General features: G+C 37.0%; 1 protein-coding gene across 2 annotated transcripts; it reads left to right on the top strand.

The window, feature by feature from the left end:
- Positions 1-18,747: 18,747 nt before the first annotated feature.
- On the top strand, positions 18,748-45,781 carry brinp3a.2 (bone morphogenetic protein/retinoic acid inducible neural-specific 3a, tandem duplicate 2). Of its 2 annotated transcripts, XM_029254962.1 has the most exons (8): positions 18,748-18,766; positions 26,744-26,945; positions 32,588-32,778; positions 33,805-33,995; positions 39,488-39,593; positions 42,667-42,903; positions 43,602-43,824; positions 44,512-45,781. In XM_029254962.1, the coding sequence occupies exons 2-8, from the start codon at positions 26,752-26,754 to the stop codon at positions 45,626-45,628; spliced, it is 2,259 nt and encodes a 752-aa protein (XP_029110795.1). In that variant the 5' UTR covers positions 18,748-18,766; positions 26,744-26,751; the 3' UTR covers positions 45,629-45,781. The 2 variants fall into 2 exon arrangements, with proteins under 2 accessions (XP_029110795.1, XP_018609534.1); XM_018754018.1 differs by lacking the exon at positions 18,748-18,766 and having other exon boundaries at positions 26,737-26,945.
- The last annotated feature ends 26,308 nt before the right edge of the window (positions 45,782-72,089 follow it).

Raw genomic sequence — 72,089 nt, 5'->3', positions numbered from 1 at the left:
TTTATACCTGTGTTTAAACTGAATGCAAACATGAGATCAGGGAATACATTTTAGTAGCTCTGACTTTTAGGTTTTTTTCCTGCTGTCTCTGGAAAAATTATACTTTCATAGTGTTCCGTTTCATGAAATGCGGGATACAGTGGTGCAGCGGGCTTGGCTGGGTCTCACTCTCTGGCAGGTCATGGGTTTGAGTCCTGCTTGGGGTGCCTTGTGACGGACTGGTGTCCCGTCCGGGGTGTGTCCCCTCCCCCTCCAGCCTTGCACCTTGTGTTGCCGGGTTAGGCTCCGGCTCACCGTGACCCCGCTCAGGACAAGCGGTTGTTGACGATGGATGGATGGAACATACGATATAATGCCAAATGGAGAAGAGCAAAAAATTAACCATAATGATGACAGGTAGCTAGTGGTAGCATAGTGGTAAGTGCTGCTGCTTTTGAATATATGTATATATATATTAGTATATTTAATGATGTGATATATATATCTCACATCATTAAAAATGCTGAACTCAGCTGATAACATGGTTCAGCTGTACCCAAGACAACAGAGTAGGCTAACAAAAGACACAGGCACTGTGCTTGGGGAGATGAGGCAAAAGCAAAGAAGGTGTGTGCTGGAATCTAATAAGTCAGGACTAAAACTGATTGGTCTCCTTCGTTGCCAGCTAATTGAGGCAGGCTGACATTTCTGCAAAGAGGTGGCTTTCCTGGTGAGAAAGGCCTTGAGCAAGGATTCAAATTACCACCGAGGATGAAAGCATAAAGCGGAATTGGAATTCTGAATGAGGACTGAAGCCAGGCTATTTTTATTTATTTATTTTTATTCCTGTGTATCAGGGTATATATAATAGCAATCCATTTGCCTCCTAACTGTGGCCTAATTAGGAAATGACAAATGAATTTTAAAAAGCAAAAGACTGAGGTTCTGAAACACATTACTAAGGAAATGTTGCTCTCTGTAGATACTGAAAAAAGCATGGCATTCTGTGACACCTGTCAAGCTCTTCCTTCATCAGACCTTGTCATGTTGAATCCACAGAATCTCTGATCATCTATACAGATATTATTCTCAGCATCCTGTCCATTTCCAAGTTAGTTTAAATAATTCTTCATTTACACAAAGCTGCTAACAGAGCAAGTCCTGATAGCTCAATAGTAAATTTGAACAATAGTGGACATAGAAGTACCTATAAATAAACAAAATAATAAAGCAACAGCAGCAACAATTACAACGCAAGCATTGGGCCGCTAAGTGGTTTTTGTTACAAATGACACAAATACATAGTTACAGCTACTGATTCGCCAGTTTTGATAGCATCAGTTAATGTAACAGCTGTTCAGATATTTTTTTTAATAGCATCCTTAAAAATATGATTTATGCAACATAATGAAGAAATAAGTAACATTAGTAATAACAGACACAAACTGAAGGGAATAGTAGGCACGCAAGGAGTAGAGGAAAACTCCAAACAGAAGCTGTAAGGAGTAGAGGGGAAAAAACCCTGTAGGGATCCAAGGCAATTAATTATGAGACACATTAATCAGAAGTTCCGCAAATACTGAAAATGATTGTCCAGATAAGAGGCAAACATCTTAAACTTGATGCCAGACAGACTGACGTAGGACTCAAGCTTATACAGGTGTAGGGCATGAATTATATTTATTAATTCAGCAGACACTTTTCTCCACAGTGACGTACATCTTATAGAACAATATAAAAAGCGCATTACAACAATAGAAGAAAAGATTTGGATGCAGGCATGTGATTCTAGAGTACAGTTAATTTGTCATAATCCTCCATATGAACTAGTATACAGCACATGAGAAATGTATAGAATCCATTATCGAATTACTGTCGCAAATGAAATAATAAGGTGTTGCATCATTAGTATAATATAATTTAACTACCTACAGAAGAATATAACAATGCAATTATCAGCTCTAATTAATGCAGTTTCAGTGCTGTGACCAGGATGGAAACCAGATGGATTTTTTTTTTCAAAACTATAGTGTGTGGTTTTATAGTTATAATGCATTTTTTAGGAACGCATGATTAATAAGGTTTGCAGTAGGTCAGCGATAAGCACATTACTATCTAAGCTTGGCTTCCCTAATAGCTATAAATATAAATGGTTTAGTATTTCTGTCTGTAGATGACTGTGTATTAAGGCTTATGATGATATTTCTTACTGATGTTTAGGGCGATGTTTTTTTTTGCTTATTTCCTATAAATAATTATGTTTTCAGATTGCACTGTGGTAGAATATTGCACACAGTTACAGTGCTTGTAAAGACCTCTGAAGCAGCTTCTCCTAGGGTCATGCGAGGTGTCTGCGGGTTGTCATCTGCTGGAAGTCTGAGGTGGTGAGCTGCTCTTTAAATTGGCACCAGCTCCCCTGTGTGTTGGTGTGTGACCTGCAGTGTGATAAATAGTCGATTGGCAGGGCTGGAAATCAGAAGAGCCCACACTAACACCTTTGATGCTTCCTAGCAAGCCTGAGGTTGGGGTCGGTGGGGGAATATATAGATGGACTGAACAAATAGTTCTAATTTAAAAATCCTTTTAATTGTTTGTTTATGTGTTTTTAAACAGTTAAAACCTATATTGGGGTATTTGATTTTTTTATTAAAATAATTCATTACATTTAACTTTCTTTTTTTCACTGAAAATTTTTCTGAGCTAAAAAAAACAAATTAATCAAAACAGCGCCTACTGATAAATGAGCATGATGCACACAACTGTCATGCTCCTGAAGAGAGACAATTGATCCAAAAATGTTGCCAATTAATAATTCAAATCTATCGCTAAAGGTTAATCCTCTTTTTTGGCTCTCTGAGTTCATTCGAAACAATTAAGTGTTTTAAAAGCCTGTACAACTACTGGGAAGTGACATTTTAACCTCAAAAGCTGCCCAGCGGGTGACAACCCAGTCCTCTTTTTAATGGCGAGCTGACAAGAAGTTCATTTAATCTGGATCATGGCGATGTTCAGAAGAGCCATGACCTTGCTGTTATTATCATTTATTAATGAGATAACAGTGTAAGCAAACACTGAAGCTTTGGCTTAGCACTTTTTGACTTGGATCATTTCCCTACAAAAAACAATTCAAAATATCCCCATGGATACTGCATAAATTCATGAATTCCTGAAGGATTGTTACAGTTAAATTAATAACAGCAGTGCCTCTTCATGCTAATAGATGCTTGTTTACAACTAATGGAGCAAAAAACAATCACTACCCTTTCAAGCAGCTACCGTATGCTATTTGCATCTGCCTTACAACATCCCTGTCATCTGAGGATAACGACTGTTTTACAATGAAGGTTAGAGAAGGACACTCTTAAACATGTTTCTCATCTGAAGTATTTTGGTCATGTTACATTTCAATGATATCAATTTACCAGCTTTCAACATGTGAATTGCTGAATAATGTCATGTTGCATTGAAATGTATACAGAACAGAAAGAGTGGCTGGTTGGCAAAGAGAAAGAGACAAGTTTTTATATTTGTTACAGAATACAAAAAATTAAGCAAAATAAGATTAAAGCAAATTTTCGACAGAGGTCGCATTTACACTATTTTAACCAGGCTGGCAGAAGGCACATAGAAATACTGCCTTCATAAAACTCTGAAATAATCCACCTTGGGAGGTAGGCTCATTCTGATAGCATTGTCATGTAATTTAAAACTGGACACTTTGAAACCATTTGCACTCCCACAACCTAATTTTCACTTGTCATTATTGAACAGTAGCTTGTAAATTCTCAAAAGAGACCTCGCAACATAAGGAAGCAGCAATAATTGCATCAGCTTGCTTATTAAAATCTCAAGATGGTCTCTTAGATCAATTAGACCATACGCGTGGATGAATTCTCCTAGACACAATTAAACATTACAGAAAGCAGTTTGACATCAAGTGATGTCATACTAGTGGCTTAATTTCTCTACAGTAAACACAGTGATTTGTCAGATTTTTAGGCCATAGTTAGGAAATCACTCACTTTGAAGTATATGACAGTTGTCTCTTTTTCAACATATTAGCACACAGCAGAAACTGAAAACTGACTCCCAGCATGTCATATAATCTGTAAAACATGGTCCATGACGCTTGATGGAAGAAGCCCTGGGGAGAGAATATCATAGGTCCAAAGCCTAGCCCTTGTTCGTATGCTCATACATACTATTTCATGTACTCCATTTCCATCAGCCAGCAATAAGTATAAAAATATATATATTTTTAAAAATAAGGAATAAGTAGAAAGCTTCATGAATTGGGAATGAAACTTAAAGGGAGAAAAAGTAATGAGATTTCAGATGCTGCAGATATGTTCCACTGATTTATTCTTTGCATTCCACTGTGCATTTTCTCCGTGATGTTCTGCAGTTGCATAACTGCATTTCAAGGTGTGGTGTTTCTGTCACACTGAAAATAAGAGAGATCAGTTAACATAGCTGTAACATCTTCTGAGTCTTAAAATTTGCAACAGTTAAGTGATTGATGATATATCCTTTAATGCATTTTCCCAGTTTTTCATTGTAATTTGTAAATTCTGGCATGTGAGCATATGCAATTATGAGATGGGCTGATAAAAAAATACTTATTAAAAACAGATTTTAAAATAGACTGCTGCATTAGAGAGTCATTTGGCCTTTAATTATCTTGCAGAGTTACTGATAACTGCAAATAAACTGGAATATTTTTCAATGTATTTTGCTAATGTGTCTGTTCAAAACTGCTAAAGGGAAAAATTATAAGAAACTGTGTAAAGATGAGAGAAGGCTCTGTCAGTTTGGCTACTAGCTGTTTTATTTAGGTGAATTTACTGAAACTATACACTGACCACTTGAAAAAGCAGGTCTGTCAATAAGCTATACTGATGAAAAAACCTAAAGGAAAAGAAAAAGACAATTAGCTCAGTAATACTTGAGATTACAGTCTTTAACAATTTAAATTCAGTCTTTTGTTTTCCTTGTTCTGATTCTGAAGTCTCACAGGTCTCACAGATAACTAACTGCAAAATACCTTTGATTTAAATAATCCAGACTGAAAAAGCAGGACCAGTTTTTTTTCAAAATCATAGCTTAGCTCAAAAACGTTAAAAGGTTAAAAATATATTCACTTACATAAAAAACCCTCCTAAGTCAAAAGAAAATGTTTAACTAACCTGTGTCTGCGAAAAAGAAAAATAATGAAGGAGAAAAGACTTGATTAACTACAACTAAATAAATTAAAATGCAATGAATATCATGTCTCTGGTCCCAGTTTGTCTTTTACTGCAAGCAGAGGCATGTATACAAAATATGACAGGTGCAAAGGTTTAATTAGTCAGCCAATTACAAATCTGCTGCACCTGGGAAATAGAGAGGAAAGAACAGCGAACATGTAGCAGTATTCAGGACTTGCATGTAACAGTAACTGAGAGCTTGTTGCTGGATGCTATATGTTTCCATGCAGTTACTAGTTAAAGGTTAACATTTAACTAACCAGCACTTGCTCATGGTATAGAATCAGCGTTTTCGAATTCATATCCGGCCTCAATTAGTTTTGTTAGACTTCTTTAGTGTACGAACAAATGTGTGTTTGATCCCAAAAACGTGCCTTGAAATGAACAGTATTTTGCCCGATGACCTATGTTGCCTCTCGCTGTTGTATAAGTGATGCAAAATGGATAGGTGTTCTCAAAATTTTCTATTGTTCTTAAAATATTTTTAGTAGAAAGGGTTTTCTTGAACATCTTATTCTCTATGTATCTGATATAGTGATATGATCGGGGTTAAGTGTTTTGAGGACCAGCATGCGACCTGGAAATTGTCTTTACAACTTCACTGAGATTTTCTTTAGAAAACGAAAACTAATTCATAATTATTTTTGAATGGTCAGAGAATCTGTAATAGCTGAGGGATTAACAACTTTTTTTAAAGGACATTAGATAATGTAGGGGGGTGCGGTGGCGCAGTGGGTTGGACCGGGTCCTCCTCTCTGGTGGGTCTGGGGTTTGAGTCCCGCTTGGGGTGCCTTGCGGCAGACTGGCGTCCCTTCCTGGGTGTGTCCCCTCCCCCTCCGGCCTTACGCCCTGTGTTGCTGGGTAGGCTCCGGTTCCCCGCGACCCCGTATGGGACAAGCGGTTCAGAAAATGTGTGTGTGTGTGTGTGTGTGTGTGTGTGTGTGTGTGTGTGTGTGTGTGTGTGTATAAAATCTATGAAAGAATAAAAGAGAATGGTAGAAAAATATACTTTATAAACAATGGGCATAAAGGAATGGAATTAAACAGCAAATGAAAAAAAAGAGAGGATTGATAAAAGAAATAGATGGGAAGGACAGATGAAAGGATCAGATGACTGTTAAAGGATCTCAATGAAGCAAATGGGTAGTTATGAACCCAGCTTGCTTGTGTTCTTTGTATTGATCTTATCAGGAAGGTTTGGGACAATGACCTAATCTGTCACGGGCCGTAAGGCTATCATGAAGTAACGTACCTGCTTTGATGGACTTGAATTCACAAGGTTGGAGAGTTAGTCAGTCCTGGTACAGGTTTTGGATACTGAATTTGTTTCCCCAGAGACCAGTAAAAGTTTAAACGAAAAAAAAAAAGGTATTTATTTTTTAAAAGCACACTTCTCAACAAAAGCAGAGAAGTTAAAAAGAAGACAGAGCACACAGTTACAGAATGATAACAGAAAACAAGAAAAGGAAATAAAGTAATTAATAAATTAACAATTAACAGCTAGGCCAAAGAAATGAAAGAAAAATAGAAAAATAAGACTTTAGAGTTGTAGAAAGAAAAGATTTTTTTTAAAGTTTATTACTGATGTAGAGGAAATGAAGGGAAAAGCTAAAAAGCTTTAAAATTAAAAAATAAATAAATAAAAATCTGAGATTGTACCATCATCTCTGCCTTTCGGCCTTGTGAACATGGTCTTGAAGACTGCTGAGAATATAATTAAAACTGTAAGTTACATTATCATATTAACTGTGTATTTTCAGGCACCTCATCCCCAGATAAAGCAAAATGTACAGTATATAAAGTCTGCTTCAATAGCAGTGATTTGCAGTTTCCTAAAAACAATATATTTCATGGATGTTATTTGAAAATTCACCCAAACAACAGCTCACTGTTGTTAACTAATTCTCCAAGTCAGAATGATGTCGTAGTATTTGAAAACTACCTTGTATGATATTTAATAGTATGACAATGCTTGAAATTATGCACAAGTTGAAAATATAGATATTAAATTGCTCGTGTACACCATCATATCCCTCAAAGATATAGAAAGCGAGGACCCTGGTGTTTCAGACCATGTCTTCACAGAACTACATATGTACGAGCCCTTGAAAGGGATTCGACACTTGTTGGACTCCACTGGATGGCAACGATTCATTAAACTTCATTTATAACTTCAAGGTATTCATGGGAAGAGTACAAAGAGATGGAGAAGGAGGGGAAATTCCAATAATTTGAGAAATTTGGGTCAATTAATTAAAAAATGAGAAAAGGCTATTCACACATTGCTGCTGGCACAAAGGGAAGGTCTGGATGAATGTGCTGCTGAAGGAGCTCAGTTTGAACTGCTTGCCTGGCAGGGAAAACTTGCAGAAAATAGTAATAATGAAAATATGGTATTTCATTTTTGTGTCAAAAATAAGCATATCTGTGCATCTCTTTGAAGATTAGATTCACTTCCATAATGGATAATGCACTAAACCAGAGCACGAGAAGAGCCCAATCATGAGTACTCAAGATCAAACAGTGAGGTAAAAAAAAACACCTCTCATACCAAATGTTTTGACTGCACATCATGAAATATAATATTACACCCTCTTAGAGTAAAATAGGAAAAAGCCACTAAACCAAGTAACTATTTGCAAAAGTGTTTTGTGTGACGTAGTGGCTGTGATTCTGGAAACAACTAATTTTATGAACAGAGCAAATTTGACAGCCAGGCCAGGTCTGGTCCTGCTTGAAGCTTGTGAAAAAACACACAGATAAATCAAATTTTCCAATAACTGCTGCAGAACATTAGTATGTAAATTAATTTAGAACTTGTACTGACGTGAAAAACAAGAAGAGTAAAATTATATCTTCAGTTTAATTCAGAGAACAGTATAAACATTTGCAGTTTACCTGCTCTACCAAAATTACATTAGTATGTGTTAAAATTCCGTGGTTATTTGCTGAGTCCAAGCAAACTCTGTATGTATGGAAAACTTTATCACTTTGGTAACTCACAGAACATATTTTACATTCTCCATTGAATGAATAATTTCATTTATTAAGACAGTTAACACAGAGTTTTGTAGCTAATATGTTAACTGGAATGTGCACCATTGAGTAATGTCAATGATTTTATGAAAGTGGTAAGTGCTAACCGAGAGAACACCGAAAAACTGCTGCAGACACAGTGTAAAAAAATATATTTCCAGAACTAATTGCGTCGTTACTAAGATCAAATTGCCTTTAATAGCCTTTTCTTATAATTGTTCTATTTGAGTAAAATGACAGTTTATGATCCAGCTGTTCTTCTTACTGCTTGAAATCTCTGCTTTTCTTCCTCATGATGTAACACATCCTTTGCAGATATTCTTCCAAGCTCTGAGCCTAAAGCCAGGATTTGCAATGCTTTTTCAAACATGTGAATATATCCCAGTCAAAAAACAACCGCATTCTGACATTGCTAAGCCATTGTGATTCACACAACCAGGACCATAATTACACAGCATGCTTTGCCCAAGGTGTGTGTGTGTTTAGTACATTTTTTAAAGACAATGGAAATGTGTCACATTTTATTGGTTTTCTCCATGCTGTGTATGAAGAGTAAACATATAAACAGAAATTTCCTGAAACTTGATAAATGTTGAACCTAATTACTAAATGTTTGTTTGGAAAGCAGGCTTCAATGCTATTTATGGGAGCAAAATCTTACAATTGTAGAACTGCAGTATCAGTAAAGCCTATTCATAGACAATGAATTCCCCAAGTCAGACAAGTAGATGAGTGACGGGATGGACTACAAATTGGTCTCATGATAGTATCTATAGAAAACGAAATGCAAATCATGTAAATATCACATTATAATAACACTGACTGAATAGCAATTTTGTAGATGATAATCAGTATGTGCAAATCAAGTCTGCAAAGCTGATCTTTCTGCCAATTGATTGGACAACAGCTGCTTTCCCTTCAAAAGGTCTTGTCAAGGATAAGACGCAAATATAACCATTTGAACACCCCCAAAATAAAAAACACATTGATAAGGTTTCCTTGGTAGCATCAAACTATGCTATACTTTCTGAATATTATTAATCTTCATACAGAGCTGTTACAAGAAAAAGACACTCATATTGAAAACATGGGTGAATAATTATGCTTTGTCTATAATCAGAGGTGGGGGCGCGGGGGCGCGGTGGCGCGGTGGCGCAGTGGGTTGGGCCACAGTCCTGCTCTCCGGTGGGTCTGGGGTTTGAGTCCCGCTTGGGGTGCCTTGCGGCGGACTGGCGTCCCGTCCTGGGTGTGTCCCCTCCCCCTCTGGCCTTACGCCCTGTGTTGCCGGGTAGGCTCCGGTTCCCCGCGACCCTGTATGGGACAAGCGGTTCTGAAAATGTGTGTGTATAATCAGAATAAAATATTTTGGGATTTGTTGTGAACAATAGTTTGGTTAGACATTAATTTAAAAAAGGTAACTAATGCACTGGGTTGTCTGCAGTTCATTCTGCAGTTCTGCAGAATGCCAATATTTTTCCAGAAGAATTGCTACATCCCTGTACTGGCTTTTGGTGTGGTTTGTTTTTCATTTCTGTGTCTGTGTGTTTTTAGCTTCCTGTACAGGCCCATTGCTTAATCTTTGTACTTTGATTAATTGTGATTTTTAGTTGTTTATTGTTGTACTGTTGTCTTGGGGAAAAGAGGACAGGTAAGCACATCATGTGACCTACATATCCAACAAGTAGGCTTTGCCAGCCTGTCTAGATACACATCTGTACTTTTGGTTATTGTTAGAGTAGGTTAGTTTGAGCATCTATGATGCCAAAGACCATTTTGTTTTGTTTTCTGTAGCTTGGGTAGCTATTAACTTGAGATAGTTTGGTTTGACTTTTGTAAGTTCTTTCCTTTGGCACGGTTTTAGTTCCTTTATCCCCAGAAAGTGTCTTTGTGTTTTTTATAAATATTGTAACTAATGTAAATAGTCACGTTGACATCCAGCCATGTGCACAAACTGGCACAGTATAGGAAACTGCAGTTAGCCCTTGGTTCTTGTATGTGTGATATTGTCAGTTCCTTCCTGCCACTGGTCAGCATTGGATATTACACCCTCCTATACTCCTGGGGTTTTTTTTTTATTTTATTTTATTTATTTATTTATTTTTTTTTACATTGTTTTTTTTTTACATTTTACATGTACCTGGATTAATTACTAATCACCTTTCTTAATCAAAAGGTTTACAGTAGCTAATGTTGAATTATCCTCTGAAAGGAATGCTAAAGACCTTGATAATATTTTCAGAAGGCATTATATGTTGCATTACTACAAAGTATCACTGCTGTATGTCTAGTTTCTTGACCAAGAAAATCGAAGAAAATGAATCTTGGAGATACCAATAAGAGATCAAACAAGAAAAATCTTCATACAGGACACTAAAATAAACATGACTTCAGCAAATCACTTAATTTACTAATAGATATCAGCAGCACATCATTATGACATGGCACTGTGGTATGGCCAAGAGTACTAAAGCCAGTCCTCACGAACGAGCTGCCAGTTCACTGGGAAAGAGGACTGAGGCCAACAACAGACGGAGCAGAATAAAGGTACTGCCTGCACAGAGCAAGAAAACCATCTGATGCAGTTCCTTAATCTGTCCTGTGGAGATAGAATCCCATGACTACCCAATCCCATGACTACTCAAAGACATGGGAGTGGCAGGAGCAAAAGTGTAGAAGGCAACAAAAGACCTTTCCAAGGAAACAGAAAAAGGGCAGTTTCTCGACTTGATTTGGGAAGAAGGAAATAAGACAGGGACCAAATAACATCTGTACATTTGAGGAAAAGCCAGCTGCAGGGGGTTGACAGGAAAACGTCCCTGCCATTGTTCCACCTCCAGGAGGTGTAATGGGACAAGTTTAGAAACACTGAGTAATGGTACTGCCTGATTGATGACCCTGTAACTGCTCAAAAATTACTGGTGGGGGTGTGGCAGGAAGTAAATGCCTACAAATATAGACAGCGAAACAATGAAACAACTAAATACATTTCAAACCAAATTTATGGCTTAAATTCTTTTTCTGGAATCCTCCAAAGTCTCCTTTTGTTATGGCATGATGTCTTTCAACAACCAGTATCCCAAAGGCTTAACTGAACAGCTTATCATTACCTTTATACAAGAGAAGGCTAGCTAAAGTTTGAAAAATGGCTCATCAGTTTGTTCAGCTCATGTGCAGTTATTTGCACACCTTATTACAATTACCTCATTCAATGAGCTAATGTTCCTTGCGGCTCATTAATTTTGGCATTGGCTAGTATTGCATTAAACTTTATTAGGATTCCATAGTACAGCTACCATAGTACCTGTCTGTGATACTTTCTAAACACACACATAGTGTATACAGAACAGTAAATACTCTATATTAACACACATTCTGGTGGATGTTTTTTTTTTTTTTTTAGTGAAGCGTTTCAAGCTTCCTTTACCGATTTTACTTAAAAAACATCAAATGTTAGTTTGAACTAATATTTGCACTTATGACATCTGAAATAGGAAAAATTTTTAATCTTCCTTCAGTCCATTCCTGAGGATTGCAAGGACTTTAACACAAGTAAAAGACACCGAGTTTAAGGCTTCAGAGTATAGGCATTCTCATACATTCTTGCTTTTATCAACCCTGTCTGCCCCTTAGTAACAGCTTGTTGTATCCCAGTAGTCAATCTTCTGGACATGACAATGGAGTTCTAATAGAATAGTGCACCCCGGCACCATGTGGCACCACATCATTCCTGTCAGATCTCAGATGTGTCCCCACCTTGAGGTATTAACGTTGTATTATCAGCTGTAGTAAGGCATCATGTTCAACATGGCATGTTTCCAGTTCGGCTTTCTCATTTCCCAGCATATCTGTGGATATTTATGACAGTGAGAACCTAACGATATATTGCTCAGTTAATTTATAGGCTAAGAAAAAGCCTAAGTGTAGAGCCATTAGCATATATCTGAAATAATATTATACACCAAATGATGATATTTAGCACAATATCATCTATAAAATGCATTTGTCAAGGAGAAAAAAAAAAACAGTAAGACAAGGTGAACGCAAGTGTTTTGAAAGAGACAAGTGAATCACATTATGAATGGTTTATTCTACTTTTCCACATATTATCCTTCCTCAGGTGCATTATCTAAATTGTGCTCATTTCCACTTCTTTCCAATAGATAATTGGTAGATTCAGATTTAAATGCACTACTTCATGTTTCTCTTACAGCTGGCCAGTTACTCATAGGTGTATGGTAAAAGCTTAATGTGCTTCTCAGCAGTCATTGAAATGGCAAGGCATGAAAGCTGTTTCTCATTTTTTTTGCAGCATGTTCAAAAACACAAGCTGAACGCACATACACACATTCTCAACTCAGGATTAATTTCAGGCAAAATAACTTGCTGCTATACACAAAGTATTACAACCCAATGTTACATGTTTTCCAAATCCTTAAATATTACATTGAGCCTACAGTACTGGTGAACTTGGACCATTTGTCTCAGTTATGTATTTACAGTATAGAAAAGTCCATTCTAAAAAGTATCTAAAACTGTGGAGTTGAATAAACATTTTCCACAAAGCTGTTTTTACTGCAGCTTGATACCTGTGACACCAGCATCAGGAAACCTGTGGAAAAAATGTTTGCAAGTGTGCTTTTTAGGTTCTTGTAAAGATACTGCAGTGCAGTATATCAGGAAAAACATGGCCTCATATATACAGTATATTTTCCTTAGTCAGAATTTGTTTTTTTAAGATTATATTTGTTGAGCATATATTTACATGCATAATGTATAACGTGAATGATACATACCAAAACATAACATCAAGAATGTTGTTTATATTTGTATGCAAAAATCCTTTGTCCTTTCTTTTGAAATGACGCTGTGACATGCCTATATGTTGCATGTAGTAATGAAAAGTCAACGACTACAGGGAGGTGATGAAAACAGACCGTCGTTATTGAATGTGAGCAAGAAACAGTAAATCAAAAAGAAAAAGAAATCTTTGGTGTTCTGCCTCAGAGCTTTCCGGTGTCGAAAGAGGCAAAATAATAAATTTACAGAGATAAACCCACTGAGCTCTATGGTTCCTTTCCAGGAAACATTGTTAAGTTTCTTGCTTTTTCAGACTCTACTTGATGTGTGTGGAAGAACATAAAACAAGACCTACTACAGGTTAGGATTGTGTTGCCCCCCAAATTCACTCTGAAAAGGCTGTTTCCCTGTAGGTAATGCAAACAGAAAAGACACAAGTATGCCTAACAATGATGCTATCTATTGATTTGGAATATTAAAAAAAAAATAAAGAACAAGTACATCAGAACTATTTTCAAAGCAAAATTCTTTGTTGCGGTAACCATTCATTTCATTAAAACCCAAAGTGTATAATAATATAATGAAATTACCTTTAATTACTTTGTTACAGTGATGCGCTAATAAAGCATGCATTTGTGAATATGCTGAAAACCAGTGCTCACCTCTTGCACTGATTTAATTTTTGATTAAATTTACATAATTAATTATCATGAGATACCCATGTGAGAGTATGAGTGATAAACCATTTGCAAAAGCAATTTGATCTTGTTATTTTTGGAAGTGCATTTATCATGTAAGAAAATTTCAGAATGTTCCTTATTTAGCCAAACATTTTAACCGTACATTTAAAAGTGAATTCAGGAGTTTAAGGTACCATTTTTTATTGGTACTTGCAATTACAAAATTCTGTACTGCAAAATATGTGTCATTCAGAAGCCAGAAAAAGCAAGGTCTATAATCATCTCACTCCAGTACTTAGTGACAGCTCTAAAGAGGTGTTACTGTTAAAATCAGTCACTGCCTACAACCTGAAAAAGTGTTTTATTTCCAGCAGAGCATCTTTAGAAGCCACACAATTTATGAAGTGGAAAAAATAAAGCATCAATATGAATTTAGAAACCATGAAATGTCAATCCACTCCTGAGTGGAGAAAATGAAGTTGTTAAAAAATAATTGTATATATGTTATATACAACTGTTTTGTGTATATAATGTTAAAATATATATAGCTATGCCATAGCTTTAGAAAGTGTCTCAGTTGAGGAGAATAACAAAGCCTTGCAAAAGGATTGCCACACAGTACAGAAGTCTTTACAGAGTGTAACACATTATTTATGCTGATTTATATTCTGATTATAAGGTATCGCCAGTCTCTTATTAATGGAATTTATTCATTGTCATTTGTTTAACAGATATACAGCTACAGTGCAAACATTTTTAACCCCACTCACTCACTCACTCACATTAACTGCTTGTCTGAGTCTGGGATCTGGTTCTGGAGCCCTTCCTGGCAGCACAGGGAACTAGGCTAGCATACATCTTTGATAACATGCCAGTCCATCATAGGGTAGCCACACACTCACACATGCACACAGTAATGGTAATTCAGACTCACCAAGTCAGCTGAAACATGTCTGGGCATAAAGTAAATCAAAGTAAACTGAAAGTCTCCATTGTGGTTTAATGGCCCTCCCTTTCTCCCTCAGTACTGCTGAAGCACTTCCTGCATTCAATAAGGGACTTAAAGCTCTCTTCTGGACCCACACTCCTCCTGATCTACTGACAGCTACATATACTTGCATCATACCACTGTCATGGGTGGCACAGTGGGAATTGTTGGTGTGTTTCTGCTATTTGGCTGTATGTTTATGTCTGTATGGAATTTGCATTTTCTCACTGTTTTCACGTGGCCTTCTTCCAAGTAAATGAGATGTGTGAGAGTACCCAGTGATGGGCTGGTGTTCTGTCCAGGGCATGTGCTGCTTTGTGCTCTTTGGTTCTGGAATAGGCTTTGGACAATCACGACTGTCCATTAGTGCAAGCAGTTATTGATAATTAGCAAAACAGACCTTCTGCCACAATCAAGTTTGCATTTTTTGTCATACTCACAATTCTACAAAGAGCTACGTGAGTGATATGTGCCATTTTATGATAGTGGTATCAGAAAAACTTGTCTCAGTTACCATGTGTCTGTATCCAAAGCTCTTTGTCTGTTGTCAAATATACTATTGTACCTTGCTTTGGGAAACATGCCTACTAAATGAAAAAATGTAAATGTAAGAGGGACGCTACGCTGCCAATTCCAGGAATCCATTTCAGGGTTCCACCAATAATGGGTGACCATCACACTATGCGTCCTTACTGACACACATATCTCTTTGTCTTATTTTCTTTTATTACAAGGTACTTCATCCCTCTTGTCTCTTGTACCCATTTGCTTTTCCATTGTCGTAATATTTGGGGTGTTTGCATCATTGCTCATGTCCATTGCAAACATGGACAAAACCTTGTACCTTTTTTTATTTACCACAACCTCTACCCATTCTGCACAAATCTGTGACTTTCTTTTGGTTTTGCATGCAGAGCATGTCTTGAATCCTGATGACCTTGAAGCATCCTCATAACCTGGTTGTTTTTCCCCCAAACTAAATTCCTCTGTGCTTCCAACAGCCCCTAAAGGCTTTTTTTCTGTTTCATCTATCCATTACCCTATCGTTCTCTCTCATCCTTAACCTCTTTTTGTACGCTCTTTTGCCTTCCCAAACAAGTTTTGCTGACATCAGCATGACCACGTCTGCTTGACAACCTCCCACCAGACCTCTCATGAGCTCTTGACCTACCCTTCCAACCGTCTATGTATTACCACCTGTTGGCTGCGGAATCTTAGCTTCCCTCTGCAAGTTCACCTCCTATGGATTTCTCAGATGCCTATAGGTTGCCAGCTGCCAAGAGTACGTAAAGCAATATCTGCAACCTGCAGCGTATCTGATTTTATACAGCATTAAAGTACAATGACCTTCACAAATAGTTATTCAATTTAAGAAAGTACAGTCATTAAGCTACAACATAATTGCCATATCTTGTTAATATTTATTTTTTACTATTATTTTTTCATAAAGCTGAAAACAGCCTGCATTTGTATGTTTTGTAATGTTAAGTGTCCAGATTTTATAATCCTGGAAATATTAGTATTCAATAAAATAACACAAGAGGTGTGGTGGCACTGTGGGTTGGACCACAGTCCTGCTCTCCGGTGGGTCTGGGGTTCAAGTCCCACTTGGGGTGCCTTGCGACGGACTGGTATCCTGTCCTGGGTGTGTCCCCTCCCCCTCCGGCCTTACGCCCTGTGTTACTGGGTAGGCTCTGGTTCCCCGCGACCTCATATGGGACAAGCGGTTCTGAAAATGTGTGTGTGAAATAGCACATTTTTTTAGCAAAAATTATTTAACAAGCAAATAATAAAAGAAAATGTATCTTTTAAAAATTCATTTCCAAAAGTAATGTATAATGTTATTGTTTATGGAATGATTTAATCTTATAGTTTTCATATACATAGCTATGCATATAAACTAAGATGGCTTTTTCCCACACACTTTTATACTACACAGAAATACCCTGTATTAAATCAACACAAGTAATAAGTCAAATATCAGGTGAAGTGAAAAAGACATTGTAAGTCTTGATCCAGGGGACATATATTATTTCCCTCTAGAAAAGTTGAAAAGCGAGAAATACAACTCATTGTATATGCAAAAGAAAACTGCCAAGGTGATGGCATTCTGAGAACTGATAACCTCAGAAATGGGCCCTAAAATGAAGAAGTGTTTAGCTGAACAGAGTTAAATTATTTTTGCTAGCACAAGGAATGAAGTGAATCAAATGTCTGCTATATTTGCCAGGAGATATTGAAGAAGGCAAGGATCAAATTACTGGGATTTGGGTAGCATTAAACCCTGTGTGATGGGAAATTTTGAGATCTTGTATATTGCATCATGTAATGTGATGTGTTTGAACTACATGCACACTATTCTGAAACCAAGATTGATGTTATTGAAGATACAGCCTATTGTTTGGTTATTAGTATTTATTCTTTATTACTTTAGAGTTTGGGATTTGAAAAGGGTGCTTTCTGGTGTGTTTTTTTGAATTCAGTGTGTAATATTTACCTTTTATATGCCATATTTGGTTACTATAGGAACTGACAACTCACTGCTGTGGTTGGAGCACTGCACCATGCAGAAAGGCTATCAGTAGATTGAAGGCATAACACATATCTCACTTGAAGCAGCCCCTCCACTATGCCGCCTTTGACACGCACAAACACACAAACACAATGCTGCTCCCTGGCTGAAATGGTACAATAATGTTTTTAAATTCCTTTTCACTTGTATGAATTGTACAAGTCTTTGAAACCCATGTCTGGACTATGGCACTCTCTTTCATTGCCTGAGGCCCATTTGGAGTGTCAATGGATGTTTTAGTACTATATGTTCCTAAATCATTTATCTTTGGCATGCATAACAAAAAAGTAATATCAATATAGAACTTGAAATATTTAGATCTAGTTTAGTTAATAATAATAATTATCATTATTTAATAATAATAATAATAATAATAATAATAATAATAATAATAAGACGTGCAATAAAGCTCAGAGTTTCTGATTTATCATGTAGGACTCAATATAACCCATGCTGTGTTCATGAAGAGCATCTTATTAGGCTTCAAATCTTAATGTTTTTTAAAGAACAGTTTTGCTATACGCTCTAAGAAAAAATGTCCTTTTGCCACTTTGGTGCGCAAAGTACTTTGGGCTCCTCTTGAATCACATCTGCATACTGATTTCCCATTTTCAGGACACCAGTCATTAATATGCTAAATGAGTTGACTTTCAACTGAGTCAAAAGTTAATGGAACCAGAATTCCTGACGGGTCAGGGGAGTGTTTGGAGCACAAACTTTATATGTTGTTCTGCAGCAGATAAAATATATATTTAAATGGAGAAATTGAACCCAGCTACCTAAGTATGCCCAGAAATGGAAAATCAGTTTTTCTGTTTCATGCTTCCATTTAAATATCCAATTTTTGGTTTAAAAAATACACATAGATGTACTTGAGACTAAAATCAGCACCATGTTCCAGCAGATAATTAATATGTCATGCCAAACTCATCAAAATGTGGTGTATGTATTGTAAAGCTGCTGATACAATTATAGTAATGTAATAAGGAATGCAATTCACATTATGGCATTACTGTAGCATGGCTACATATTTACATTTTATTTACACACACACACACACACACAAAGTACACGCACTTAAATGCATATATACAATTGCATTGATCTTTATATACTGTGTATATATTTAAAGAAAAGCTATATTCTTGTAACTCTAAAACGAATGAAGCATAACATTCAGCAGAGACACCAAGCGTATAAAATATATATGGCGATTATATACGTAGACGGTGTATGTTTTTTTTTTTTTTTCTCAACTGAGAAGGGGTACGTTATGTGTTGCGCAATGTTGTATATGCTATGCGTGAAGCGCGTGTCTGCGTGGTAACCGGTCTAAAGGGTATCATTGAGCGCGCCTTATAATAAAGGGCTACTTGTGCTTTGAGCACGTGACCACGTAAGAGAGGAGACGGGATGCGGAGCGTTCGCGGGAAGCTGCTCGCTCCCTCCCTCCTTCCCTCCCTCCCTCGCTCGCTCGCTCGTTCGCTCCCGCGGAGTGGGAGGGTCACTTTAGAACGGAATATGTGCAGAAAGGTGCTCTGCAACTCGGCCATCGCATTCCGTCGCTCTTCTCTTCTTCTTGGCGCTACCCTTCGTGTCCGTCTTTTCCTTCTTCCTTCCTTATTTTTCCCGCAGGCGGTACTTCAGTTCCCCTCTCTTTTCCAGGCTGCTCTCTCTTCCTGCCGGCGTCCGTCCGTCCGTCCGTCCGTCCGTCTGTCTGTGTGTGGCGGATCCTTTCAGTAAATGAAGTCTTTATGATCCCGAGAAGGTCACCGCATCTGCTTTCGGGGGACGCTTAATTACCCGGAATACGCGCTGCACGGACAACCCGTTTTTCTCCCCAACTTGCCCCGACTGAGCACTAGAACAATTGTGGGCATTTCTTTTGCCGCACATTTTGTAACACAGCAGCAGGACTTTTCGAGCGAATTTAAATGGAGTTTCGCGCTCGCTGCGGCTGCCCGTTTAATGCCGACTCTTCGGAGGGAAGTTTCCGCTTTTTCGGAGGAGCTGAGAAGAGGAGCAGGTGATTCGTTGTGTGGTATAATGGGATGTTCTCTCGAACCAAGTGCGTTTCGTCGTCGCCGCACCGATGTTTCTCTGAAGAAATTATCTCGTGGTAGGTTGACGGGACTTCCTGATACACTCACTGGTGACATGATGATGATGCCCAAGCGAGCGAAGCGGCAGCCTGTCCGCGTGATTTTAAACTTGCCGGTGAACGTGCGCCTTATTACGCAGCGCAAATGTGCGATTTACCTGCTGCGTGTGTCGGTCGCTCCTCCGTTAACCGTCATGCGATCGGAGCGACCCAGGGGGGCATTGTTTCCTCTCACGGATCTGTCCCTCCGTGCTGCTCGGCGTGCCGTGCAACCTGGTCTTACCTGGTACAGGGAATATTTTGGTCGGGGGAAAATTATACTACCTAAGTTGCCTGCGCAACTCTCTCTCTCTCTCTCTCTCTCTCTCTCTCTCTCTCTCTCCCTCCCAACACACACAAACATTTCTGCATACAACTTTTGGCAGAAATCTATGTTGATGGCTCTTAATATTTCTGTTCACTGAGTCGAATCCATAAGTACCAGCAACGAATTGAAAGGTCATCTTGGAAAATGTCAGTAATTTCCAATAAACACAATTACTTCCAATAATTCAATAGTAATAAAAGTCACTGCACACAGATCAGTCAATTTGGCATATTAATATTTGCATGGTAAGTATAAGCTTCTACTGGAAAAGAAAAAAAAAAAATCACTATTTTGCAGTGCACTTGTTGAACTAAGGTACCTGTAGATCAATGTCAGTGTAAACTGGTGAAAAGCATTGAAGGAAATATTAATATATTCTAGTCACCTTCATGATGACAAATGGCTATACATATACACATGTTTATTTGATTGCCACTGGTACATGTAGAAGTAGCAGAAAAACTAGAGACTTATGGTCATGGTGTAACTGTATGTGTTGACTTGGGTTTGCGGTAGTAAATAGGAAGGATACTGGGCCATAATATGCTGTCAGTCTCACCAGTCCACAAAGCAATGCGGCCAGAAATCTGACAGGATTTTAGTGGAGAGCGATAATGTTCCTGTTTATTGGCCACAACAGGGTCACTGTGCTGCACTCGCTGTATCCATTATGAAGGGATATAAAACGAGGGGTTATTGCTCTGCTCCATGTGCACTTTTAAAGGGACACAGTCCCAGGATTTCAAAGAGATTACTGTTCTTGTACTATTTACATCCACTTGCCACCTTATTTATGTACTGAATCTTCAAAATGGTCACATGGAGGTAAAGCTGACGAATAGTTCAAACAGATTTGGACACTTCACCCATATCATTATTTCTTTAAGGCCATAAGGCGGAATGGTTGGCCTGTTCATCAGTGTTGAACTCAGGAGAAATATATAATTCTCACCTGGATACCTTAGTGATTCCACGATTATATTTCAGAACTGGGATATATGGATGTGTGAAAATATATGCTAACTGATATGGCAACATTCATTCTGCTGGAGGAAAACACAGGCAGCAGAGATACCTTGCATTTCAATTCTTGCACTAATCACTTGTGCTCAGATTCTTTTCACTTTTATATTATAACAAGGCTGTCATAGTGTCTTTTTGTGCTTATATTGTGCATTCTCTACATTTGGTCCAGACTTTCTTTCACAGAGCTGCAGTGGGCAGGTAATATAGCAGCAGAGTTTCTGAATGTGGCAGCTTCCCTCTGGTATCGACTGTGTTGTGGGTTTATCCAGATGTTTTATCAGGGCTAACACTAGCTGGGGTCTGAGTCTTTTCTGAAATACTCTACCTCTAGAGTTGCAGATGTTCTGATGTCAGTGGCACGAAATCCCCTTGTGAAATTTACTGATACAATGCAAATTCGAGTTAACTGGTGTGTGAGAAATGTCCCATCTTCAAACAAGCACACAAAATTGTACATCTCATGTGGTCTTAAAATAACTTATTGGGGAATTGGCCACTTATAAACCCTGGTTACCAAGTGATGTCTGACACACTGTCGCTGTTTTTGCACATCTAAATTCAAGAAGAGTGGAAAAAAATAGTTTGATATGCACCAGACCGTGGAATAAAGAAGGCTTTGTGCAGAATATCCATCTCATATTATTTTAAGTTAATAAGATAACCATTTGATCATTGCAGTTGTGCTCATTCAAGACTTAGACTGATAGGGAAAACATCTGACATCATCTGAAACCGCTTGTCCCATGTGGGGTTGCGGGGAGCCGGCAGCACAGGGCGTAAGGCTGGAGGGGGTGGGGGACACCCAGGATGGGACACCAGTCCATTGCAAGGCACCCCAAGCAGGATTCAAACCCCAGACCCGCTGGAGAGTAGGACCCAGTCAAACCCACCATGCCACCACACCGCCGGGGAAAACACAGGAGAAATAAATTAACTGAGAACAATAAACCAAAATGCACAGCATTAGGGATCAGTTTTACATTATATTGAAAATAATTTTCCACCAAGTTAGAAGAAAGAAAACAAGTTTTAAAATGCAAAAAAAAGTACCATAATTTCCACAACAGCTGCTATCTGTAAAGGTAAAAGAAGTAAAAGATTTTACAGTGTTATACTGTTAACACATAAATGACTTCTACACGATGAACATTTAAAATAATTATGCTTCATGTGCTTGTCAGAGTTCATGAAGTTTCACTAGCTTTACTTATGTCACTTTGACTGCGGATGCATTTATTCTGCTTCAATAAGTAGAAACAACCCTCTTTATTAAAGGAATGAAGCCTGGGGCTTGTTTAGTGAGACCATTCAACCATACTTTTCAACAGGCCAGCATGCACTTTTTTAAATATATAGAGGATTCTCCATCATGCTCATAACTATGTTTTGCAACAAAATTACAATCACAGCAAGAATGTTGTTATATTTGAACCATTAAGGTTTTAATATCTTGCCACCATTGAACATGCCTGTGCTTGTGATATGCTTTTGAGAACTTATGACAAAAATGTGAAAACATGCCGTATACTGCATCTAGATCATATATCTCAGAATGGATTATACAATTTACATTCTTGTTTTGTAAGTTGAGCTACTCCATTAGATGAAAGATGCCTGAGCTTTATAGTACAAAAAAAAATTAACCTGAGCGATTTAAAATGTAAGCTCCTCTTTATAGTTGGTGTCAATAAATGTAACACCACATTTTTTTATGCCACAATTGAATTTTAAATATGCACTCAACAGTTACTAAGCATTGCTAAGCATGACAATTATATCAACAAGAATAATGTCAAAGTATATTTACAATCATCACTCCGCTATTTTAAAGCTAACCTTTTTACATATTCTTGTAACATATTTTATTGTTTTTACATTTTACATCCTTATCAGTTTATATTTTTTTCTTGCATAATCAATTCTCTCTATTTCAAAATATTTGTCGAGAATGGGATCTGAGATTTCCGAATGTCAGGATGAAAAAAGAAAATTTAAGTATTTTAAATGATTATAGGATTGCTATTAGTTATGACTATAAATCTCTATGTAAATCTATACTGTGATAGCAAAATAAAGTAAAAATTCCCAAACATAGTTACATTATTGTCATGCATTTAAAATAGCTGACAACACTTGAAAATACTGTATTTACTTACAGTAATATCGAAATTGGTTAAAACTACAAAAGTTTGCAGGGTGCTTGATTTGATAATCTTGGTATAGCTTACCTATCTCCCATAGGTAGTCCATATTCTATCTTTTCTATTATCTCCACTTCTTGTCAATCTGTTACCTTTTTCTGCCTAAAGTAGTATTACCATGCATATGTCATTGGGTCATTGTGAATTACCTCGTGTTAGAAATACAGAGATCCAAAATAGCAAGGTTGGACTTTACTTTCAAAAAAGGTAAACTGTGATGTTGACTGTCACAAGATTAAAGTTTACTAGGTTAATTAGGATTGAAAATCTCATTATTCAATAAGAGGGAATGAGGGGACATAAAATTAATCAGTCTCTGTAACAATGGATGATTTTGGGTTTAGGATGGCTTAGAATAAGGCCTAAAATCTCTACAGTACTGGTCAGACCTGTTTGGAAGAGCAAATAACATATTAAAGTGGTAGTTAAAATTGTCCAATTTTGATATGTTTAAGACCTATACAAAAAACTGAAAACTGCATAGGTTGAAGAGTAAGCTATGAGTAAGTTTTTTTGTACTGAACAGATTCTTTAAGCTAACATGATTTGTGCATTAGCATAAGCTCTGAATAAGGGAAACTACAACGCAGACTTGGTGGAGGACTTCTAATAAATATTTAGACTGCAACATTTACTTTTGTTGACCGCATTATACTGAACCATAGTATCCCATATTTTATAAGCCTGCTGTTTTTTTTTTCCATTTTTTCTTGCAAATCAAGTAACAGTTGTTTCTACCTTTACATATTTAAAGTATATACTTTCAGTATTTGATATAATAAATGTTTTTAAACATATTCATTAGAAATATTTATTTATGTGACACTTTTCTCCAAAGTGACTTGCAGTGGTATGTTACTTTTAAACCTTGGCAATATTTTCTGGAGTAGTATAGGGAAACTGCCTTGATGAAAGGCACTATAGTAGGGGGAAGTAGGAGGAAGGATTCAAACATGTGTCCTTAGAGTGCCTAGTGGCAGTTGTAACTCCCACAACACTTGTTTCCTCTGTAAATGTTCATGTACTACAATATGTGTGCATCTTTCATATGTATAGAATGAAACTGTGCCTTTATGCTTGCTAATGGTATTGATTATTGATTACTGTCTTTCCTCTAGTCTTCATCTTGCATATTGATGCACCCACAGTTAACTACCTCTTGGATTCTTTTCACAACATGGCAATATACTCTCATAATTCATCTTTAGAGTTTATGTGTTATATTTTACTACATTAAATGCTGCAGATAACCAATTCAGATGAAAACTGACATGTGCGATCTGATATGTGTTTTATAAGTTTGGACATTTTTTTACCTGTTTAATCCCAAAAAATTCATATCCAAATCCAAGGCAACTACCTTAAAATCTCACAGATGCCTTTAGAAGGAGAAATTTGAATTCTGGAATGAGAACCTTACTAGATTTTAAAATATGAATTATAAGAATTATTAATATAATTTTCAACATGTATTATCATTATATCAAAAGCCATCTATTATCTTGGAGTGGTCAGGGTGGAATAATCTACCTGGCAAAGTTTTAAACCATATGGTTAATTCATAAAAGCTAATAAATGTAGATGTTAATGCTAACACACAGAATAATACATATCATAAGCTGTCAGACAGAACAAGCCCAGATTTTTTTTGCTCAATATAATTTGTCTTATTTGCATATCAAGAGTAACCTACTGTACCAAGAAAGATGCAAATTTCAACTGCCTTTGAGTTCATATAATGAAAGCGCTCCTACAATTAATATTTCATTAGAATATACTATAGCCTTTTCAGGGTGTTTCAATTTTTCTGGAAGTATTGTGACTTTTCCCCTCAATTTTTGTTAAACGTAAATCTGTCCATTCGTCCGTCTGTCTGTCTGTTTGAGATTTTCTTTTTTTAAAAAAATATAATTTTCGGGAAAAGGGATGTTGCACATAATTTTACAATTTGTAGGCATAATTAAGGTGTCAGGAAACTGATTAAACATTTAATCATATTTTAGTGACATGCTCTGTCATGGTTTTATAAAACCATAAACCCTGCAGTATGTAGTTATCTGTCTTGTTTTTCCTAATACAGCTATATTTTCAGACAATTACTTGTTCCAGTCAGTGATGATCATATTAATATGTGAATTAAAGTAATATACCAAAGTATTTAGGATGTAACACTTTCACATTGCATTACAGAATTTTACACAGAATGACTTAATATGGGTCCTGAGAAAAAGTTTAAGTTCACTAAATGGGGAGTAATTTAGGCTGTACTGTAGAGGTGGTTTCTTAACATTGGCTTTGGTTAGTTTACAGATAATTCTATGTTGTCAGGAGCACCAGGTCAGGTCACGGATCTAGTTACTTTGACAGTGAAACAGTAACAGTGAGGGGATTCTGCGCAGTAAGTAGCCAAATTAAATTTTCTTTGAAACATGTGTGACCCTCACTCCATCAGCGCAATATACTCATCAGTCTGAAAAGCAACTTTCCGAAGCCCCCGGATTGGTCATTTTAGCAGCACAGAACAACAGGCTCCCACAGGAACAGCACATTATGAAGTTTATAGTATCGCCAGTTCTCTTAACTTGGCTTGATGAGTTCTATAGCTTTTTTCCTTTTATTTTTTACAAAAAAACGAAAACAAAAAAAATCACGCATTTGTTTATCTTAAGTAAACTTGAGAAATATTTTCCTTGCTTTCCTTATGATTGCAAAAATTAAATCGTAATTTAACTGTCCGATTCAGATCTACCTTCAGAAATGCAAAATCATACTGAAAATGTCTACAGTTTTCCAAAAAAACTAAATGTTATTTAATAAAAATTAAATAGTATAAATTGTGAAAATTTTGCAAAGAACTGTATGGCTTCCTGATGGCACTGCATATATTTTTTCTAGGCAATTGTACGGCATGTTGTCAAAGTGTATTTGTGTATTCGAAAAAAGCACACGTCTCTGACAAAGTCACAAATAGTGTCACGGTCAAAATAGTTAAAAGAAGACACATACACCTAATAGTGTATGTGCAAATAATATAAACCGATCCTCCAAATAATGCAACTTACCCTATTTTCAGTGCTAGTAATGGCAGTTTTTCCACCAAAATGTGAAACATGGGAAGACTTCATGTGACAGCTTGTGTCATAATGAAACATGAAAGCCAAGGCTAAAGTTGCAAAAAACACTGGCGGCCCTGAGGACAAATATTAAAAATAGTACAAAGCAAGGATGAAATGTGATGCTAATAAAGTGAAGAGCTATTCAACATTACATTGGTGCTTTATACATCAAAATACTGCTCTTATTATGAGGCTTCACACTACGGTCATGCAATACAACACATGCTGCATCGCTGGTGTGCGTCCGAGCTGCTGGCAGCTGCGTGAGGCTTCCATGTAAACAATTGACAATGAAAAAACACAGCAGATTGTAATGCACAGCATTATAACGACGCCCTGTTGAATATGATGCAACAATCAATATACAAGCACACATAAAACAAGATATATCATAGATACTACCTTTGTGCTCTTACTCTTTAGCAATTTTCCATTAGGAGAAATGAATGAAATTATAAAAGCTGATAGGGACTATCAGTTCTGTATCAGTTCTCTCTTAACCTGTACATTTGTATTGTCTGTTTATGTGTTTCTGCTTGGCCAGGTTTGCTCAAGGAGTAGAAGGAATGAAGACCCTTGGATCCTAGAGGAGGTGTCATTCTGCGGCAAAAAGCTGGTGCTGAGCTGCTCTCTGGCTCTCTGATGGCTTTATGGGAGTTCCTCACACTGAGCCTCCACTGCTGGGTCGCAGCTGCCGTCAGCACCCCTGAGCAGCAGGCCCAGGGGCCACTTGACTGGCTTCTCTCGGATAAGGGCCCCTTTCACCACTCCCAGGACTACACCGACTTTGTGGAGAGGAGTCGACAGGGGTTCACCACTAGATACAAGATCTACAGGTAAGGAGTTGGCAGCAAGGGGAGTGAAAGCATTCAGACAAAAAAGGAAAGGCTTTCGGTGTTTGCTTTTTAATAGTCCATAGTCCATATGACCTAGTAAAATATTTTTTAACCTTCTGCATGCTCCACACTGTCGGGCTGGCACAACAGTATCATGGTGGACTACAGGGAGTGCCACTGAACATTTAGAATTACATTGATTCTCTTGAGCTCAACTCAGCTATTTTATATCCTTGCTGGTTCATCTAAAGTCGATTGTTGGTATTATAATAACCAGTAACAGCTATGCTATCAGAAGGGCTACTTATTCTTACATGACCATTTGTCTTGTTCTCCCCACGAGCGGTTTAATGTTAATGGACATATGCTTCATTTATGACACCGCGGTCTGAAATGCAGCAATTTGCCTTCTATGGGTGTCTTTAACAAAATATTTATGTTACAATAATTTTGTTTACATTTCTTATGATGCCACTGGATATTATATAACAATTGTAAACTCAGAAGAATAAGCTGTTACCCATGTAATTAGTTTAGAAGAAATGCAATGTTTGTTATAAATAAAAGATGGACGCTGCTGTTTGACTGTCATGACTCTACAGGATTTTACACGACAGGTAATTTACATCAGATCTTATTTCTGGCCATGTCTGGACAATTCTGGCCAATAGCCCCAATGTAAAAAATACTAACAAGCCCTACACTCATCTGATGGTTTTCTAGTTTTGTTGTATTGCTGGGCATTTACTAGTCAAGTCTCATAATGCAATAGATTATTATATTGCCTACTGGTTTTTGAATTTTTATGTTTACATTCCTTTAATTTAAAGACCCTTAAGGGAGTATGTTTATCTGCAATTATTAAGCCTTTAAGAATGTACAAAATCCTTAGTACATTTTATTTTGAGAAATCATTTCAGTTTAGTGCCACAGTGCAATAGAAAAATTAGCACAAGGAAAGGAAAAAACCACCAGCTTTCTAGATTTCAGTTTGTTGCTCACTAATTTTTTGATTGAGTGTGATCCATCATATTAGGTTTGTTTATACTTAGTATTTTAGAAAATACTATTTAATAGACCATAAGAGGATCAATAACTCTCTCTATATGAATGAATGAACGAACAAACTAACTAACGAATGAATGAAATCACATGGATCACATTTTTTTTTTAATCCCCAGAGTACTCTGCATGATTCAGACTCTGCAAGTTTATTTCAAAAACCTAATTTGCTATATTGCCAATTCCCCTAGTGATGATAAACAACTTTCACGCAAACAAACTTGGAAAGATTAAAAGTGACAATATTATTTTCATATCCAATGTTCCCTCAATGGTAAAACTCCTATAAGTCTAATGATCCCTGATGACACCAGGAAGATGAATTACCAGAAGTGGTTCTTCCAGTTACTGCTGTATGTAACAGCAATGTCCCCTTAATGAAAGTGCACTGCCTCATTCCTCTTTCAATTTTCCACTTTTCCTCTTGATTGAATTTGAAAGAATTTTAATGAGCTCTCTGAAGGAAATGAGGATTTTTGTTTTCGCCACAGCAATTGAGAGTATCAGTGTGAGTGGTGCTGTTTTCAGCTGGCTGAGTAAGTTGCCAGTCCTTTTATAAGAAACGAAAGAAAGATGGTCACACAGGGTGGTTCCAAAGACAGGCAGCTTTAGTAATAGTTGTGGTATTGGCTATCTTGAAGAAGAATCCCAGATATTGAAATATGTACTGTACATGTACACAGTTTTGGATACTGTTTTATTGTAAGTCATAAAAGGTTTTCATTATGACAGCAATACATATATAGTTCCATGAAATAATAATAATCGTACATTTAGAAGTGAATTTAAGTGTATATTTTTAAGGGAATGAAATAAAAAATGACGGAGAACAATAATTATGTTGATAAAAAAAGAAAGGTCTGGGTCTAAAGCTTCTTGCCTCCAAATTCAATAGAAACTGAGTCCGTTTGGCACAGATAATAGGCCAGAAGTTGGTATTCACTGGAGCATGCATTGCCTTTAAAAGTCTGTGTCAACTGTTTTCCAATATGGGTTGACTATTCTCAAAGGAGGGTTCCTGATCCAGAGGGTAGCAGTAGTATGTATGTGTACACTCTAATTTTGCTTTTATTGACTGTTATGTAGTGGTCTTAAGATTCAAATTCAAATTGTTGTACTTGGACAATATAATTTAACTCACTAGTTTCTGTGCATATAGCCAGACGATCCAAAACTTTCTTTGCAGTTTTGCACTTTTTATTTATTTTCTACAAATATCGACAACATTAATATCTGCTTTCTTCCTGATGCTACAGTTTGTAATAAAAATGAAATGACAAACACGTTATTTGATCGGAATTAAATTCTAAATTTTATTTGCCACATTATAAAACAAAGGAATTTGAGACTTTTTTTGGAATAGATGAATCAGAGAACAGGGTTTAGAGGGGTTTCTCATAATTCCTGATTTAATGTGAAACATATCCTTTCAGAAGGACATTTAGAGATCATCCATCATATACATACAAGTCTTCCCAACCCATTTGATCATTTATGACAAGTTTTTATTCACAGAACATAATTTAAGGGAGTTTGTTGGTGTGAGACAAAGATTGACTGTATTTTCATTTGCATTTATAACTTGTGAAAAAAAACAAAATCGAATAAGGCTATAAGTAAAATAACTTACACCTGAATTATGTAAAAAAGAAATGTACCGTTCATTTGCAGTCAGTTTCATCAGCATAAATATCTTATTCTTCAAAACACTTCTTTGTATTTTAAGAAAAGGGGCATTATTGTTATGCTTCTTCTTGCAAAATATTTAAAACATAAATATGCTAGTATTTGACACCTCTCTAGTAAATTGATCATTAGGAATGCAAGTAAGCAGTAAAAGGAATGAATAAGGTAATAGAGTGAATGTCTGAACTGAATGTATCTGTTATCGTTTTTGTACATTTTTCCTTTATCTGTTTCATAATGTCATAGAAAAATTCTCCCACTATGGAACAAATATTGCACATCAGCACCTGACAGTATTCCCCCAGTTCCTTGTCAGTTTCATGATTTGTTATTCAAAGAACACCTGCCAGTATAATTTAAAGGTTACAGGTGAAGATATGACTTTTACAAATAAACCAAATCTCATGTCAAGTGTGAGGAATGCAAGTATAGCTTCCATACATAAACAAAGCATAGTGTAGACTGCACTGTATCAACAAAATGATTTTTAATCATCAACTTTTAATTTTCTTTTTTGCACATCTGTACTGTGTATTAAGACGAGGAGACACTATGTTCCATCGACCGCTTGGTTATGCAGCACAACGTTTTACCAGAAATTGATTGGGTCAAGTGTCAAGCTTGGCTGGCACTGGCAAAGTGGGATAAATGGCTTTGGAAGGAACCGACAATATTATTTCTGGACAGAAATGGCTCATGTGAATACAGACCTGTTTCTTTTTATGTATAAAATAGCATGAGGAAAATGTCTGTTTTGGAAAAGGGATACATTAAAGGCCTGAAATCAACTTTAAATTAACATGTTACTAAGCACGTGCAATATGGCATCCCAGGACAAAAAAATTTGTGGAAAACAAGACAGCTGGAATTCGATCCGGCTGATGATAACTGCTGATGTTGTGAAATGATGTTGACAAGAGGTCTCAATCCGCAAAGCTGTCTGCTTTCCATTGAGGCTGGCAAATTTACAAAGCAGAAGTACAGTATTAAATCATAGAAGTGGCTCATGCAATTGTACTAACTGAACTAATTTTACAGATATTTTAGGAGTACCTTGTTTACCTCTCTCCAGTCATTTTTTGTTCTTTTAGTACTTTTTCCATTCTTTCCTTAATTCATTGTTCCATTTTAATGGCTATGTTCTTATTCTTGACACAATGGCACAGTGGGTAAAACTGATGCCTCATAGCTCCTCAGCTGCTTGGTGGGTGTGGGGTTTGAGTTCAGCTCAGCCTGTGCAGAGTTTGCGTTTGTCTCCCTGGGATTGCATCCCCAGGTGTGCATGAAACAAAGCGATGGAAAATCACTTCTATTCCTCCCTTCCCTTGAAAGTGGCGCAAGTTGTCTCTGTGAGTCAGACTTGATTCAATGTGAACTGGAGTCTTTGACAAGGGTGGGTGTATAGACTCAGTGCAGGTGGAAAACACAGCAGGGACACCACCCAACGGGACCACCCGCTACAACCTTCGACCCTGACCCCGCCCATAAATACACCCACCCATGTTAAACACTCCAGTTCACATCCGGCCTTCGCAAGATGTGGAAGCTCCCTGAAGATGCTTCCAACAGGGAAAGCGAAACGTCGGAACCAGTTTCCTACACGATGCGGTCTCATCCAGAAGACTTAAAACCCCAGGCAAGCACAGGCTTTTCAATAAAAAGTACAGGTTTTAAACCATCATTACATACAAATACAGGGAAAACAGTGGATAAAAATTCAGTTTTATTTAGCTGTGGCTGAATCTTCTTGTTTTTCATTGCTAATAACGTCATTACCAGTATTGGCTTGATGGTCTGCACAATACTGAATGCCCTTCAAAGGTACCTTAAGATAGTTTGCACATTATAGCTGTAAATGACTTGGCTGTACATCTAAATAGCTGCATCCAAATGATTTTTTCCAAGGCATTGCTTGACATCCAGGATAAATTTTATTGATGCGTTAACTAAGAATTGAATATTAGTGTGATCTCTAAGGAAAAATGAAACCAGATGCAGATGCTTTTGAAAGAGGTCGGTCTGTTTGGCCTTCGGAAAGTAACTGCTTAAATAAAATAAAAATTCACTTTTTAAACTTTAGACCTTTTTTGACCTTTTCTGTGTACATTTAAATATTCCAGACTAGGAATTAATATTTAAAACGTTGACATGTTTTTGGGTAATTTGTTTATTTATTCCGAAGAACTCAGCTGTATCAACTCAACAGTTCTCTGAACAATTTATTTTACAGTGTTATAGATTTAACAATCCTAACTCACCTTTGGATTTGGATTTGGATTTCTATATTTTGTCCACATTATCCAATTTCTTTTCAGATGAATAAATAAAAAATAACACAATACAGGGAACAGTAAAGAAATTAATGGATATAAACTACAGAGCATGTCTTATATTTATAGATAGGAATATGCATGTACAACGTTATAAGTGTATAGACTTGTGGACAATTAAATGACAGGTGTTGATCAAAGTAGTGATCAAATGACATCTCGTGAGTTTTTCTGAATTCACATTGTTAAATGGGATTGTGTAAAGTTGAATACGTTAAGGGATGCCTTGCTTGGTGTTTATATATCAGTTAACTCCACTACAGCTTATTTTATAGAAATTATGAATGGATCACCCAAAAACTAAAAAAAAAAAAAAAAACTGATGTTGTAATTCTCTGCTTTATGACCTTTATGTATGGGATTCTTTTAGAATTACATTTATGTTCCAAATTGTGCTTCCTTCAGAGCTTCAACCAGATTTTTAAAGTTAATGATGCAGTCAGGCAGGACAATCGCTACCATGGAGATTCACCTCTCCTGCCATACCCAATACAAGGAATAACAGATTATTAGTGACAGCCTTGTTTACTTATAGAAGTGTTTACTTTTTCTGTTGTTTTGTAGAGAATTTGGAAGGTGGAAAGTGAATAACTTGGCTGTGGAGAGAAGAGATTTTTTGGATTCTCCGTTACCCGCCACCCCGGAATTCATTCGGAATATACGACTGCTGGGACGGAGACCAAGCATTCAGCTCATTACTGACAACCTGATCAAGAAATATGGAACACATTTCCTACTTTCAGCTACACTGGGAGGTATGTCGACATCATATATGCACCGAAACATTGTTATGTAAATTTAGGCAGTCTATAGGTTTATATAAACTCTTATTTAAAGTCTCTCCTAAGTAGAAAACATCATTATTTGTCAAAAAATAAATCTTGCTACAATAAAACATGCAGTTTTAAGGTGACTGTTCAGCAACATCAAGTTTGAGCCTTGCTATGATTGATGAATGTAACTGGAAATGTTCTTATTTTTTAGGAAGCAGTTAGGAACTCACTGATTTCTTCTAAGCCAGCATTGCCAATGACCACTATATGCACTTCAAAGAAGAAAGGAGGCCATAGTTATGAGTTCTATCTAATAAAAACCCCTTTTAACTAAAAATGATCTAATACTCCATTCCCAGACAAACAATCAATATATTTCTTGTAAGCAGACTAAAACGAACGAGCAAGGTATGGATTTGTGCCAGGAATGTGTTTGGATTCTAAATTGGTGTCTGGATAACATGAAGTTCATAAAATTATTAAATATGCAATTTAAAGGTAGGCCCTAGGGTTTATGTCTGACCAAGCCCATGTGTAATTTCTTACTGATAACTGTCAGGCTGAACCATGACATAGGGTGTGGCACAACTTAAGGAAAACAAGCTGACAGCGGTTATGGAACACCAGTATAAGGCCTCAACAATGTATGAAGATCTTTCTTTCTTTCTTTCTTTCTTTCTTTCTTTCTTTCTTTCTTTTCTTTTCTTTTCTTTTCTTTTCTTCTGCTGCAAAGGGCCTGTCCTCAGCGTTGGTACTGTTACTGTGGCTACCATAACCTTCCAACTGCCCACAAAAAGTATCCTGACTAAAGGCAAAAAAAAAAAAAAAAAGAAATCCCATCTTGTAGACATAACAAGAGAAAAATATTGTGGCTTTGCATCCTTGCATTGTAGCTAGTTATTAATTTTCAGTTTTGACGGTTAATCTACCTTCTCTCATAGTTTATGTACCAACAACAAGGCTGACTTGGCTGCACACAGGTAATTGATACTGATGTTTCATTTCCAGGAGAAGAAGCCTTAACCATATTTGTTGACAAGGGGAAACTGAGCAAGAAAACTGATGCAAGCGACTACTCCACCAACACCTCTTCAGTAACATTGGAAACACTGCACCAGCTGGCAGCCTCCTACTTCATTGATAGGGAGAGCACACTGCATAAACTACACCATCTTCAGATAGCCTCTTCTGCAATCAAGGTACAATATTTACATGTGCTGAGACATTCATACAATATTATTTCATTTTAAAACAGCATTATCATACTGGTCTTTAATATTCCAGAACAGGAGAAAAACTGTTGAAAAACCCACTGCGCAATGTAAAAAATAAGATCTTGCGTGTAGAAAACTGAGAAGATGACTTCAGTCGTTTAATAAGAAAAACTTTACACATTTAAATTAAATAACAGAATTATGTAATTAAATTATCATATATAATGAATTCTACATACATTTTCTGAACCGCTTGTCCCATACGGGGTCGTGGGGAGCCAGAGCCTATCTAAAATTTTTAATTTGATAAAATTCATAGAAAAAAATGACTGGCCTGTATTGACAGATTGTTTTCCTAGAAGTTGCTTCATTTGAATTGGTGAGTTAGAGTAATGAACAAGCCTTTGAATTCCTCTTAGTTAAATTTGTGACGCTGGTGAATTTCCACATTCAAGACTGGCTGAATGTGTAGAACTTGTAGAGAATAAGTGCATTATCAACCTAAGCAATCATTAAAACAAGACATCAGTATTTGTCTTAGAGCATATCTTTTAATAAAAACTTTTTTTTTTTTTAACATGGCTGTGGAAATATTCATGTTCGTGTTGTTCAGTTGAAGGGCAATAGAACTGGGTGTGAGAAATAGGGATTATTTAATCAAATCACTATGTATTAATAGTTACATGTGGTGACTCCAGGTGCAGTTAGATATTGCTTATATAAAAATTCTGGTGGTGACAGGCCCTTGGCATAAAGCATTTGGCAGTGTCATTGCCAAGTTTTATCTCAGAATTGTTATACTTAAAGTAACAAATAGTTTTAAGAAAGTTTTCCTGAAATTTGCGGGGAAAAAAAATGTAATGCATTGAAAAACACCCAGGAGAAAAACACCGGAGTTTTGGAGTTTTTAAACAAATATTACTTAGAACTGTTATTAGACTGCTGCATAAATAGTTTGTATTCAAATATAACTGTAGGGCACTGGGGAGTGCTGGCACCTCACATCTCCTGGGCTATGAGTTTGGATGTGATTTTCAGTCTGCTTATGAGGAGTTTGCATGTTTTCCCTGTATTTACCTGGGATTTCCTCCCGATTCATGCTCCAGTTTCCTCCCAGAGTCAAAACACATGTGTTTCAGGTGGACTGGTGATTCCGATTTGCCTGTAGTGGGTGTTTTTTGTGGGTGAGTGAGTATGTGGTTTTGTGCCCTTCAAATAAAGCCCAGACTTCAATATTGTCATTTCCTCTATAATATAAATCTACTAATTTCTATGGTTTTACAAAGCTTTGCCGATGTATACTTTCCAATGTAGTCTGAAGCTCATAGTGCAACTGTACGTTGCTTTGGAGAAAAGCGTCTGCTAAGTGAATAAATGTAAATGTAAGTTATACTAGGACAAAAGCTGCAAAAGCTTATGCTGTTTCAGATATTTCTTCAATATTTCTGAAGCCTTTGGAAGAAAGAAAGGAGTAATCATTTAAATTTAATGGAGTGAAATATGGCTTGTATAAGCAGTGGTTAACCCAGTGTAGCTGGACTATCAGAACACCATTATAAGGAAAGTTATTTATACCAGCTTTCTTTCTTGTCAAAAAGCTGACAAATATAATGAGTAGAGGTATTACCACTGAGATGCAGGAGTGCAGCTCTATCAGTTCTGGTGCAATAAGCACAGAGAAAATACATTCTTGAGTGCACACATCATTTCCATGGGGCGTCGACCCAACTTTTGGGACAGACAGAGGAAAGTGTTCTGCTATGTTGCTCTGAAATAGCATGGCGCAGAAGTCACAGGAAGAGCAGCTCACATGCTGTGTCCCATGGAGAAAAGAGAATTAGCAGCTCATTTTGGAGGAAAAAGCCTGTTAGCTTGACTGTGTGTGGGGATTTCTCACCGGAAAACTCCCGTTCCCTCAGAGTCGTAATGCTTCACCACAGCTTGCTTCTGCTCAGCTTGTTTGTACAAAATATAATGACTCCAGCTGTTCTGAGCAGCAGGTACCTTTTTTATGATTGGACAATGTGTACATTAAAACACTGATGCCCTCCTTTCAAGAATTTATTGGTATAACAAGACAAACCAGCTTAGGGTAAGTTATACTTATCCCATTTTTTTTTTTTTTTTATTTCCCTCCTTCTGCAGCTTACTCTCATTTGGAATTTCCTTAGCTTAGTAATGCTTACTGTTATCATGTAATAAAATATTATAATTATTATACAGCAATTGTTATATTCTTGTACTATTATGTTTGATATTATCAAGTATATATATATATATATATATATATATATATATATATATATATATATATATTATATGTATATACATACATATATACAGTATATGTTTACATATGCCTTGTATGTTTCATGCCTTGTATTGCACTTTTTCATGTAATTCCTGCATTAGTATATTAGAAATTGCTTTGCTGTTAGATTCGCAGATGGGTAGTAAAGAGTAAAATTTACTCCATTACTTCTACTTAAAGTAAATTTTTGAAGAAATTCTATTTTTCAGAGTAGTTTGTGATATTGAATCTTTTTTATTTTTAGTTGAGTACATTTGTAAAGAAAAAACTTTTTTCTTTTACTCTTTTGTGTATGTCACCCTCTTTTCGTTACTTTCGAATTTTTCGCATTTAATGTTTAACTTTCTTCCCTTAAAGCTAATGTAAGTACTACTGCGAACGCTGAACTCTTGAACTGGGAATTATTGCGAATAATTAATTTCATTAGTGACTATTAGCCGTCATTCACAAAATTTTCAAAGCGAACTGTTAAAAATGTCTCTTCACTGCCAGCTGATTTCTTTTGTTGGATTCATTTGCCAGTTTTGTTGGCAGTGAGATCAATAAGAGTTTAGTGTTGACCGATCAGAGCTATAATTATGTTCAATCTGGCCTTTATTGACAACCTGCATTATAAAAATTGAATTGTATAAGAGTTAAACAGGTCTACATTGTTTTTGAAGTAAGGTATTTGGAGAGTGTTTAAGTATGAAAAGTATTTTCTTATTAATCTTAATAAACATTAAGTGTAAGTTTATCATTTCAAATGAACTGTAAAAATGATACCGATACAAAAAACTAATGTATAAATATGTAATATCATGAAGAATAAGGAATAAATTACATAATTAATAATGAATGAATAAATATTATTTTTATCATTGGTGTTAATGTTCTAAAGTATTTTAGTTTATAATGAATGACAATTGAATTTATAACAAGTTTACTTATGGGAGTAAAAATCTAATTGTAGAACTAAGTTCTATAGAGTTCAAAAATATTTGTGAATGTACATGTTAACAGATGTTTTTTGGAGCTATTTTATTTAGTTTTGGTGAATAATCTCTTTCCATTTACTTAAAAGGCAGCACCCAAAGTATTCTTATCACAAAATGTTTACTTATTTGTTTTAAGCCTTTACGTGTAGTTGATATTTTCAAACCGACCTTTGATAAGCTACCCCCATGGGACACTTCTGACTCCCTCTTTCACTTCCATAATTTATATGACCATTAACCTATCATAAATCCTCTGCCTGTGGTAATGCATTATGGAAGTTTCTACCCGTAAAATTTTCATGGTATTTTGCTTTTACAGTTATATTACAGTGAAAATCACAGCACTGAGTGCATTTTAACTATTTTAGCATATTTACTACCATAAAATTGCATCACTTAGCTTAAAAATCACCCATCCATCCATTATTGATAGCTACTTATTCAGTCTGATTGGGACATAGAATGGGATAAATTCTGGAAAAAATGGGAGTCTACCCCAGGTTACAATCACAGGCTGTATCTCTGAAAATCTGACCACTTAGCTGTGGAAGGAAACTACAAAAGAAGCACATACAAACATGGTAATACAGTGCAAAATACACACAAACAAAATACTGGGGTTTCTGAGGTATTGTGTTCAAACTATCAATAATGATATTAATGTAAGTCATTTGAACACAAATGAGCAATTTCATTAAGGCACTAAAATGTATGGAATGGTGATTTTTAAATGTGGAAAGACATAATGTTGCAGATAGTGGTCAAAATTGTAAGTACCATTAATCTAAAAATTAATTAATGTGGACACAGAAACTCATTAAAAATAATTTGCCAAACACCCCTTTGAAAGTAACTATGTAGGTATTCCTGTGATCCTCAAGGGGTCCTCTCTATTATAGCTCAAAACTTCTATCTGACATCTGAAAAAATGTCTCTTTCAGGATAAACCTGAGGAGATCATGTGATTAATCAGGTTTCACCACACCAAAAAGTGACTTGAATCAATTGACTGGCTCCCAGTTCTCATTAAAAAAAAATGAACTGAGAACTCATGCTTAAAATGAGAAGAGAAGAGAGAATTTGGCAGTTTGTGGTAAAGATCATCTGACATGTGTCGGTCAGTATAGTGAAAAAGGTGGCGGTGGTGTGCATCCAGGGGGGTTGTGTGTCTCGGGCGTCAATATGTCCTGGAGCATTTGGAATGAATAGCCTGGGAGAAGGGGGGGAAAAACACAGTCCCCTTTGTCACAAAGAAAGCATGCCTTTAACAAGGGAAATATAATCAATAAAATGCCTGCAGCCTAAGGGAAAAGCCTGGAAGTGGTTATTCAATACTATTCCACGGAGGAAATCATTATAATTAGGAGGATTGCCATGAAACAAACCCATCTGATAAGGTGAAGCAGTGGAGGATGGAACTGAGAGCCCTTAGTGAATCCATTTCACACATGCAGACTATGTAGACCTATATGAGACCTTTCAGACTCAAAAAAAAAAAAAACAACTCCAGACTAGAGATGATTTTTTAAATGTGGCATGGTGGCATAGCAAGTAGAGCTGTTGTCTTACAGTGTCTGGGTGGTGTGAGAGGATGTGGTTTGGGTTTTCCTGCTCAGTCTGTTTGGAGTTTGCATGCTCTTTGTGTTTGTGAGGGTTTCCTCTGGGTGTTCTGGTTTCCTTCCACAGTCCAAAGACTCATGTGCGTGTGTTCATGTGCATTGGTGACTCTAAGTCACCCATAGTGTGTGAGTGGCAGAGAGAGTGTGTTTCACTGATGTATGCATGAGAAACTGATCTAGCAGTGTAAGTCATCTTGGTGAATAAAGTGTGTGAGCTGGTAACACTACATAGAGTTCATTGGAAGTCGCTTTGGAGAAAAGTGTCTGTTGAATGAAGTAATGTGGCCCTTAGTATCATTGGAGCCTTTCTCATAGCAGAATAGCACTCTTGTGTGAAATAATACACATGGACTTCATACAAAGAAGATATTTAAATACATAAGCCCTGGAACCTGACAGTTGCTAGTCCGAGTCCCTGCACAGACACTGTTCATATACACCACAAATACTCTTGTGTTATTCTAACAATGTCATTTTAAATTGAACAAATGAATGATCTAGTCTGAGGAGTAACATTTGCTTTTGAGATTTTAGCATTTTGATTTTCTAGGTTTGTTTGTTGTTACCCAGGTAACAGAAACCAGAACTGGTCCTCTTGGATGCAGTAACTATGACAACCTTGATTCTGTTAGTTCCGTCCTGGTTCAGAGTCCTGAGAACAAAGTTCACTTGCAAGGTCTGTATCATTTTTAATTTTTTGATTCATCTCTGTTCACCCTTGTGTATATCACAATGCATTCTTTACAGTTATAGATCGGTAATGGAATTAATTATAGTAAATTAATGAAACATGGAAGACAACAATGACTAGTAATTTCCAGATCATAGTGGCAGTGTTTCAGTAGTGGAAAGTGGGTATGATTTTAATGAAATGGGGTGAAGAGTTTGTTCCACTTTATTAACTGCTACAAAAAATGTTATATATTTAATTGCAATTTTTAATAATTATTAGTTAACTTTCACATTAGAAACATTTCATAACACGCACATTTACACTTGGACACAGTGGCACAACAGTGGTGAGTGTCAGGTTCAAGTCCAGCTTAGGGTGTGTAGAGTATGTATTTGTCTCTTCTTTGTTACCACCGTCCAGACATGCATGAAAGACAGCATTGACAAACCGCTTCCATTTAAGGGGTTGCGATGGGTCGGACGCAACTTGATGCCGCATTCATCCATCCATATAGAGTATGTATACAGTAGGTCCCCCACTTATGAACTTAACTGGGACTGAGAATCGGTTTCTTGCTCAAATAGGATGTTAGTTCAATGTGACATTGACCAGGCCAGGTGCCCGTCCTGCAGCTAGTGCAATGTGCGGTGGCAAGTATGGAGGTTTTGAAGTAATTAACTGCACATTGAGTATTGCATATCTGTTTCTCGATCTCTCTGTATGTTGGTGAAATGCCCTTTTGTTTAATCTGAGTTGTATGTTGCTCTGGAGAAAACATTATAGCTCCACATTTTGGATGGGAAACTCTGTCTGTCTTTCACTGGGTAGCTTGCAGAAACCAGGCTGGCAGACAGCCCCTCACTTTGGTGAGTCGGGATGCCTGGCTGGGTGTTTATGAGTTGTTGTAAATAGAAAAGCACAGTAGAGAACTGTTGCCAGAGCTAGAGTAGGGTGTCAACAAACCTAAGGCAGCACTTACTATTTGCAGTCACAATCTGTGGGCAAATTGGGTGACACTTCGGGATGTGATTTGAATTCTACGCTAGCTCTATTTGTGAAAAAAAAAAAATGAATACCGCATACTTTTCAAATAAGTTCATAACAATAAAAAAGGTTACTCAAAAGTTTGTAAGTAGGGGACCCACTGCATATACGGTTGGTAAAGACAAGCGTTTGAAGTACTAATGTAAAAAATAATTCAAATTAAAAAAGGTTTGTTTTATGAAGTTTTAATTTACCCAGTCTTCATTTTAAATCTCAAACAGATTGAAATAAGACCAAGGTCCATGTCAGCATAATTTTGTGTGAGTTGAATTGTGGTAACCCAGACTGAAAATAAGTTCTGACAAAAAGAATGCATATTCCTGCAGATTTTTAACTCTTAACCATTAGATGTTAGGATACATACACATTAGAAGCCGGGGGACGAGGGATGAGGATGCTAGCCTAATTAAGCTTCTCAGTGCTCAAATGAGTACAATTTTTGTTTTTTGGTACTCCCGAATTCATTTTTCTCCCAAATCCAAAACATTTTTACAACGCTGTACGTATAAAACTCAAGAGTATTTTGACTGTTCTAGAAGTAAACAAAAATTTCTGTCTATGCTGTTAAGAGGAGGTCTACTCATTAGGTAATTTTTCACTGTGTATGTACACATTAAGCTAGCAATGTATTATCAGATGAAATAGACATTCATTTTCTTGTTTGCATTTTTTCCATTGAGAGGGGATTCAGTCTTTGGGGTCAAACAGATGACAGATATAATGAGTAGAGGTGTACCATGTGCATTCCTTTTCCTCTTCTTTTAGTTTACGTATAAGTTCAGTTTATTAAGACAACATCCCTATACTGTAGTAATTACATTAAAGTAAACGGTCCCCACTAAAGCTCTCATTATTGTTTCAGTTCCCGTTGGAATTGTATAAAACTGCTACTGGTTTGATCCACATGAAATGTAATGATGCTCATTTTATGATTGCCAGATATATACACACACACACACACACACACACAAAATGTCTAAAACCGCTTGTCCCAAGCGGGGGGTGGCGAACCAGAGCCTAACCTGGCAACTCACGGCACAAGGCTGGAGGGGGGAGGGAACACACCCAGGATGGGATGCCAGTCCGCTCCAAGGCATCCCAAGCAGGACTTGAACCCCAGATCCACCAGAGAATAGGCCCTGGCCAAACCGGCTACACCCCCCACGCCCCCCACCAGATATAAAGTGTTGTTTTATTAAGAGTCCTTCCATAGAAAATATGAGGAACAAATTATGAACGTATAAGATATTGGTGGAGTTTACCTTTAAAGTAGTTGCCATTCTGTTAATATGAAGCTGGGTATGTTAAGTTATCTGTGTAAGTTTGAAGTGAGTGACTTTGCCACTGAATGTCACACAAATACATTTATTACTATATTTGAATAAAAGTACTGCCTTTTTGATTCTCTCTTAAATTGAATGCAGTAATTTCCTAAAGAAATAATGATATAACAGTGCATTAAGTGCATTGTAAAACTTTAAAATTTAGGCATGATTAGTTGCGAAAGTCACTGCCCTTTTGTGAATTTACACAGGTTTATTGTAATATACTCTGTCATTTTCTGCTAAGGCCAGAAGTGCTTTGACTTTGTGTGTTTCATTTAATAAAGTGGTCTATGGCTGAGACTTGTGAAAACTCTCATCGCTATTGTAGGTCATGAGTGACTTTTCTGTGTGGAGTAATTCTGTAATACAGCTTTAGAAATCGACATATTGCTACAGAAAGTCATTGCTTCCAACAGGGCAAAAAGGCATTTTCTTCTTCCATTACAATGGAATGACTTAAATCTACTTCTGTTGCACTACAAACAAATATTGAAGCAGTATTGAAAATTACTGTACTCTACTGCTATCATAATGGAATTTTTTTTCTTGGCTAGAAAGAGTGCTTTTGTGTAAGCTCCAGTTCGCAGGGCAGGTGTCACTTTAACCAGTTCCTTTATAAGCGGTTCCATTAATGGATGTTCCACATATTAATCTTCAATACATGAATCTTTAAAAAGAAAACTCTTGTCTCTAATCTGTCATTCAAGGTCTGCAGGTCATTTTGCCTGAATACCTGAGAGATCGATTTGTGCAAGCTGCACTCAGTTACATTGCCTGTAACAGTGAGGGCGGTTTTGTCTGCAAAAATAACGACTGCTGGTGCCAGTGTGATCCTAAGTTCCCAGAGTGCAACTGCCCTTACATGGATATTCAGGCGATGGAGGAAAGCTTACTTCGGATCACGGAGACATGGAGCAGTCTTTACAAAGAATTTGAGGATTCAGGTAAAGAAAACAAAAGGCTGGACGCACTGAAACAAGGGTAAAAACAGAAATTTTCAAATACATTATTCTAATACATTAAGTTAATTTAAGTAGTATCTCATGCATCTGTGAGACATTCACTGTGCTTATGTGAAAGAATACCTTAATGAAACACTATTTAATTCCATGGTAATGATTTTAAATTGCATTTACACTGACAAAAAACAGCTTTCATTTATACATTTTCTTTTCTATACAAAGTACTTCTTTCTGTTTTCCAGGGAAGTTTAATAATTTTAAAATGTAATCATTGATAGTTTTTTAGTAATAATAGTAGATTTATGGTGCCTTTAACAAAATGTTTGCAGGTCACGGGCACTTAAGGCTATACAGCTGTCAGTTTTATTGTAATCTTTTATAGTGAAACTTGAATTTAACCACAACACAATTTTGTATCTGGATACAATTAGTTTATGAGAAAGTGCTTATAATGGTAAATATTTATTGCTTTTCCGGATATTCCATGATAAACGAGCAATATGAAATGCATTTACTTACGGTATTTGCTCAGCAAAGAATACCAAATAATTTTTTTTTTTTTTCCAAATATATATGCAATGTTACAGTTCTCCAGATGGTGAGGATTTCACCCTAAAATGTAGATTTGTTTTCTGTTTGTTTATGAGTCAGTAATCTTTTTCTTTTCATAATTTTAACAGATGAGTTCAAAATGTTCCTGACAAGACTTCCACAAAATTACTTCCTGAACGTTTCAACCATACAGCACCTGTGGTCAATGGACAGCGTGTTCCAGCGGCGCTATGAGCAGCTGGAGAACAGCATGAAAGGACTCTTGCGGAGAGCTAAGAGAGTAGTGTACAAGCTCTTCAGTCTGAGTAAGAGGTGTCAGAAACAGCCACACATTACCCTACCGAGGGAAAGGTAAGCATGATTATACAGCCATGGATTTTCTCGTTGAGTATGAAATTATAAATTGTTTTCTCAGAATGTGATCGTAACACGTTACACCAAAAATGAATGTGCTGAACAGGCCATTTTAAATCTCATTCTTGTTCAGTACTCTCCACAAACCCATACATTTTTGACTAATTTTAGTTCATCTGACAGATTTTGATAGCTAACAAATACGATAGAAATCTTGGAAAGCTATAACTCAGTTACAGAGACTGTAAAGGTTGAAGAAATTTTTTTTTTTAGTTAAATTGCTTATATGCTCGTCATTTTTTTGAAGAAAAAATGATCATGGAATGAAAACGTATTTAAGTATTTAAAACAAACATACAGCGAATAATAAGACGAATCGGTTAATAATGACCGAATAAATTAACCACAATACACATTATATTTTGAAATGATTAATCAGAATTAGTCAGGGATTTGTTGAAATTCCTTTGAAGTGAAAGAGAACACCTTCTAAAATGTACAAATATGCGAAATAGTCTCCCATCTCTTTAATGGAAAATATACTTAATGTTTGTGTTAAAGAAGAAAATGATGAACACCTTGTTATTTTCCTTTTTAACACATAGGTAACTGAAAAGATAGATGTGCTTCATACAGAGAGTTAAAAATGTACTGCAGATTTTTTTTTTTCTATTTCTATTTCAGGCCACAGATATACTGGTTAAATTACTTCCAGTCCCTACTGTACTGTTCAGAGAACAACCAGCTGGGTTCATTCTCCGAGGAGATGCACACCTGCATCTGTGCATTCGACCAGACCTCCTGCCAGCTGCCCATGCCGTGCTTTATAGGGGAGGGGCAAGCATGTGCTGCTTGTGCTGCAGACAACCGTTCCCGCTGTGGCAGCTGCAACCCCGGGTACATGCTGAGCCAAGGCATCTGCAAGCCCATGGTGGCAGACTCTACCGAAAACTACCTGGGGTTTGAAACAGACCTCCAGGATCTTGAGCTGAGGTACCTCCTGCAGAGAGCAGACAGGCGGCTTGAAGTCCATGCCATCTTTATCAGCAATGACATGCGCCTTAACAGCTGGTTTGACCCCTCCTGGAGAAAACGTATGCTTCTCACTCTGAAGAGCAACAAGTACAAGTCCAACCTTGTGCACATGCTACTCGGCATTTCCATACAGATTTGCCTGACTAAGAACAGCACACTGGAGCCTGCCCTAACTCTGTACATTAACCCTTTTGGTGGCAGTCACTCAGAGAGCTGGTATATACCTGCAAATGAGAACAGTTTCCCTAACTGGAAACCAGTTAAACTTGACCTCCCCCTTGAGTGCTTCAACTGGACATTAACCCTGGGAAACAAGTGGAAAACATTTTTCGAAACCATTCACATCTATTTAAGGAGCCGCATCAAAACTCAAGGGGCCAACGGGAACGACAGTGTATATTATGAGCCGCTGGAGCTCATGGACCCCTCCAGAAATTTGGGCTACATGAAAATCAATAGCATCCAAGTTTTTGGATACAGTATGCACTTTGACCCAGAAGCAATTCGAGATCTTATCCTACAGCTGGACTATCCCTACACCCAGGGCTCCCAAGATTCTGCACTGCTGCAGTTGCTTGAGATCCGTGATCGTGTGAACCAGCTGTCGCCTCCAGGTAAACAGCGCTTGGACCTCTTTGCGTGCCTGCTTCGGCACAGGCTGAAACTAACAGCCAGCGAAGTGGCAAGGATCCACGCATCTCTGCAGACGTTCAGTGCTCGGCTGCCTAACTCGTTGGATTATGAAACCACCAGACTGTGTAGTTAACAGCTATAGAGCAGATTTCAAGTGGACGAAGTTATGTATACTGAGCTGGTAAAGGGACTCGTGTTACGCGTGAGCAGTGTAAACAGTTGAAATGAATTCAAATGCCCCAAGGCTTGTTCAATCATATTTGCAAGTGCCACCTGTTTTGCAAATAATTAGCACACTGGATCAAAAAATTTACTGTAAATTCTAGTTTTGAAATACCAGTTATATTCAGTTTATCGTTTTAAAAAAATCTAAAGTCATACATATATATATATATATATATATATATATATATATATGTATGACCTTGAAAGATATGTACTTAGTTATATATCAGTTAAAAATATCATTATGTCAAAAAAAAAAACCTATGGACTGCAAACAAAGGGTGATTTTGAAATTGAATATCTATGTTTGTAATTTTTCTATGTTCTGTTGCTTCAGTGACAGTGGACTTTGCCTACAAGACAGACTATAGTGATGTCAGTAAGTTTTGTAGATGAATTGTTATTAAAACATTATATAATATGTACTGTGGAATTATTCTCTAATTAATCATTTAATCCAAATTTGCAGAAGTACAGACAAAGCAATGCATACAATCATAACACAGAAAGATCTTACATGTGGAAGTTATTAAAAATGTTATGAATGACACCAATTGCTTACAGTTTAAATACAATTAAAGCGATATTAATAGTTTTATTATACTTAGAAATTTAGCATTTATTATTATTATTATTATGGGGGTGCGGTGGCGCAGTGGGTTGGACCACGGTCCTGCTGTCCGGTGGGTCTGGGGTTCGAGTCTCGCTTGGGGTGCCTTGTGACGGACTGGCGTCCCGTCCTGGGTGTGTCCCCTCCCCCTCCAGCCTTACGCCCTGTGTTGCCGGGTAGGCTCCGGTTCCCCGTGACCCCGTATGGGACGAGCGGTTCTGAAAATGTGTGTGTGTGTGTGTGTATTATTATTATTATTATTATTATTATTATTATTACAACAACAAGTATCCCTCGATTTCCAAAACTAATTTGTTTCAGAAATGCATGTATTGAATTTTCGGATACCGAGAATCTTTTTTCGATGATTTTAGTTTGGAAAAATAATAATGTGTTCTCAGCCCATGTGAAACCTTATCTACTTCCCCATATATCACTCAAACATTGCAACACATCTACTATGTACAACACACTTTTTCTGTGTTGTTGGCAGGCTCAGGGCATGGAAGAAAAGCAACGCAAACTTTATTGTGCAGCAGCAGGGTAAAACAGCAGTATTCACCAAGCACATGCATGCCCAGCCTAAGATCTGAAACACACAGAACAACACTGGGACCAACAATTCCAACATGACTAACCAAGACTGTTTCCTGTTCAACAATGTACACACAAACTCTGTTGTCTCCCATTCATTCCACTGAAGAGCAACTGATGCTGCTTTCGCCTGCCTCACAGAAACATTCAGCAGCTACTATCATCGCTTCAACACTGAAAGGGTGCCAGTGTAGAGGCTACAACTGCTGCCTTTTGATGCGAAGGTTGCTAATTTGTAGCACCCTTGAGCAAGGTACTTTTCCTAAATAGCTTCACTAAAATCATTCATTTGTATAAAAGACTACATCGTTGCATGGAGCTTAACAGTGTCTTTGGATAAAAGCATCAGCTAAATGACTAAATTTAAACACAATGCCCAGTATGGGTATAGACTCCCCAGTGGATTTTCCTACATTTTCCATAATGAAACAGTTTTACACTCCTCACACACGAACAGACAGAGAGATCTGGATGCAGATATGTTGATCACTTCATTATTATGAAACACTTAATGAGGCAATTAATGGGTTTGGTTCAATTCAGTAGTTTTTTTGGACTTTGGATAAGTTTGGTGATAGATATTTTTTGTTCTGTAAATCGTAGACTGGGTTTCAAAAACCAAGAGCCATTAAACCAAAATTTAAGAATAAAGTTCATAATTAAGGGGGCATGGTGGCATAGCAGGTTTGGCCAGTGCCTGCTCTCTGGTGAGTCTGGGGTTCGAGTCCTGCTTGAGGTGCTTTGTGATGGACTGGTGTCCCATCTGGGGTATGTCCCCTCACGCCCTGTGTTGCTAGGGTAGGCTCCAGTTTGCCACGAGACCAATTGGGACAAGCGGTTTCTTACTGTGTGAGTTTGCAAATTGAGGGATGCCTGCATTACTTTTTAGGGGACAATGAATATATAAAGACATACACTGAACATGTATTGTTGAATTTAACAGTATCAATTTTAGTATACAAGAACACAGAGATGTCAATTGATTTCTTCAGGTAATTAAAGCCTACAAATCAATTTTACTTTCAAAGCAAAAATACCTTCTAATCCTTTTTTTGATCTCATGGTATTTTACCAAATCTCTACAAACCCTTTCAGCTTAACACGAAGAAACAGTTTCTCCAATCTGACAATGCAACAAGAATGTCTGTATACAACGACTTCCCTGGCTGCCTGTCTTAAAATGAGTTACCTCTGTTAGAATTTTATTATCTACTTTAGAATCCTTGTTGGGATTAATACCAATTAACAGTTTTACCCATTGTTTTTCCCTATACATATTTCTAAAAATGTTGCTATTTCCCTAAAATTGCTATAAACTGTCATCATAGCACTTTTGCAATAACATATGTTGTAATGCTAATAGAGTAGCCTAATGACATGAAACATTTCCTTCTACTCAGTTTGTTATTAATTGGTCTAAAACCCCAAATTTTCCTTCTCTAGCATCTTAGCTTTGATGTGATATGCCAGTTCCCTCATGATTATTCATAGTTATGTGCCTGAATGACAGCTGGCATCTTGGAGCAACTGGCAAATCACTTTCTGGCATCAGCATAGCTGCTATTTAGAGGGCAGCCCAGTGGCGCACTGGAGAATAGAGACAAACAAAACTAAATGTAAAACAAAATCATATTAAAGTCCAAATGGATGAGACATGTTCTTTTTCACTGTGCTTTTAAAGGAACTCACTGGCCTAAAATACAATCTCAAGCTAAGAAAGGCAAATTCTATACATTGTAGAATTATTAAAACTAGAAAAAGTTCAACTTTCAAGTTTACTGTCAGGTTTTAATGATAAATTCTAGATGATGCTCCCAAACTTGTCTGCAAAGCCACAAAAACTATTGCACTGTTAAATGTACACGTGCAGAACTTGGTGCTTTATTAAAAATATCAAAGAAAGATATTACACATTGTATGGAAAAAGATTAACTACAATTGCTGCAGGCTTATTGATGCTGAATAGACTCATGACCCTTCAATATATCCTGACAAAAATAATCCAAAATGTGAAATGAATGTCTTTCTTATTTCATTTATGTAGCACATGGTATTAATAATTACAACTCTTACAAAAAATCTTATTTAAAAAAATCTTGTAGGAGCATGGTATCCTATAAAGCATTACACTGAGCACTGTTACATAATACAGACATGTGAATATAGTTAGCTGTATGATAGTGCATCTAAATCACCACATACAATGTCACAATGTATGCTATATTTAGAATAAAAAATGTGTACATTATTCCTCACTTGGTGTTTTCAATTGAATTCCCTCTGTGGAATCACCCCATTAAGCAAATTCCCATTGTGAGGGGGCTGAATAAAAAACAAAGAAATGTATGACAAAGATGATACCAACATTTTTTAAAATATTAGCAACAAAATTCTATTTTCAGCTTTTATTTAAAGTTAGTATCTTCATTTTTTCATCCATTACCAATAACCACTTGTTCATTGTAGAGTCACAGAAGTCAGGACCATATACAGGAGGCACAGACATGAGGCTGGACACAACCGGGACAAATTAAGATGACACTATGATAATTTTCCTCACAGATGTTTATAAATTAAAGAATAAAATTTACAAAATCACCATTATGCAGTTCACTCTCCCATGCACATAAACACCACATTGTTTGAGTCACTTTGTACTGCTATTAAACAAAGTTTGATCCCCACTCAGGGGGGTGCAGTGGCGCAGTGGGTTGGACCAGGTCCTGCTCTCTGGTGGGTCTGGGGTTCGAGTCCTGCTTGGGGTGCCCTGCGGTGGACTGGTGTCCTGCCCTGGGTGTGTCCCACCCCCCAGCCTTATGCCCTGAGTTGCCGGGTGGGCTCCGGTTCCCTGCAACCCTGTATGGGACAAGCGGTTCAGAAAGTGTGTGTGTGATCCCCACTCCTGCTGTAGTACCTTCAAGCAAGCTACTTAGTCTAAACTGATGCAGTAAAAAAATCATCTGGCTGTATGAACGTTGTAGGTAATTTAACACTGGAAGACATTTTAGAGAAAAGTGTCAACTAAATGTACTCATGGAATAATCTGTGACTTGCCTATCATCAAAAATGCTTTTGTTGTGAATCAAGCCCAACTTGCATGAAATGGACCCAAATAGAGTAGGGATGTGGGACTAAATTAGGCTTATGCAGTGTTTACAGCTGGAAACGAGATGGTGGAGTTCATAACGGATAATTAAACTTTCCAGGTGGTGCCCTGACTTCTGAGCCCAGTTGTTTTTGTATATTAAGGACTCTGAATATGCATATTCATAAGACAGTGTAGTGGCATTACATACTGGGATTAATAATTTTAAAATCATCTTTGAAAAATTTGCAACACAAAGTGAATCTGATACATAATTTTTATTCATATTCAAATGGAATACAAATTCACCCTTTAGACAACAGTTAAATTCATTAGTTGCATGTGCCATACTGTATACAGTATAATATTTTCATAATCTATGACATTCCCTCTTTAATAATACTTTGAAACACCAAGCAGGGCTATCTCAGCTAAAAGAGCTTTTGCTCCCCTGAACATCAACATAAAGAATTTTTAGTTATTCTTTGGCTGTCAAGATCTAAATATGACTTTGTCAAATGTAAAAAAGTAAGTTTTATGAAAATACAAGAATCTCGGGAGCATCTTGGTGCACTAGAGTGAAATATATTCTGTTAATGAACTTATGTTCCTTGATGCTGAAGGTGTTGACATTAGAATTTTAAATTGGAATTTTAAATGTATTAGGACTAGTTTGAAGATGTTATTTGCATTAATACAAACCTACAATATTTAAAAAATATATTGAATATTCTACTTAATTACTACTATAAATACTTTTACGATTGTTCTAAAAGCTCATATTTAAGCTTTTACATGACTGTAGAGTTAAAACAGTTATAAACATTTGTGCATCATACCAAGATAGATATATTAATATAAACATAAAATATTTATGTCAAATATATTAAGATACTCTTGTTTTTAAGGCATATATGACCTCCAGATGTAAAAAGGAAGACTGCCAAAATTGAAATGACACCAGATTCTTTCATTCTTTTTTTTTTTACTATTTTTCACAATGTCTACATCTTAGCATCTGTTTGTAGTACTCTTCAAGAAGCAAAGATAAGTAATGGATGTCAGCTGTAGTTTAAAAGAGAAGTGTTTCAAAATTCTATTTATCTCTTTTTATTCTGTTGCTTGAAATTTAATATAAGATGTGCACTGCAAGTCCCTGTTACAGTAAAACTGAAAAACAAGCTCTATATTCAGAAGGAGTCTTGGAAATTCTGCTGCCCTGGGCAGAAGTCACCCTTTTTATTCCTATCCAGCCTACTCTGAAACAGAATAAAGCACACAATTTTCAGATTGGACTTCAATTTCCATTATGACTTCAGAAATGTATCTGTTCTCCTGGAGTAACACAGTTAATTCTTATGAAAAGTGTCTAGCCAGCTACCAAACCTAACTTAGTGTTAAGTGACTTAACAGTGGTCCTACAGGACATGAGGCTGGAGGGGGTGAGGACACACCCAGGATGGGATGCCAGTCCATCACAAGGCACCCCAAGCAGGACTTGAACCCCAGACCCACAGGAGAGCAGAACCTGGTTCAACCCACTGCACCACCGCACCCTCCATCCCAGAAATATCTGTGTATAAATTATTTAACCAATAAAATGTATCTTTTTTACCAATAAAATTTCATGTATAGGTCATATTGTTTGTTTATAGTTCTATTAGTTGTTAATGTAGTGAGAATGTCTGCTAAAATGAAGTAACATAAAATTAAGTAACGTGATATGCATTGATCTTTTCTGTTACTGAAAACTAATAGACGTGACTGAGCCACTGATTTGTAGCTTCTGAGGTTGTGGAAAGGAGTTAAAGTTTATGAAAGTACATTTTACTGGGGTACTATTATAGTGGAGTTGACCTGAGATGCTAGTAGCATTGAATTGAGGTATTATGATGATGATGCAGCTGTGGAGTTTACTTACTTTCGACAATGTGAAACAAACTCATCTGAGCAGAGGTGACTCAGCTTGAAGTAGCCACCATTTCAAATTTTTTTTACTAACTAAGTTAGGGCTGAATTTTACTTCAGTTCATGAATTTCCTGGCAAGGTAGAGAAAGTGGTGGTGTACAAGAAGAATCTTTTAAGGATTCCTAACTGTGACAGTGAAATTTTTTGCAAAAGCCACAGATTTGAGTGCCTACTAAAGACCTGTTATTATCAATTTAGGCATAAAGAAACAAATTAAATACTCAAAACGGTGAAACTCAAGGATGAAAACATTTTACATTCATAAGGCTTTCCTATCTGTGGGAGACATGAAAGACAGTCGTGACCGAAAACTCAGTTAAAAGGTAACTCTCTTCAATCAATAAATCAATATTCAGCTTTATTGCTTTAAAGGACAAAAGGATTTGTTGGGAGATCAGTGGAATCTCTGCAGAGGCTTTACAGCACAAACAAGTTGCGTTTTGTCTTTCCCATACATCAGTGTCAGTTTATTAAAGATGTTTTCTACATAAAGTAGAACAAGGTGGTTTGTCATTAACTGTACACTTTTAGAAAATACACACGTGGTGTTACACTTATTTACCTTTTATTTGACTTGACACCCTAATGAGTCGCTCATACATGACTCTACACATCTGTTCAACAACTTTTGTCTTGTAAATGCCTGATACAGATACCAAATTTTTTGCAATGTAGCACACCATTTATCATTTTTTGCATCCTTAGCACTTTTGCCTGACATTTTTAAGACATAAATGTCCTTCCGGAAGGCAGCCTGTCATGGCACACCCATCTGCTGACATCTAGCAGACACATCTGAGTACTGGTATGCAAAACAAGCTAATCTGTACAGTTTAGGAACTGGGCAATCAGTCAGTGTTTACTCGATGTCAATGTTTTAACAATGATTCATAACTTAAAATTCTTTTTATTTTTTCTGAGACAACGGATGGGAGTGATTTATGAATTCAACAGGAAAGATTTTGAAAAATATACGTATATAAAGGGGTTTAGCAGTGCATTGAAAGGCATTTATGAACTCACATTGAGTCGCACAATTAGATTAGACAACTAATTGGTTTATTAATGTATTAATTTATTGCAAATTAATTACATTAGACAATTTAGAGTCACTAATTCAGCCAAGCAGAAAGTCTTTGTTCTGTGGGAGGATACCAGAGTATCCAGAGGAATGGCAGACAACACACGTTCAGAACAAAACTGCTTCTATCAAGTTAAAGACTGGTTACACCCTACAAGACCATGGATGGAACTGACACTTACAAAACTTCATTACAACCCAACCAGACGGCTACACTCCACCTCTGACCATTCCGTAATCCAACGCCCAAAGGTTCTCGGTTCTGGCTCCAGTGTGGTGGAATAATTGCTCCAAAATTTCAGCAAGAGACTCAAAACACACCTCTTTCAGACTCACTGCTCTGTAGATCTCCTACGTACTCTGGAAATTTTAATTGTATTATTTATCACTAAGGGGGGTGCGGTGGCGCAGTGGGTTGGACCACAGTCCTGCTGTCCGGTGGGTCTGGGGTTCGAGTCCCGCTTGGGGTACCTTGCGACGGACTGGCGTCCCGTCCTGGGTGTGTCCCCTCCCCCTCCGGCCTTACGCCCTGTGTTGCCGGGTAGGTTCCGGTTCCCCGTGACCCCGTATGGGACAAGCGGCTCTGAGGATGTGTGTGTGTGTGTGTGTGTATTTATCACTATTTCTCACAATTACCTTTCTATCAGTCCTATATGCAGCTACTCTTGTAATATAATTGTTAATGTTATCTGTTTTAAATTTTGCATTCTCTGCAAATTCTTTAGGCAGCTACCTTTGTAATGTACGTAGGTTAAAAGGCAGTATCAGAAAAAACTGACTGTACTTTTAGAATCACGTCTGCATCTACAGTATATGTTTCTGTCTACTGGCAAAATGTACTTTTGTTCTCTTTGAGTTGTGTGCCCCATAGTAGACATACGTTTGCTAAATGAATAAATGTAAATGTAAATGTAGAATGGAATACATTCTGCTAACTTTGTACTGTACTCAGTTGTTTTTGGCCTGTGGTACTCATAATGCAGCTGGATTCATGGACTTCAGCATGACAGATAGTTTCTCATGTCCTACCACAGATTGTCCCTAGCAGTCATTACGTTCGTAGCAGAAACAAGGAATGATCCTGTAAACCCAGCTTCCTCAGTGGCCTTAGCCATAGATTTAGTTGTGACTCCAGCTAAGTTATACAATGACCAACTCATCTGAAATTACAATTATAGTCAAATGAGTGTATTATTATACCAGAACAGTCAGTCAGTTTTAACTAACCATACTGATCTGAGGATGTTTGCCCCATCTCCTTAACTTTGAGTCACTGTCATTTCAGCACAGACAAAATAAACACACCAGTCTTAATTTCTGATGGCTCTGTATCTGTTACTAAAGTAGATGGCTTTCTTAGTGTGCAGGAGCTTATACAAAAGAGAATGCTTACCATTAGCTCTTTTTCATTTCCTTACATTTTATGAACTCTTACCGTCAAATTTCTATGAAAAAAATATTATAAACCTAACACGAGTTCTTGAAGTAATTTTAAAAAGACAAGAAAATATCTTACCAACATTGTTTTTATATCTTGCAGAAATATAAATGTAAATTAAAATATTTTCAAATGATTAATTACACGTAAAATACATACAGTAATTAATTTTGAATTAATAGAAATTATAATTAATAAACATTATGTAAGATCTAGGGGGCACGGTGACGCAGCGGGTTTGGCCGGGTCCTGCTCTCTGGTGGGTCTGGGGTTTGAGTCCTACTTGGGATGCCTTGTGACAAACTGGCGTCCTGTCCTGGGTGCATCCCCTCTCCCCAGCCTTGCACCCTGTGTTGCCAGGTTAGGCTCCGGTTCACTGGGACCCTTCTTGGGATAAGTGGCTTCAGACAATGTGTGTGTGTGTGTGTGTGTGTGTGTGTATAAGATACACTACTCTTAACATTTAACATCCACTCTTCCAATGAGAGATGGAATGCAGTTGTATTAAACCAACTGTTTCCATTAAGATGGAATTTACCAAACTTATAGGTGAAGGTGAAAGACCTTCATCTATCATTGCTGCCCAGATTCACATCTTTTACATGACTACTCTGCTAAATTATTTGAAGTTGTTGAAGTAGCAGCAGGAAGTTAATTCATTTTGCAGGGGTCCATGGATTCTTTCTCCACCCTAATCCAGTAGCCTTGCACTCTCTTTTGCAAAATGACTTTGATTTGACCTTTAAATGTAAATTGGAAGCTTACTAGTGAGCCAAAATTTTAATTATTAAATTTGGTCCAAGACTAACACAGAAGAAATGTAAGATGTAAGATCATAGGGGAGTCAGTTAATGATTTTAACTTTCTATAACTGTATTTATTATGATGCATATGTAATATAGTATAATACAGTATAATATAATATAATGCTAGATTTAATAGTTCTAATATATTATAATATATTATTATTATACTGTATATAAGTATGATAGTTTTCGATGACCTATGAAAAACTAAAAAACTACATGCAACAGATTATTTAGAAATTAGTTTTAATTGCATAATAAGTACTAACTTCTGGTAGTATAAGTGTGTAAGTTAGCAAGTAAGAAAGTTAGTTAGTTAGGTGTTCAACAGCTCCCAGACAACCTCTGGACTGGCCAAGGTTGAGGCGTGTGTGGTTAGGGGCAGCGTGTGGCTCCACACCTCATATTGCCAAACGTTGTTTTTAATAATGATTTAAGGAGGGTGAAGATAGATAGCTTTTACTTCTACTATTCACAGTAAATTATGGATTTAATAACTGTGGTTATAGCAACATGCTGCTGGAAAAAACACTCACTGGTCCATAAATAAAGGAATTAATCTTTCTCAAACGACACTGAGCAATGTCCACTGAAGTGTCCATAGAAAGCAATGACTTTAACAGGCATAAGTCTCAAGTGGTGAGCCTTCAGTGAATTACTGTTGAATTCCATTCAGATAATACCTGCATTCCAGCTGCATTAAATTTGGAATTGAGAAAGCTTGAAACAATATTCAGTTACATTGTAGATATGAAAAGTCCTGTAAAAGAACAAAATCCTTAAAAAAACGTGTACTACATTGTATGGAAATGTCAAGTGTTCAACAGTGTGACTCCATTGTAAATTCTGTTTTCACACTCCAAGCCATGATATTGTGTTCTGGTGAATGACTTGTAGACCCTTCAGCAGCAGTATTTAACATTTTTTTATATTAAGATTGTGTGTTTACACAAATCTGGATATTTATAAGAGGGAAATAAATTTTCTGGAAGAATAATTTAGATTAGTGAGAGAAAGCTGAATTTAATGTCTTTACCTGGGACAAAACAAAATGCTTTATTCAGGCAGTAATAAGTAAATGGGAAAAGTTATCTGTTTTCATATTTTCATCTTGACCAGGTTCATTCATGTTTTAAGAACAATATGAAATCTATACAAATATGAGAAAACTAATAGGTATCTAAAGTATTTGTATAGAATCCTGCCTTTTACTAACCTATTCTGGCGATAAAAACATTTGACGACTTTAATTCAGAATATAAAAGGACACTTCTTGAGGTGATTCATCAGGCACATGACATAAAGAAAAATGCACAATAACAGTGTGGTGTAAATAATAGCAAATATTGTTTTCACTTAAGGAGTTACGGATTACAGAAACAATTACTATTGACTGATTAGTTAAAAAAAAATGTTTGATACTATTGATTAACAAAAGATAATACATTTTTATTACAGATTATAAAATAAGTTTGAATCAGCATCCATTTTACTGGGTAGCTGCCCTGCAACAATTTCTAAGTGGATCCTATTCATTATCCATCCTCATTAAGACTCTAAATGCTAGAAGACAAGTTGGTATGTGGATTATATGGATGAGTCAAGGTCTTGGGTCAGCATCTGCACCAACAGTTCTTTGCTGTCAAACTAGAGAATATAAATTATGATATACACTCAGTGGCTACTTTATTAGATACACCTGCTCATTAATGGAGACAGCTGGCTGCTCTGAACAGTGAATCATATGCCTGCAATTCAGTGGGTATAAATTGCATGGGCAGGTTTGAGAAGTTACAGCTGGACTAATCCATAGTATGAATACGATGGGGGAGATCCATGATTCAAGGCATTTTGAACATCGTAAGATTGTCGGTGTATGACACGGTGATTCCGGAATCTTAGAAAAAGTCACGTTCTTGGGATTTTGAAACACTGCAGTGTCTAGAGAGTAGAGAATGGTGCAAAGAACAAAAACTCAGCAGCAATTCCGTGGATGAAAACGTCTTATAAAAGATAGAGCCTAGAGCCTTCGCTCAGGTAGTCAAAAAAGATTGGGCTACAGCAAGCACATCCTTGCCTTAACTAGTTGACTGAAGAGTGGAAAATGTTTACTATTTTGACAAATTTTAATTTTTGTGGCAACATTCTGATGCCACAGTCAGATTTTGGCCTCAGCAGCATAAATCCATGAATTCATCTTCCCTCAGTTAGAGGTAGAGGTTACTGAAAATGGTGTAGACAGTGCTTTCTTGTAACTCATTTGTCCCCTTAATACCAAGTGAGAATCATTTGAACTCCACAGCTTACCAAAGCATTGTTTTTGATAAGGTGTATCCCTTCATGGCCGCACCCTATTTCAAATTGTTACGTCCATCGGAATAATGTACAATGCACAATGCAGCTTGAAGAATTCATGCTGCTCTGGAGGTAAAACATAGGCAAAATTGACCATAATTTTTCATGAATGTTGAAGAGTTAGCAATATTCCTATGTACATAATGCATCAGTCCTGGGGCACTATTACACCCCCATCATAAGAAGGTAGGAGGTGTAAATGCTGTCTGTATTCTCAATGTATTGCCAAAATCCAAGATATAGTTATCCATTCTGGTAGGAGGTTTATCACAATTAATGACTCAAATAGTTGTTGCATAAGACCTAGAAAAGATAAGAAAATGTCTTAAAATATATTTATTGAAAAAGACTAAATCAAAACCAAAATTAGAGAACTAAATTGGTTCTAAATAAAAGCTTGCAGTCTGCAATATCTTATTGAATATTGATTAAATTAAAATCTGAGAAACAACAAAACTTTACCTTGGTGTGGATTTTATAGGTTGATGATGCAGGGCTGCATTTTTCCAAAGCACTGAACTAAACACAGTTGTTATAGCTTACATTTACATTTACATTTACATGTATTCATTTAGCAGACACTTTTCTCCAAACCAACGTACAGCTCATAGAAAATATAACTTGTATGTTACATTAGAAGAGAGACATAGTTGCAGACATGTGAATCGTAAGTATAGTTTGTTTCTTTCCACCGTATGAGCCAATATTCATTATACTGTACAAGTAGCTACATATAACTCAGAATATATCACCTTCCTATTATTTTTTTTTGGGATACACAAACTTTTATGTACACTCCTGAGTAAAGCAGTTGACAGAGATACCATTAATTTTGTACTTTGTGGTTTTCCCACATCACCAGTACGCTGCATATTCTGATCTATAGTAGCAAAAAACCAACAACATGGATCCTGATGTAACGCTGTTATAACCTAAAGAAAAATTAGATTCATCATCAAATCAGAGGAATCTCAGATTGTCTTCATAGAGATTTGATAGTGTGCATAACATGCAATAAGATGGCTCAATGACACTGAAAACCAAATTAATGGAAATTACAAGCTGGAGGAGTAGGAATGATTCTTTGATGTCCTCTTGGTGGTGATTGATGTCTAGTTACTTCAGGCCATTGCTCCACTTTCATCCTTGAAGAATACTGATGCTACATATATGCTCTTTTCTGGTTCTGACTCAAGAATGTTCAGTGATGTATAACAACAATTTTAAATTATGACTATCAAAATTGATTGGGGGAGGGTGCGGTAGCGCAGCTGGTTTGTCCGGGTCCCGCTCTCTGGCAGGTCTGGGGTTCGAGTCCTGCTTGGGGTGCCTTGCGATGGACCGGTGTTCCGTCCTGGGTGTGTCCCCTCCCCCTCCAGCCCTACGCCCTGTGTTACTGGGTTAGGCTCCAGTTCGCTGCGACCCCGCTTGGGACAATAGTTTCAGACAGTGTGTGTGTGTGTGTGTGTGTGTGTGTGTGTGTGTGTGTGTGTGTGTGAGATAATTGATTAGCACTAGCCACATTACTACTCCTACATGTTGTATATTCACAAAATGTTGTTTTCCTGACTTATGCTTTGTTTTACTATACCAACAGCAGAATATATCACAACATGTTAGATTTAACATGTGATGTTAAATTGTCTGAAATTTAGTGAATTACACTATTTACGTATAAGCGTATTCATTGCAGAGCTTACAATCACTGCCTTCTACTGAAGGAACCCAGGTTTGAATCCTGCCTTCTGCTGTATTAGTGTACGTTGTACATGATAGGATTTACAAATTAAATCAGTATTTATACGCTGAGAAAAGAGAGGCAAGTAAAATGCAAAAATTAGGTGTGAGAGAGAACAAATTAGGAAAAATGCAAACAAAAGAATATGTTATGCTTTCATTCATTGTACAGTTTTACCTGTCATGAAAATTTTTCAATATGAAATAAATTCAACTTCATTTAATACAAAGTTTTAAAGTTGCATGAAATTTAATTTTACATATAAATGCCCAGCAGCCAGATATGCCTTGACATGAACTAAAAAGCCTGTTGAATTTCTATTTCTTTCAGATCCTCTGAGACAATGTGTGACAAATTTTTTCTGTATCAAATACCAAGCTCCACACAAAGTAGTTTGTGATAACAATGTGTGCTCTTACACTGAGAAGGTCATTTTAAATTTAGAGGGGACTAAATACAAATCAACTGAAACGAAATAAATGTATTTGCTCTTCTTGCTGTAATATGGATTTACCCTGTGAAGTTGTTCTGTAAACATTCCTGAGGTCATAAAACTCCTGAGGACAAAAAAAAGTCTCCAGGTAAAGATCTAAAGATAACCATTCTTCAAGAACATTTTTTCAAGTGAGTTTCCTCATTGTGGACACTCAGGCACTGAAAAATTTAATATACTACAATTGGCCAATTACCTTTTATTGGTCTGTGTTGTATTTATATTTCTCAAGTGATGCCACTTCGCATTTATCTCAACATTTGAAAGAGAAGTACATCTAAAGATAAAGAAAATGCTGTCACAGTCCATCTATATTTATACTCTTGTTGGACTCAAGAATGTAGTAGATTGCAAAATTCAAAGCTAAACAGATTTAATTGATGCCATGACCTGTTATCACCATATAAAATAATTAATCCCAGCTGACTTCATTATATGGGAAATTGCATTATAGCAAAATATGTCAAGGCATAAGTTTGGTCATAATGTGAAACGCAGTGCAATTTACAACTTTAATGTCAGAGCTTCAATTTGTTTATTTATTTATTTTTGCATTCAAGACAGGCATTTGGACAAAACATTGCAACAATCGTCTAGGGACCAGAAAGAAACAGATTAATCTGAATTCAGCTACTTGGAAGTCAAAGGCAAGACCTAAGATGTCAAATTCTCCTCCAAGAAACAATTTGGTCTTGCACCACAAATATGATGACTCCAAAAGTAAGGCTTTTCTGCTAACTGTGCCTTAGCTGACAAAAAAAGCAGATCAGTCACTCACTGTGATGGCAGAGTGGATCAGTTGGAAGCTGAACTAACAGATTCAGAGGACAGAAACAGACCCTGCTGAATTTCCAACTTGTCTCGTTATCCTGACCTTCAATATATCCTACGGACTGTTTTGGAGATGGGGGGGGTGGGGTGGCAGGAGAGCCTCAGAATCTCGAGTACTGAAATAAAATTCTACCCTGACTGCAATAATTACATAGTTCACCATTGGGTTTGTCCCAGTTGATTGCTCAGGTTGAGCTGCAAAGGCTGTCATGCTTCTGCTCTGTCTGGCCGTAGAAGAACGATGCAATATTCTGAAGATCATCTGATCAAATCTCCTGCAGAAGGATGTAATTACAGAGTGGCTGCCCACCGGATTCACCCCAAAAGCTATTCTCTGTTCAATGCAGCAATGACTCTTAAACATTTCCTATTTAACACTGTATTATACAACACAGATGTACTGTAACAGATTTAATCTTTAAACAAATACTTTGTCAAGTGTTTTAAGGTTATTTTTAATTTACAGTATTTTTATTTAAGGTAGTCAGTTCTTCTTTGGTTACAGGTGACCTTTAATAGGGCACACAATTCAAACAGTGAAGGCTTGAAGGTTTAAACCCTCTGAATTTCACCCTGGGATACAGACCTACAAAGCTCTATGACGGTAAACCATATACATGGCTGCTATACCTTAATAAAGTTAAATCACATCACATGCAACAGCACAAACAAGTAGGCAGATGGTTGTGCAGAAAAAAGCACAGGACTTTCAGCTTAAATTTGAATGTGTTTATTAAAATTGCATATGGTGTTAACTGCTAAAAGTATATTTTTTCTAGGACCTGGAAGCTTATGTCTTGTGATTGAAGAGTGTATTTTGACTCCTTTCAACGAGTTATAATATCCAGGTGAGGCCAAAGCATTTCATATACTTTTAAATAAACTATGATTTAAAAATCTGTCAGACTGTACCAGAAGTCAGTGTGGGTAGTTGGAGAATGATGTATTTGGTGAAACATTTAGTTTTTGTTATAATAATTGCAGCAAGTTGAATTCATTGTAGGATGATAAAAGTGGCCTTTCTAATGCCTGAGAGAAAGTTATTACAATATTTAAGTCTGCAGTAGACAAACACGTTAGCAAAATTTTGGATATGTTGAACGGGAAGAAATTTTTATTTCTGAATATTCATAAACAAAGATATCTTAAACAGCGAAATGCAGCTTGTATTAAATGGTTGTCCAAGCAGTGGGACTTCTGTTATTTATTTATTTATTTATTTATTTCTTTATTTATTTATTTACAGAGTTTAGAGTCCTGTATGAAAACAAACTTTAATCGCAAAACTATTTTCCATGGTAACTGCAGACAGTCAGTTGCTCATTTTGACAAATAGATTTGTGGGAAAGTAAACTATGTGCTTCTGCATGACCTTTCCTGGTCATAGCATTTAAAAAAGAACTGTATTGTTCCCAATTCTAGACCCCGTGGAACTCCATATCTGAGACATTGCAATGAGGCACAGTTATCAATGATTAACTGTACGAAAGGAAAATTACTTCATTATGGGCCTAGATCAACCAATGAAGGACTAAAACCTATGAAGGGATAGATGAAGTTCAATGGTAACAAAGGCAGAGCTAACATGTAGAAGTGTTAACGCTGTAGAAATGCCTACATCTGAGCATAACAATCTATCATTAAGGACTCGGTTTAATATAGTTAAAGACTGACTTTTTTCCGGTGTAAATGTCAAATTTGTAATCTTCATCTCAAGATTGCCAACACACAGTAATCATGGATGAATCCTTGCACAAAAAGGGGATACAGGTACCATAGAATTTAGGACTGCTGCCTTCTAATCTGAAGGTCCTTGGCATGAATACTACTCCAGATCTAGCACTGTTCAGGATTTTTTTTTTTTTGCCTGAAATGTTTGTGATGTGGGGGTGCGGTGGTGCAGCAGGTTTGGCTGGGTCCTGCTCTCTGGTGTGTCTGGGGTTCGAGTCCTGCTTGGCGTGCCTTGCGGCAGACTGGTGTCCCGTCCTGGGTGTGTCCCTTCGGCCTTACGCCCTGTGTTGCCGGGTTAGGCTTTGGTTTGCTGCGACCCCGCTTGGGACAAGCAGTTTCAGACTGTGTGTATGTTATATCATTCTTCCTGATGATTTTATTTTCAGACAAACTCCAAACTGTTTTTCTATAAAAAACTGTGAATTTGCAAGGTTTATATTGGTTCATTTTTATGTGTGGAATAACTGTCCAGGTCGATTACATAATTTCAGTAGGTTGGGTCACAAAGAGAAATCCTGCTGGTATTCAACATGTACGGATTTAAATATTCAAACACAGCCCAAGAAGACCTACATGGACTCTTAAATTGACATTTATTCATTTAGTTGATGCTTTCCTCCAAAGCAACTTACTGTTTTAATTTACCTACCCATTTGTACAGTTGAGTTACCTTTTTTTTTTTTTTTTTTCTTCCCACTGGAGCAATTTAGGGAGAGTACCTTGCTTAAGAGTACTACAGCCAGAGGTGAGACTCAAACCTACAACCTTTGGCTCCAAGGGCCACAGCTCCAACCACTATGTTACCATTTGCCCTCATCAAGCTTATGAAATGGAATAATAATACACTATTTTGTTGGCATTTAAACTAAATGTGAACTCTACAGAGAAATGTGTTAAAGTGTAGACATGATTGCTGTGTTGAGAATACTGAAAAATAAACAGTAAAAGTCAAACACATCCTTTGTGTTGCCTGTTGTGAACTTAGTGACATCACTTTTGAACAAAGCAAAAGAACCTTGAGTTGATGGAACATATGTGAAAATTGCCTGGGAGAATTTTTCAGCAAAAGTTTTGTGCAAAAATAGTGATGTGTATGAAAAATAATTGGGGAAGTATTCAAATCTATGCTGACTTAAAGAAGACCACCACTTGGCAATTTGCAAGCTCCTAGGCCTGTTGGAAAAAGGTGCAGACTGCAGCTCTGCAAAGAGCTAATGAAAAGGTGAAGAAAGGATTTTGATCAGCCAAATGCATTTGAAAGGTTAATGTGATGCAAGCTGACAATAATTCATTGGTTTGACTGCCTGGACTTCAGATAGTTATTATATTCCATTAGAAGCCGTATTTGATAATCTAGAACACCGGATACAAGCCAGTGTGGTCAAATTACAGACTTTCCCACTCCAGGTTTAAAATATGCAATCATTACATTAATATGTTTAGTTGGTGTATTCATAGAAGTAATTGTACAAGTGAATTGTTTTGCCCAAAGTATTCATAGGGGCTAGAAAGTTAAAGACATGTGAATGCAACTTTTTAGACTAGGGAATAAAGTCTTCACAAATTTATTAGGTTTCAGAACAATTGCAAATAAATTTCTTTCCAAAACACATAATTATGAAAAAAAAAAAAAAGTTTCAAGACATCTGATGACCAACATACACCCTTAATAGGCATCATGTATCATAAAGATTTTGATTCACAGGAATACTTCTGACTGAATGGCATCATAGTGGTGTAACAAGTAGTGTCACAGGGCCAGGGTGGTGTGAGTGAACATGAATCAGTCTGTGTGAAGTTTGCATGTTTTCTCCACATCTTTCTGGGTTTCCTCCTAATTTATCACATAAACAGTTGTTGTGCATATTGTTTTAAGTATCAAATGGATAGATGAAATTTAGTCTGTTGGACTTCATTTTATTTTGTCTCCTCATATTAAGATCTCTAATTACTTTAACAGACAAAATTTTGATTGTTGTTAGTATCTGCCAAAGGGCTCAGTGTAAATACAGAAGATTCCATATTTAAGACCAGGTTTTCTTTTTTTCTCACTATTGCATAGTGTGATTGAACACCTCAGGGTCTAATGCCAAGAGGGAGTTAGCAGAGGCCTAATGTAAAAGCAATCCATCACATTTTGATAGCCCCATTCTTAAGGGTTACTCACTGGAACTCCTGATATGTATTATGACCTCTGTCATTACTCAGCCAGAGCCCATCTTTCTCGCGCTTGAAATATTTATGATCCCATTGTTTGCTGTGATTCCCAAATCAGCCCTGAAGCCTGTAGAATAGCTCTACCATTGCAGCTGTATTATCTTTGTCTGCTGAGAAGAAACCCATTAACACCAACAAATTATACAGGAACCTCAGAGAGATGTGCATACGTGCAGGTCTTTTATTATCCTTCACAACATTTGGTAAATATAATTTTAAAAAATAATTAATGAAAAAACAACAATGGACAGCATAGTGGTGCAGCAGGTAGTGCTGATGCCTCACAGTGCCTGGGCTGTATATTTGAATCTGGCTCAGGCTGTGTGGAGTTTCCATGTTCTCTTTGTGTTCATGTGAGTTTCCTGTTGATCCTCCAGTTTCCTCCCACAGGTCAAAGACACGTATTTTTCGAGTGTACTGCTTATAAAAATTGTCCATAGTGTTTGAATATGTATGTATAATTGCCCTGTGATGCACCGGCATCCAGGTTCGGTATACCCTTCCATCAAGTCTATGCTTCCGAGATGCACCATCATGACCCTGCGCATAACAAGCAGTTTATATAAAGGGAGAAATAATCATTTTAAATTGCAGCATGTAATTTTGGGGGTGCGGTGGCGCAGTGGGTTGGACTGGGTCCTGCTTTCCAGTGGGTCTGGGGTTCGAGTCCTGCTTGAGGTGCCTTGCGGCAGACTGGTGTCCTGTTCTGGGTGTGTCCCCTCCCCTTCTGGCCTTACGCCCTGTGTTACCGGGTAGGCTCTGGTTCCCCGTGACCCTGTATGGGACAAGTGGTTCCGAAGGTGTGTGTGTGTAATTTTTTCTATTTACTTTGTAACTTAGTATGGAAAATATCCTGAAAGTAGAATAAATCGTACCAAGTAAAAGTAAATTTGGTGTTTATTTGTTTTTGAAAGTCCAGCAAAATAGTTCACTGCAAGGAAATAATTTTTATGCACATCATTAATGAACTGTGAAGTTGTGAAGTCAAAGCAATTGGCTAAATTTATCTTAACATCTGCTTCAAAACAAGAATTAACTTAATTAGAGAAACATGTCCTTTTAGATTAGATTTTTTTGGAGGGGACTTTTGAAATGTTTTTGAGACAAATCGGCTAGCTATTAATTGCCATCAAAAGAACAAAGTTAATCATGAAAATGCTTTAATGCCATGCAGATAAAAGGGTTGTAAAAATGATGTTATTCGATGTTTAAGAAAAAAAAAGTGCTACTGTTCCAGACAAGCATCAAACTAAAGTTTAGACATAAAGTAAAACTTTCTGAGAATGTCAAATAAAGCTTCTCCGCATCAAAGTCGTGCAAAAGTATAAGTTTTCCATCATCAAGACTGCGAGAAGTGTGTACATCAAAATCAAAATTGAAAACGATGCCTTTTTTGTTCTCAGAGAAAAGTTCAAAAGAAACGAGAAGAAATTGTTATTCTGTGTCCAAGCGTAAACCACCTTTCAGACAAATCAAGCTGGAGTTTAGGCCACACAAGTAGATCCTCTATCATGACTATCTCCTGCTCCACAAACAGGGCTCTCTGTGAGGTTGCTCTTGGCAGCCAAATAACTCCTCTCTACTTGGCTCCTTATTTAATTTATTTATTTCTTGTTTGCAAGGCTAAAATTCCAATGAAAGGGGCTCCTTTTGCATCAATAGCCCACATTCAGAGAACTGTGACCAATGAGCTAAATGCCCTTTTAGACAACGACTTTCAAAGGTGCTTTGAAGCATGGCAGCAATGTTGGCAAAAGCACATACTCCCTCATAAATCTCACATGGAGATTACTTTGAAGGTGACCAGTAAACATATTTGGTATCTATGAAATAAAGTGTACTATTATAAAGCATATGTTTATGTCCTAAAATAACTGTTCTGACACCATTTACTGACACATTTTTTATGTTATAAGTTATTGCTCATATTTGGCTCCTGGCTAAAGAAAATAAAGTGTTTATAGTCTATCATTGTACTATATCTGCATCATGTAATTTTCCTTCCTAAGACAAAAGGAGAAAAACAATTACAAAAATAAATGTTCTTTTGCTTGATTATTGAATGTTTAGCATAACTGAAAGAACATATTAGTCATTTATAAATTATTCAACAATGTATTTTACACACACAGTCTGAAATCGCTTGTCCCAAGTGGGGTCGCGGAGAACCGGAGCTTAACCCGGCAACACAGGGCTCAAGGCCGGAGGGGGAGGGGACACACCCAGAATGGGATGTATATTATCATTCATTTAAATTATTGGTAAAAGTCATTCATGAAGTCTATGCTATTTCATATATTTTGAGTTTTTGAAATATTATTATTTATTTTAAGACGGGTGTTTTTAGATTGCATGAACATTAAGGCAGAGTACTCAGCATGCTCAGCAGGAAAAGCGAAAAACAACTGATACAAAATTTGTTCAATTAGTTCTAATTCACTGAGGGTATTACTCGCTGCTGGGAAACCACTGGATACAGAAATAAATTATATACACAATCGACCAAACACAAGCTCAAGATTAACTTCTGAACAAACATTGACAGCAATATAACAGCAAAGTAATATACAATTAATCAAAATTTAATTAATCATAGTGCATCAAGGTTGATAAAGTCAATTGAGTGATAGAGTATCATGTACACGTCACATGAAGAGGAATGTCTTCAACGGATGTCTGAATGTCAGATGACTAGGAGCATACCTGATTCACATTCCTTAACTTCAGAGCAAGGAGAGACGGAGAGACTGGTAATGAAGTATTGAAGTGCAAGACTGTGTAGGACTAGATGAGACACTTGAACTAGGTTTTGGCAACAACCACCTACCACACCCCACCAGTAGAAAGACCAGATAAGGAGCACAGTACAGGTAATGGGAGAAACACTATAAACTAGGTGAACAGCAGCACTATGAAGGAACTAAGGAAGACAGTTAATATATACCACGGACTTGGCTAATTGGAAGTTGCAGGCGTCCAACTAATGATAATAATAGCTGAAACCAGAAAGGTGAGAACCATAGATTCTAGTAAAGGGATGTATTTTGATGCTACTATAGAGGATGTTGGTACAGCACTGGATCAGTCAAGAGAAAAGTTAACACACCTCTTAGCAAAAATGCAATATAACAATATTTAGAACAGGTATTGCACGTGTGTTTCTGTAAGTGCCCATTTTAAGTCATAAAGTAACAAGCTGGTAGTAACGCTTTACTGTCAAATATGTAAATTAGAAAGCAGTTATAAAGCATTAGTATCTTATAATAAGTTGATGTCCGCAAACTGCAAATTGAAAAAAAAAAAAATATATATATATATATAAAATATGTCTCTGGTTGGAGCAGTGGCGCAGCAGTGGGTTGGACCAGGTCCTGCTCTCCGGTGGGCCTGGGGTTCGAGTCCTGCTTGGGGTGCCTTGAGATGGAGTGGTGTCCCATCCTGGGTGTGTCCCCTCCCCCTCCAGCCTTATGCCCTATGATGCTGGGTTAGGCTCTGGCTTCCTGCAACCCTGTATGGGACAAGAGGTTTAGGCAATGTGTGTGTGTGTGTGTGTGTGTGTGTGTGTGTATCTGTCACTCCTTGCTTGGACTCTTGGTGAGTCTCTTCCCAGGCCAGAAGAATCACAGACCTGTTTGCTGGTTTCACAAATAGTCCTTGCTATAAATGTAGAGGGCTGGCAACTCAATTAACCTGCTTGAACTCTGTCACCCAGATGCACCTGCTTGTATGTGAATAAACCTCTGCACTTGGATCCACCAACCTGCTCCTCTTTGTGTCAGGTGCATTCTGACAGTAAAAAATAAAAAGTGCAATGAGATGAACAAAACCCATAGAACTTATAATTTCTCATGTAGTATGACTTTAAGATTCATGGTACATGCTTGTTAGTTTGGACAGTTCAGTTCCCCTACTGTATACTTTGATTAAGTTGTGTAAAGCAATTCTTACTGTTATATCACAGCATTGAAGCATATTTCATGTAAAATCACTACTGTATCTAGAAAAAAATGCATATGCTCTATGGCCTCAAAAGCTGTAAAAGAGTATGCCACAAGTCCTCTCTGAATTTTTCCAGTACAAGTTTCAATACTAGACCTGAAGCCATCTTTATGGTATTTTTCTAAGGATGTTGTAACTGTGTCGCAAAAATGTCATAACTGATTTCATGACAACTTCTTAATTCTTTTTACAGCAGTGATGACCTGCTACAAACTTAAACAGAATAAAAGTTCAGGGCAAACAAATAAAAGAATGTCCCATGCACACAGTAATGTTTCAGCTCCTCACGGCATTTACATTTATTCATTTAGCAGATGCTTTTCTCCAAAGAGAATTACAATAACGCTATGAAGACTATGTAGTATTTAAATGACACTGTTCTTCATTCAAGGTAACTTATAGTGCTATAGACACTAAGGTACACTCAGTCATTCATCTATTCACCAAATCAATGTTATATGAAAGTTATATATGACACTGCTGCCATAACTCCACATCAGACAGTGAAAGAACGCCTTGTTAATACTGTGAAAGACAGGTAAGAACAGTTGTCATGATCAGTTATGGTTTGCATAATGACATATTCATGAAATGGTCATGACATTATTATGCAAGTATAAAGATGACACAGAGCAAACATTTTCAGTTTTCTTTTCTATTCTGCTTTTTCTACCTAAAAACTGTCCAAGCAGTCACAGCAAATCTGCTTGGGGCCTTTGCAAAGCAACTTAATTTTCAAGCGGAATCCTCTTGTTGAACATCTATTGACCACTCTTTAACTGGGGAAGTGCCAATTAATTCCGTACCCCCTTTCTCTGACATATCCATTACTTTTTTCACTTTTTGTGGAATAAAAGTGCAGAATGCAATCTATAGTTGGCCCTGATATAACACTGGCCTAAGTTAACAGGTAAGAGGTAGCCTGCTGAGGTTTTTATCTGGTGTCCCTACTCCTTCAGCTGTGTTCTACCAATCAAATGTTTTACACCCTTAGTACTGCTGTACGTGCAAAATAAAAGGAAAGGTTCATCTATTAGCATGTGTTAAATATTCTATACTGGTTCTTATTGAACTTTTAATCATGACAAATCTATTTCCTAAATTCTCTTAATGAGTAAAACACAGTCCATGCAGTCATTTCCTACTACACATTTCACTTGCACTGCCATATAAACCCGGCTGAGACGTGTGGAATTCCCTAAAGGGCTTCATTACAAAGGAGGCCAAGCTGTGAAAAAGGAAGAATTCATCACTGCCATGCAGACATCCTGGTTGGCGCGAGTTACCACGCAGCTGTGCAACACATCGAGCATCTACAGAGTGTCGCCATGCATAGCTGAGCATGCAGGAGGATGCTGCACAATGAGACAATGCTTTTTATGCTGCCATTTTGTACAATGAATGTATTTCTACAATGAATTTAGTGCTATGTTGTGCTCATATTTGCAGTCATATGCAGCTAAATTACACTGAGGTGAACTTTGCAATCCTGTATTATTATTATTATTATTATTATTATTATTATTCAACACATATGCAAAACCATGACAACAAGAGATATATCACTGTTGCTGTTATTTCGGTGTCAGCTATATGATTTCTTTGTGTATTGCTGGAAAAGGGTGCAGAGAACTAGAAATTTCTATGAACAGTGAACAAATCCAGCATATTATGTTTTTATGAGCCAAGTTTGGCTCTCAGACCATAAAGTCCTGTTACTGTTCTGCCTGCATTCTACACCATACCGCTATAATATGGGATTAGCTATTGTTAGCAGCTGCAGATGGTTTTGTATGTGTGTGTTTTTACGTGTGTGTCTGTTTGTGTATGTGTGTGAGAGCGAACACGAGTACTTAGAGAAAGGCTAGAGAATGAGTCACCGACTCCCCTGTCTCAGAGTTGTGTCATTTTTCTAAATCTGGCTATACAGGCTCACTGTGCCCCTCATTAATGTTACTGTTTCCAGAAAATCTTGCTTACTAGTGGGAAGATAGTGCACCCCAAGGGCAAATTTAAAGTTAGTGAATATATATTAAATCTGGAAGTCTGAAATTTAGAGTACTTAGTTCATGAAGCACTACTAACAGTGGTACTTCTTGGAAATTCCTGGAGCATTAATTATTACCATATAGGAGAAAATAGCACTAGCAAAGAAAATACACTATACATCTTACATATTACATTACTATCTATATATTAATATGCATAATGTACAAAATATTATAAAAATAGTTCATTAGGAAAGTACATTTCATTTAGTAAATCAGAATGTTTCAAAGTTCGTAATTTTTAGCTGCATGTGTTATTACATTTTTCTATGGTTACTTTATGTTCAATGACCATATAGGCCTATAAGACTTGATTTCAGAGAAAAGATCTTGCTTGGTCAGTCCCTCCAAGATGGGACTGTGGGTCCGACCAGAGTGTAAAAGTAAGCATATGTGCATGCATTCTGTGTGTCTTTGTTTGCAGGTGTGTACAGAATTAACATTTCATACATCTAAATCATAAAACATCCGGTGAATATGGTGTCACTTTGATTCACTGAACTGAGCTAGTCAGCACTAATATCACTTTGTAGATGTTACTGACATTTGATCGCAAAAGGATTTCAATAGACAAAAGTAAGATAATGAGTAAGCATTGGGGCAGCACGGTGACACGGGGGTAGCGTGGCCACCTCACGACCCCTAGGTTGTTCGGGAGCAGTTTTGAATCCAGATCAGTCTGTGAGGAGTTGAATGTTTCCCCATGTTTGCATGGGTATCCTCTGAATGCTCCAATTTCCTCTCACACTCCAAAAGCATGTTTCAGGATAATTGTTAAATTGCCTGATAATTGTCTGAATTGCCCATAGAGTGTGAATGTGTGTGGCTACCCTTTGATGAACTGTCATCCCATCCATAGTGTACTCTGCTTAGCCTTGTACCCTCTGCTTCCAGAACAGGCTCCTGACCTCTGCAACCCAGACTTGGACAAGTGCTTATTTGAAATGAATAAGTGAGCAGCATAAGCATTATAAGGGAAGAGCGAGCTGCTCTCCCTCTGCCTAGGACTATAGTACACCCAGACAAAGAAGGTCACATGATGCTTCTGCAGTCTCAGCACATTTACCCTTGACAGCTCTATCTTATGTTTAGAGAACTGGAAGGCTGAGAATGTTACAGTTCCTGCAGACATTTACAATAATGCTGCTAAAGTGGCTGGACTTGATTAGTGTTACACAGCTATAGACAAAATGTAATTTCTCCAGCAGCACAGAGGACACAGGAATGGAGGAAGACCACTATACCTTTTATACCCTTCCCTGAAAAGGGGTCTGTAAAAGAAAATGACCAATGAAAATATCTGCATTTTTTTCATATATTGGCTTCATTATTCAATACAAGGGGGGCACGGTGGCGCAGTGGGTTGGACCACAG

This window comes from Scleropages formosus, chromosome 9 (genome assembly GCF_900964775.1).
Source record: "Scleropages formosus chromosome 9, fSclFor1.1, whole genome shotgun sequence".
NCBI classification, from domain to species: domain Eukaryota; kingdom Metazoa; phylum Chordata; class Actinopteri; order Osteoglossiformes; family Osteoglossidae; genus Scleropages; species Scleropages formosus.
The sequence above is the reverse complement of the archived record's forward strand: the minus strand, read 5'-3'. Positions and strand labels throughout refer to the sequence as shown.

Coding starts and splice junctions, on each gene's coding strand:
- brinp3a.2 (XM_029254962.1), top strand. CDS start 26,752: ATGGCTTTATGGGAGTTCCTCACACTGAGCCTCCACTGCTGGGTCGCA. Junction 26,946..32,587: donor ACTAGATACAAGATCTACAG/GTAAGGAGTTGG, acceptor GTTGTTTTGTAG/AGAATTTGGAAGGTGGAAAG. Junction 43,825..44,511: donor ATTACCCTACCGAGGGAAAG/GTAAGCATGATT, acceptor TTTCTATTTCAG/GCCACAGATATACTGGTTAA.